Source organism: Medicago sativa, chromosome 5, assembly GCF_051527215.1.
Source record: "Medicago sativa cultivar Bolivia chromosome 5, Bolivia_mono, whole genome shotgun sequence".
NCBI lineage: Eukaryota > Viridiplantae > Streptophyta > Magnoliopsida > Fabales > Fabaceae > Medicago > Medicago sativa.
In genome coordinates this window covers 17,928,451-17,997,391 of record NC_140753.1, presented here as the reverse complement: position 1 = coordinate 17,997,391, position 68,941 = coordinate 17,928,451, and the positions used below count along the sequence as shown (strand labels likewise).

Sequence of the window (68,941 nt, the reverse complement as noted above, 5' to 3'; positions counted from 1 at the left end):
TTGAATTACACACACCATTATCTATCAATGTACAAATTGTTGTTATGTGTGGAAAAAATCTTGATATAAGGATCAGATATAGTATCAAGATGGACCCTTGTGCTAAGGGGGCAACAACCATTGATTAATAATCTTTGTCTGTCTATGTACAATGGAACAAATCAAATCAGAATATATGTAAATAAACCAAATCAAAGATTGGTTATAAATACGAATGCAAATGATAGGCTCTTATCAGAATTGATTTGTCCATAACAAATGATAATTGAAGGTGTTTCCTAAAGACCATACATCATCCAAGAAATGTCACACTAATTATCATATATAAGACGATTTTTAATCAACTTATGTGGAAATTCTTTACATTGATTTAAGTTTGATTGATTCTGTGAAAAATAGCCATCAGCTATAGAACAATATCATGAATGTGTCATACACACAACAAAACTACCCAATATCTCTAGTCTTTAACATTCATTCTACATCTTAACAGATGAATAAATATATATGTAGTGGTTGAAGTTTGAACCTCAGACTGATATATTGTATTGGAGTCTCAAGTATGTTGAAATATTTTATTTTTTTACGATAAGTGTGTCAAAACATAATCGTCCCAAAAAAATTAAGGTAAATTGCCGATTAAAAGAAAGAGTACAGTGAAAGAATAAATTATTAATATTTCAAAACATGTGATATCAATCACTTATTCATTCATCAATGATTGCTATCACCAGGGGCGTAGCCCTTCTGGACAATGTGGTAGCCATGGCTACCCCAAACCAATTATTTTTATTGAATGAGTTGGTATGTTTTTTTTTTTTTTTAGGGAAGAGTTGGTATGTTTTTATATTTAGCTACCCTAAATAAAAAATATTTAGCTACCCTAAACAAATTTATTTGTCAAATTAGCATAAATAAGAAAATAAAAAAAATTACTACATGGTTGATAGATTTATTTATATTAATTTGACACTTTTGGTCTCAACAACAAATATAGAGATATCTTTTTTAAAAATAAAAGTTGTCAATACAATAGTCATAAAAAAATTAAACATATAATGAGTTTCTTGCAATTAACTTATTTGCTTACATTGAAAAAGACATTATTAGTCTATTTAGTATACAATCAATTATGAATAAAATTGACTTTTTGAAAGGCATTGTGTCCAACTTAACTTAAAAATAAAATTGACTTTTTATTTTCTTTGTTATTGTTTTATTTACATTTCATGTAAGTAAAAATTATTGTGATTTTTTTTAACATATTGGTTAAGTTTAGGATTAAATTTGATTTTAGTCTCAAGAACACTCATGATTTTAAAGTTAAGTTCCCAAGATTTTGTTTAATTTTAATCTTTAATTTGTTGTTATCGAGATTAAATGCATGACTAAAAACACTCTTCTTTTTTTCTTTTTCTTTTTGTAAAAATTTGAGAGAAAAAATGATTTTGTTTTGTAGTGACTAAACCTAAAAAGTTATAATTTATTGGACTAAAATTATATTTTATCTTTAAATTTAATATGTTGATTTAAAAAAAAAATCATTTTTCTTTAAATTTGGCCCCCGCATAATATTTATGCTAGCTTCGCCGCTGGCTATCACAACTTAATTTAAGGCTTGATATGGTAAAAATATAAGTTGTAAAACTAGCTTATTAGCTAATTATAGTTGAAAATATAGTTGATTGCTTATAACTAAAAAAATTAAGTTGTGATTGTGAATATAATTATGATAGAAAAGTTACAAGACCATCTTACATTTTTAATAAAGAACCTCGTCAAAAATGGTCGTGTAGAAGTTAATAGAAGTCACAAGACCATCTTTGACATGATCCTTATTAATAGGGGTGGGAACAGGCCAGGCCGTCCGACAGGGGCCTATGGCCTAGCCTATTTAAAGCCTAGCTCGGCCCAGCTCGTTTAATAAAAAGGTCAGGCTCAAGCTTTTTATAAAGCCTATTTACTTAAATAGGCTAGGCTAAGGCTTACAAAAAAGCCTATTAAGCTCGTCGGGCCGGCCTATTAAGCTTTTAATATATAATATGCATTTCATTATTGATAATGTTGATGCTTTATTTTTATAAACTCAAGCTTTCATTTGATTTGGCTATTTAGTAGCAGATATATAGCCCTTCGTAAGTATTTGTTATTTAGTAGAAGTTATATTTGTGTGTTTTAGGCCTTCATAAGTTTTGGCCTATTTAGTGGTAGGCTTATAGATGTTCCTAGGCCTTAGTGTAAAATAGGCTTTCAGGCTTCATCAGGCCTTTAAAAAGGCCAGGCCAGGCCTCAAAAATAAGCCTATGACGGGTAATAGGCCAGGCTCAGGCCTATAATTTTTGAAGTAGGCCAGGCTTAGGCCTTACAAAGCTCGGCTCGGCCTAGCCCATTTCCACCCCTACTTATTAATATGCAGTTAACTTATTTAGCATTGGGGTGGAATAAATTGGCATACCACATGTAAGAACCATTCTTCTATATACAACAGTTCCACCCATAACATTGAAAAATTAATTTCTTAGAAGAGATTTTAAATATGTTTAATTAATTCTAGAATATGTTAAGTTCTAATGAGTGAGAACTTAGTGTTTTTAAATTAGATTATATCATTATATATATGGCAGAAACTAGAATTTAGAAACTCAAAATGAATCGTAGGTAGAATATTCTGATTCTCTTATTTTTCACTGTGATCTAGCTAGATGATGAGTTGTTACCTTGTGTGCCTACATTTCCTCACTGATCTTACTGCCACACGTGCCTTGCCTTGCCCAAATTATTGTAGCTGTCAAAGTTATTTTCGTCCCACACATCATATTCATAGCAACCAGTTTTTGTCCTATGCTTCCAATTTTGGACTAAATTTTCATATATAGTACCCCCTATATGTCAGCCATCACAATTTATTGGTTATTGTTTAATTACATATGTAAGAGACATGGTTTGTTTGTAAGTTGTAACTTTTGTGTCTGTATTTGATTATGAATGAGGCAGTTTTTTTTCAGGTAATTGGGTCTCTATGTTTATAATTGGCAAAACCATAAATGATCATGTTTGTGTTCGTTGAAAGTGATTTATGTATTAATGAAAGTTGCTACAAATCATGAAATTTTGACGTGGGAAAAAAATGAACCAAAAATCTTATTTTATTGAATAAAAAACTATTTTTTGAACTCTTTCCTTTATAATGTGTTGACTACTTGACCTTTTTTCGGCTAGAGAGAATAAACGTATATGGTTTCTGTTTACTTACAAATTTTTATTTTATTTTTTCTGTACCAAAAAATATTTATTTTTTTGATTTCTAAAATTTGTGTTTATCATAGAAAAGGGTGAAAAAACTGATGTCATGAATATAATTATGATAGAGAAGATTGAGAGATTAATAAGGAGAATACAATTTTTTAGTGGGGTACTTAAATCTTGCTCTTATAACTCATTTTCCCATAATTTAAATAAGTTGAGTTAGCCAACTCTTGTGAGAATACATTTTCAAAAGGAGAATACAATTTTTTAGTGGGGTACTTAAATCTTGCTCTTATAACTCATTTTCCCATAATTTAAATAAGTTGAGTTAGCCAACTCTTGTGAGAATACATTTTCAAAACAAGTAAAATAATGTTTTGACATCTTAAAGATTTCTTATGTTAAATATTTTTTAGAAAATTGTAACATAAAATAGTGAGGAAAATTTATTTATTTTTGTTACAAAATAGAGACTAAAGGCCCAATAGTGAGCAAAATATTGATTTTGTATCATTATGAGTTGTGTTATTTTGACATCAAAATACATATATAATGTATGTGACACTATATATGTTTATCTTTATCTTTAGCCCAAACAAAATATTTATCTTTATCTCTTTTTTTTTTTTTTACTTCATACAAGTTACACTTATTTCAAAAATACACATAAAAAAATAAAAATATTATTTTGATATAAAAAAATATTATTTCTCCAACTTTATATACACGCAAGTGTAAAATAAGATTATTTTTTTAAGGAAAAATAAAATTATTGTATACATGTCATTAATTATGCATTCATTCATTTAATAAATTCAGAAATGATTGACTAGTCACATTCCTCAAATGATTTGGCAATCATAGGAGATAAGGGATACCTACCACAACTGAAGAAAAAAAAAAGAGCAGTATCGAAAAATAGAGCAATATAGATTAAGAAATCAGTCAATAAAAAAAAACCACAAGAGAAGTATAACAATAAGGCAATATAAAAAAAATGACAAAAAACATAAATCTGTTAAAAAAATACAACATACATAAGATATTAAGGGTGTGTTTGGGAGTTTGGAGGGGATGGGAGGGTTTTGGGGGGTGGGGAGTAGGAAAATGGAGGAGGAGGGAACAGTTTACCCTCAGCTTGTTTGGAGGACATAGATAGTGATAGAAAGGGATGTGGAAGGTTAACATAAGATTTTTTTTTTTTACCCTTTTTATTTTTTTTTTAGGGAATTTTTACCCTTTTTATTAAAATGACACTAAAATTATTAGTATTTATATAAAAAGGGTATGGCTAAACCTTGCTTGTTTTGATTGGTTTGGAGGGAAGAAGGGGTTGTCAAAAGAGAGTGAGGTGGTGTGTGTGGGAGGGGGCACGTAAGGTGGATAGGCAGGAAGAAGGGAAAATGGTGAGGCTGAAAGTGAGGTGAGTGGGTCGGGTTGTTGCGAGGAAGAAGGGTGGTGGTTTGGAGGTTTATGGGGGAGGTGAGGGAGCGTACGCAGAGACGGTGACAAGGAGGGAGGAATGTGTGTTAAATGGGGAATAAAAGAATAAGACCATCCCCAATAGTGAGATCTTAACCATTTATAGGACTTAGAGTCTCACTGAAGCATCACATTCTTAAGTGGACCCCACAATACTTTTCATTAAATTAATCGTTTAGCAATCTTTGTTCGGCGTGCTTTGTTTATTGGTGGGACCCAGTTAGAACTTTTGTCATAGATGCTGCATTGGAGTGATCGAGTACTTTTTAAATAATGTTATTAAAAAATTATAAATGAATAATGTGTGCACGTGAGATCCGTTTAAATACTCAAAATTGAGGGTCTCCATTGTAGATGCTCTAATAAGGGTACGAGGCATGGTGAGAGTGCTCATTCGGGGTGGAAGGGTTTGAAGTTTAACCCTGCTAAAGAAGACATGAAATGGGCACGTAAAAGGGTTGATGAAAAGAGTGTTTGATATTGCGACTATACCGTTGTTACAACATGAGTAATGATATTTGAACAACTATCTTGGTACAACTTTTGGGACAAAAACAATGGTATTTTGGTCAAAAACAATGGAGAGAGAAAAAGGAAGAGAGAGAATAAGAAGATAATGTGAGTATGAGAGAGAAAATTGTACAAAAATGGTTATACAAATATCATTTCTCTTACAACATATATTGGACACGAGTTTTGATGAGCTCCATGTTGTTCATGTGAGTGTTTTTAAGGTGTTTATCTTTTGTTCGGGCAAAGAGGAGGTTAAAATTATATTCCATGATTCTTTTAGTTTTTGTCAATTCTTGCAAGATTTATGTGATTGGTCTCCAAAGACTAATAAAATTATTAAAGTGATGGTTCCTAAAAAATTGATTAAAATTTTATCATTAGAGTAAAATATGTTTGGATTGATTAAAGGGTGACGTGACATTACAAATACCATCTATGAAACGAATTTTAAGTTTATTATTTTCTCTCTATTAAAGATGCCCTTAATTTCATTTCAAAGAGTAATATTAGTCATTTTTGTTTGAAATAAAAAGGATTATGGATTATCTTTTTTGGTTTAAATTGGATATCCTCTAGTTAAATAGAAAAATTATTTCTATGCTATTGTGTGTAACATACATTAATAATTTAATACGTACATGATTTGCTTATAATATTAATATGAAAAATGGTAAGGGGATTTATCAAGAAAATTAATATAGAAATTGCAAATCTCTTTAAAAAAAAACACTTTGCAAATCTAAAATTATTGTTTTCTTGCATACTAAATCAAAATTTCTTTGAATATATATTTTTTGTTTTTTCCCCTTAACTATTTGCATTGAACAGTAACTCTAGTCATTGTCCGTTGTGTCACACTCAATTTCCTTTCACGATCTTTTATTTTACCAATCACAATTTCCTTCTGTTTACATTGAGGAAAAAAAAATTAAGGGAATTGAAACTCCAAGTAGTTTTTTTTCACCTAATTATCACCACCTGGAGGACAATTTTGGCTTTATTAATGATGAAAATATTACTTTATCTCCCTTGCAAACGCATTATCCGCAAACTTTTTTTCCTTTTGATCAAGAATTATTCCCTAAAGCATGATTATGTTTGTGATCATATCGATAATTAATCATACAAAGCCATCAAAATTGACATTAAAGACATCTTAGAGATGAAGATTCATATATCAAATTAACAAGTGGCGCGTGCTAGCGTGCGCGAGCAATATATATCTCGCAGGTGCGCAAGTTAAATAATGCTATCACAGCCATTGGATTGTGATGGTGTACGTGTTCCTTGTTACACCTGATTTTCCTTTGACAAGCCACTTCTGACCCCACTCTAAACTGAGTCACCGCTTGTAGCTACCTTTTTTCCTTATTCTCAGCACTCAGCAGACACGCATATACACAACCTTTGAAATATATAGATGTTTCTGGATCTAAAAAGCCCCTTCACAGTTTTTTTGTTTGTGTTTAAATTGTTCGTTATTTGGTGTTTCCTTTTTATCAAGCGTTAGATATATTTTTGGTCCCTATAAATTTGGGAACTTCTAAATTTAATCATTACTTAATTTTAATAGGTTTTTTAATCCCTACAAAAAAAAAATACTTCTAATTTTAGTCCTTGTTACAACAAAGTTTGTTTAATTATAACTCTCAAATTTTTGAACGATTTTTTTGACACAAGTTTAGAACACCATGAAAGGTTTATTTACTAAAATTTAGAATTTTTTAACATAAACGAATTAAATATGAATTTTTTTAAAACGGCAGAAGTTAAAGATAAAATTAACAAAATCTGGACGTAGAAATCAAATTTTGCAACAATTTTTTGCAGAGAAACTTTTAGTAATGTTCTTAACACGTCAGCAAAAACTTGTTCAAAAACTCAAGAGTTTAAGCATAAATTAAACAAATTTGAATTGAGGAGGGACTAATAGTGAGTACCGAAATTTTTTTTAGGGAATAAAAGAACTATTAAAATTAAGTAAGGACTAAACTTAAAAGGTCCCAATTTTATAAGGATCAAAAACATATTTAACCCTTTTATCAAATAGCAATTATGGTTGTTCGCGGTTTGGTTTGGTTCGGTTCTGATATTAAAAGTTATCCGAACTGCAAGATAAATAAGTATGCGGTTTGATTTAGTTTGGTTGACTTTTACTATAAAATCCAAACCAAACCAATGTGGTTTGGATTGGATCGGTTGATGCGTTTTTTTAGACAATATTTTTTTTCCAACATTACAATTTTATTTTCATCGAACAATGTTCGGAACTACGTGGACGAAATTAAAACGTGCACAAAAAGTAATCATATTTTGTAAAAAATACAAAAGACTAATTTTTTTTAGGCAAAATTACACTTTTAGTCCCTTAACTTTATTTCAGGTAACAGTTTAGTCCTTTGACTTTTTTTCATTTCAATTTTGTCCTTTTGATCCATTTACATATGAATTTTTAAGCTTAAAATTCATGATTTTATTTTCTTATGGTCTTTCAGTCTTCAAATCTATGATCCTTGTCTATGTTTGCATAAGAATATTAAATTTGAAGCTTGAAAATGTATATGAAAATGGACAAAAATGACCAAATTGAAATGAAAAAAAGATAAAGGAGCAAATTGTTACTTGAAATTAAGTTAAGGGACTAAAAGTGTAATTTTGCCATTTTTTTTATCATTCTCTAAGGGTTCAAGTAGCACATAAATACATTTTATAGAAAAAGCAAAGAAGAAAATTAACAAGAGAAAAAATATGTCATTTTATTAAAGTTTTCATTGAATTTCTATGAGTATTGGTCTAGGTGATATATATTTAATTAGTGTTTTTCTTATATTGCGGTTTGGTTTGGTTCAGTTGGTAAAATTAAAACCGTAAACCGAACCAAACCATGCGGTTGAGTAAAAAAATGATCTGAATACATCCGAACCATATATAGTTTTTTGCATTTTCGATTTAGATTGGTTCGATTTGCGTTTTTTTTATTGGTTCGGTTTTGAATACCCCTAATAGCAATGATAATGAATGACAACAGTAGTTGAGTAGATTATCTACCAACAATATATGAAAGTTGATGTATAGCAAAATTCCATAATCGTCCTCTTTAAAATTCACGATCTCTTTAATTTTATGTGCATAATGGTCATTTTGCATAATTTAATTTAATTGTTTTAATATTTTTTTAAATTAATCATGTATAATGGTCATCAAAACTTTAACAAATGTCCACGAATAACTATGAAATTAATTAATATGTTAAAAAAATTACAGATAATGTCATAACAACTCTAACAAATTTTCACGGATAACCATGAAATCAATTTATTTGTTTTTTAACAAATAACTTAAAAACAAATATTATGATGAGGCTCTTGTGCCAAAGATTATTTAAGATGTTGAAATAATTTCCGCTGCGAAGTTTTAGATATTACATTGTTGGATTTTGAAGGATAAATTATTATTTATTCCATTTATGATTTTTAAGAAGTGTAGCATTCCGTTTAAGTTGTTAAACTCTGATTTTTATTAAGAAATTTTTATGTTGGGAAAACGGGGTGTTACAATGCAAACATTGAACGGTGTTTTGAATATAAAATAAAAAGTTATTTAAAATAAACATTACACTTTTTTTATAAGGCAAGAGTCCAATGACATAAAAAAGGGATAGAAGACAGTCTAATAGAGTTAAAATGTCTTGTAGATTCCAATCTATGTCAGGTGCTCATAAATATATTATTAAAAAAAGGAAAATATAAATACAAAAAAGACTGGAGGACATAAACCTAACCTAGTAAATCCACACAAAGTTTAGGTCAACTCAATCGGGGGATACAAATAAATAAAAACAACACCGGTGAATGTCTAACGTGAGTTCCCTCAAAGAAATAAACATTACATTAATTTTGATATTTAAAAAAAAATCATGAATTCCCTAAAAAAAAAACAAAAATCATGAGTTTTAAAAAAAATTAGTTTGTTGACTTTCTCAAATATATATATATATATATATATATATATATATATATATATATATTTGTTTTTGCGTACATAAGAAAATAAATTGCACAACATACGCGATTCAAATATTTAACATAGTTTTCTATATATAAGGAAAAAAAAATATTCAATAAAAATATTATATTAATGTTTTTTTGAAGGATCATTATATAGTTGATAGTTTTGATTTAATATTTTTAAACATTTGACGATATTAACATGTGATTATTTTTTATATAATTGCCACAATATTAAGAGAAGCACGGGACTATTCCTAGTTTTTTATAATTTGAGTTGAAGCATAATGTCAAAAAAAAAAAAAAAAAAAGAGTTGAAGCATATGTTTGGTGCACTGGTTTCATTCATTCATACTATCATATTTATGAGAGTACTCGAGAAAATAAGAATGGCAGGGGGAGAAGGAATTGAAAAAACACATGAAACAAGAGAAAATATCTAAATAAAAAGGTTTTTTTTTTTTTAATTCAAATCGAAATTGAAGATATCATATTCTGAATTTTTGTCATCATAAATTTTAAATTCAAAGATAAAAGGAAAGGAATAGAAAGGGGAACAAAAAAAAACTGTAAATGAATGCAATGGGGATGAAGAATTGAAGATGGCAGAGGTGGATTGTTTTTATGGCCGCTGGACATTGGGAGAAAGAAAGAAGGATGGGGTTAGAGATGAGAGAGAATGGAAAAATTTGTGAATGAAATAAAGTAGTATTCAGTGTTGTCGGTGCACGTTAAAAATCAATAGTTTCACAATCCAATGGCTAGAATCTTTTTAATTCACTCACTCACGGTGGGAGACCTATCATGCTCTCCCATCCTAGCCTGAGCCTTAACAAGTACTACTATACCTTAAAAATCTTTTACTGTAAGGTTCTCATGCCAATGCAAATTATGAAATGACTCCTTATTAAAACTTTGAACACTACAGCACGCTATCTTAAAGTTTCAAAGAAACGTTACTATATAATTTGGCATTATTCGATAAAAGTTTAGTTACTTTACTACTAGTAGCCACAGATCGTTCAAGTTGCACACGCATGAATCACACTTGCAAGTTAAAGGGAGTGATCAGAAAATACAATAGCACAATAATCCTTAATATTAATATAATAATAATAACAATAATAATATCATTAATATGATAATAACTTTTATTAAAAAATACTAAAATAATTACTATGATAATAACAATAATATTTATGTCTCCGTGAATTTAGCTCAGTTAATAAAAATAAGGCATAATATATGTAAACTTCGAGCTTCAAACCCCGGAAAACACAAAAAAAAAACAATAATATATGTGCGGGTTGTTTAAAAAAAGTAAAAAAAAAATTTCAACTATTCAAATTAATTATTAATACTATGGACACATAAATAATAAATTATGTTGTACCAAAAAAAACTATAACAAATTGTGAACTCAAGGAAATATTGATGAAATGATTTATATCTCTTCAAACTTAACTAAATATTTTGGGTTTGAATCGAGCTATTTGGAAGCACAACGTTAACATTTTTGTGGGACTATCGTTCATTATGATCCTACTAGATTTGATGAATTAGTTTTTATTGATACGTACAAAGATACTCCATTTACACAAAAAAGAAAAAAATTGTGAATATTTTTTAAATATTAACCTATGGTTAAAATGTCTTTCTTTATTCTTCAAAATAAGATGTATAATTGTACTTTTAGTTTTTTTTTTAGTATTATTACAAATGTATAATTACAGTCCCCTATATCTAAGTTGTGCAAATGAGTCCCTCAAGTATCCTTGTGTTGCAATTAGTTCCTTTTGCAACGTTAACAACAAAACATGGTGACATGGTCAAATAAGAAGCACACATTTCAAACATGAAGACACTCATCTCTAATTACCCACATTACCAAGTCTTGCTAGTGACACCTAATATTTTGTAACTCGACCAGTGAAATAACCTGATTTTTTTTTAATCAATCAAATATAAACACTTCTAAACAAGATGTATGTGTGAAGATCCTATTTTTTTTAAACAAGATGTATGTGTGAAGATCCTATTTTTTTTAAACAAGATGTATGTGTGAGGATACTATATTTTTTTTAGGAAACTAATAATCCAATGTGATATGTAGAGATCAAACCTCCTTGCACTGACTGAGATCCAATCATTGGATATACAAGCAACTTAATTTGCTCATATAAAAATTATATAGATTTGAGATTGAATATTTATAATTTTTGTTTTTATTATTGCTTCAACTAAAGATAATTTTTATTCAACAAATATTGTCAACTACTAGATGTGAACACATGCAATGCAATAGTTGTAAGTGAAATTAAATCTTATTTTCAATAAACCACCTCTTAGGAAAAGAATCATTCATTTTCCAATAAAAAATGCCAGTTAGCAGCAATACAACAAGACCTGTTTCCCTGTGTAGCTGACAACTATGAAGTCATGCAAATAAATATAAAATCTAAAGTTTTTATATTAACCAAATACCAACTCATAAAATGTTGATTCATCTGTAAGATTGTAAATACATTTTTTTTTTAATTATAAATTTATTTATTAACCTTACATGAATCACGAGGTATATTCTGATCGTAGTGAATTGACAAAATCAGACTCATCTAAACTTTTTTTCAATAAAAATATATATTTTTCATATATGAAATTAAAAATGAAAAACCTTTGTACTTCCCTTTGAAAGCTTCAATTTCACTCTCTCTATTCTCTTGACATCACTACACTCCACATCTTCTCACTGTACTACACTTTCATACTTCCATAACTAGTTTCTGCTGCAACATTAACACCTCACTCTCTCTCTCTGAAAATCTCTGCAACTTTCAAGTGGGGCTAAACCAAAAAAAAAATAATCCTATTCTCATCATCACTGTACCCTGCAACTCCACCACCTCTCATCACAAACCAACAAAAAAAGTTCAAATTTTGAAGTCTACCCACAAATTATTATAGCATAAGGTTCAAAAGGGCCATTTTGAAATTTTCTCTAAGTCTTTGTATTCAACAAATGAGTTTGTTTTGTGTTGTGTGATGAATGGGTTGCATGGTGTCTTCTTTAGCTTCAAAATTTGCATTTTTTTCCACCTTCACCACCAACGTATCAGCTGAAGAAGAATGATGACGGCAAACTCACGGTGGTTTCCACCGCTTCTCCGATTCCTCATCCTGATGATAACTCATTGGATGTTCTTCTTGTTGACACAAAACATGGAAATAAGATAGTTGCTTTTTATCTTAAGAACCCTTATGCAAGATTAACTTTGCTTTATTCTCATGGCAATGCTGCTGATTTAGGTCAACTTTATGATCTCTTTGTTCAACTTAAGGTTAATCTCAGAGTTAATCTCATGGGGTTAGTGTCTTTTTTTCCTTATGTTTTTCAAATTAATCATGAAAAAAAAACATGAATTTGTTTTAGTTTGCTCATGTTCATGTTTATGTTCTGTTTTTTTTTTTTGTTGTGTTTTTGTTTTGTGTGTTTGATGTTTTTGTCTGTTTTGTCTGTTCACAATTTTCACTCTATTCAAAAGACATCACGTTAACCACTGACCCTTGTTTTGTATTATCTTGATGTGTTTTACTCTTTCTCTTTCTTATTAGGCAACAAAAATATAGTTTATTTGGTTTTAGTGGGTTTTGTTAAGTGTACTAGATCTGAAACTATTATGTTAATCTATGCATTGGTTTATGTTTTTATTTGTTTATGACTTATCTACATGTGTGAGTATGTGTTTTAGATCTGGTAGTGAATGTGAACATGTGTGTAATGTGAATGTGATGTGCATGTTTGGTATAAGGATTAATTAGTCGAAATCACGGTGGTTCAAACTGATTTTGCAAAAACTATGCAGTGTAGCTTTTACAAAATCACAGTGTCCCACCGTGATTTCGAGTAACCACGGTGATACCATACATCAAAGAAATGACAATGACAATGTGAATGTCTTTTCTTTACTGTTTCTTTTCAATGCAATAATAATAACAAGTAGAAAGTAGATGAAGTTAAGGCTTCTGGCACCAGAGGGTGTCTTCCCTAAACAAACAAACAAAAAATGAAAAAGTTAAAGTGAAAAGGAAAAGGAAAGGGAAAAAAAAAAAGCAGCATGTATTTATGGATTCTGAAACATTGATAAAGATTTTACCTTTGTTTAGATTCTATTGGCCTAACTTTTTCTTCTTGGTAGTTTGTAGCAATTTTTTCTGAACTTTCTTTGTCCTTTGTTTTACTTTCTTAATTTCTTTCTTATCAGTTTAAAGTTTTCCAGTTTTTACCCCTACATGGATGTGGACATAGCATAGAGTTTTTTGGTGTTTTTGTGGGGATGGAGCCCTTGGTGTTCTTTGAAAGCTTTTAATTTTCTTATCCCTACTACCAACATTATTTTCCTTTTAAAGAATTAGAATTAAAGAAAATGATAAATGTATGTTTGGTTCCGGTTTTTGGAGGAGGCAAAATTGATTCTGGAGATGTATATTTGATTTTGACATGTTTGGATGTTCTCGTAGAATTGTTTTTGCCTTCCAGAATTGACTCTAACTTGATGCGAGAATTCGGAGCTTTTGTTTCTACAAATGATTTATAACTTTTTAGCCTCAAATTTATTGTTCAACCCACTTTTACATGAATGTATCAAAACATAAGCCGCTTTACATTTGATTTACTATTAGGCATAATAAATTTACAGAATCAATTCATTGGAAATTAATTTGTCTCTGCGAAACCATACACACGCTAAACATTTTCTCATCTTACATCTTTGAATTGTTGTAATCTTTCATTATCTCTCTATCCTGTAATAATATACTTTGCCATTATTATTGATTTGAAGTTCCCTATTTAGTTTTTCTATAAATTTATAGTGCATATTTGAGTCACATTTACTTTAGAAGTTTCATTGGAATATGCTATTAGTTATTAGATCTTGAGCTTCTACTTAAAAAGTGAATATGTACATTGGTCCATAAATGGTTTGGTTTACATCAATCTAGTTTGCCAATTGACTCTGACAGTCTATAAATTTGATTCAATTAAGCACATAATAAGGACTTGATTGAATCAATTTTGAACATCAATGTGATTAATTAATATAAATAGTCTCTGAAAAAATAATTTTTTGTTCTTCAATCATTTGAATTGCCAGCATTTCTAGACTAAAGCTGAAAAGTTGATGTGTTTTTTAACGTTATTTTTTCTTCCCGCAGGTATGACTATTCTGGATATGGTGCCTCTACCGGCAAGGTAGGCTATTCTTTGGAAAATACAACTATAGTTAGTTCTGTTGCAATGATGGACCGCACGCGCGCACACATACGCACAAAGCACAATTCTGTTTTGTTGAAATTAAGTTCATTAACAAATAGATAGTAATGCTAATACTTTCAAATTATGCAGCCTAGTGAATCCAGCACATATGCTGATATAGAGGCGATATATGAATGCCTTGAAACCAAATATGGAGTTGGCCAGGAAGACGTAATCTTATACGGGCAATCAGTTGGAAGTGGACCAACATTGCATTTGGCAGCCAAGTTGCCGAGGCTGAGAGGTGTGGTTCTACACAGCGGCATTCTTTCTGGTCTTCGAGTTCTCTGTCATGTGAAGTTCTCTTTTTGCTTCGACATTTATAAGGTAATAGGAGAATCGAACTATTTAATAAAATTAAACTTCAACTCTTCATAAAATTTTTAGTGACGTTGATGAAGACTCATTTTTTAAGATGCATTTGGAATTTGAGTTAACTAAAACTTACTTGACAGCTCATTGAAAATAATTTCGATTGAATTTCGCATTGTTAACCTACAAAATGCAAATGATTAAATTATATATTTTGGTACAGATAAAAAGAAAAATGTGTCTTTCATTTATTAACGGCCAACAACTTAAATAATAAAAGTGAGTTTCGGATTAAGATGCCTAGTTTTGTATACTTAGGAGATATAAAATGAGTATAATATTCTGTTTTATCAATTCGTATGATCTAATTGTTTTTTCCCTTTTCCGACCATGCAGAACATCAACAAAATAAAGAAGGTCAAGTGTCCTGTCCTTGTAATACATGTAAGTAAATGATACAATGCAATCATACTTCTTTTCGTCTTCGTATTTATTTCTTTTGACATTCAAGGCAAGTAGTAGACATAACAATTATTGTGCATAATGATTGATTCTCTAGTTTTGGATTTTATACTATACATGGATAAAGCACACTTTCCACCATCCTGCTTGAATTTCATGGTAGCTAGGCCTTGTGTTCTTTCTCTAGTCGTGCACAACATTAAAAATGAACCAATTTTCCATTAAGAGAGGTTGTCTACATAGATTAACCAATGCCATAAAATCCAATGGTGTTAGATTTATAGATAGACTATTTACGTCATTCTCTATTGGTTGATGGCCTGTAGATTTTAAGGTCTACCGCCTCTAACAAATGTATTTTCCTCCATTTGATTAACTCTCCTTTCTGCTTCCGTACATTTACTTCTGTACAACATTGTCGATACGGTGGTGGTGCAGTAAAATGTTGTTTTAAACTTGTGTGATACTTCTCTAGACTCAATTATAAGCAAAAAATAGCTTGAGTTTGTTGGACTCGAATATATGCAAATGTCAACTAATATATATCCACATTTAATGTTGTTATTCCAAAAATACCTTAAATTGATCCAGTAATGTTTTGAGGAGATCACCATCATAATTAGGGGTAGGTTAGTAAATGTGAGAAGTTCTAGTAACACTCACTCTAACACTCTCTTTCCAACTCTTAACTATTTTATTGGATGAAATGCACATGTGTCTCACCATTTTGGAACTAGATCCCACATCTAGTGTTGGGCTCCACATGTATTTAACACAATAAGAGAGTACTTTCTATTGCAGATCACATGTGAACATTACTTCATTTCATCCATTTTAATTGCATCCTATAGTTGACATTTTTTTTTTTCTGTCACCTCACTAGTTTATATGATAAATACATTGAGGAAATTTTTGTTTCTTCATTCAACTCCAATTAAATCATATCATCTGCATAAAATATGTATTGTACACCTAAAATTGTAGCATGTTTAAAACAGAAAAATACATCAAAACTGAAAATTTAATGAGAACGAAAATGTTATGATGGACATGCTAAATTATTTTGCAGGGTACAGAAGATGACGTAGTCAATTGGTTACATGGCAACCGACTATGGAAAATGGCAAGGGAGTCATATGAACCCTTATGGATCAAAGGAGGCGGTCATTGCAACTTAGAGCTTTACCCTGATTACATACGCCATCTATGCAAATTCATCCAAGAAATGGAGAAGATGACAACTGAAAAGCGCCTCAAAAAGATCCGACAAAGTCTGGAATCAAAATCAAAGTCGAAATGTTGCTCCACATGTACATGCCCTAGTATGAAGTGTTGCTGCAGCTGCAAATGCAAGTTACCTAAATGCTCTAGCTGCTGCAGCTGCATAAATTTTTGCTGCTGCATATGCAAGTTACCTAAATGCTCTAGCTGCTGCAGCTGCATAAATTTTTCCCTATCTATCAATTGTCCTGATTGTTGCTGGAAACCTAGCTGTATCAAGTGTTGCCGCTTACCGAAGTTCACAGATTGTTTTGGATCAACATGCTGCACAAAATGCTCAATGCCTAGTTGTTGTTGTCCAAAATGTTCATTGCCTTGTTGCTACCCTAAATGTTCAAGACCAAGTTGTTGCATGAGTTGTTTCTGTTGGCAATGTTTTATGGGAAAACACAGTGGAAGAAATGGAAAACAAAGAGGCTAATGGTTATAACATTGGAATGTATAGATGCATGGAAAGTCTTTGGTAACACACCATTTAATATTGTGAAGTGGTGTTACAAAGAGGAGGAAGTAGTGGATGGCAATTGTAGGGGGGGTGATATAGGTGATGGAATCATATATCTTCTATATATTTTTGGGTTATTTAGAGTTTCTGAAGTTCTATTGGATTTTTTTACTCATAATCATAAACATTGGTGTGTAAATTAACTTTTAAAGTAGTTGAATTGTTTGTATCTTCAATTCTGTAGCCTTTTTGAAGACTTTTAAATTAACTTTTAGTTATTTTAGTCCTTGCAAATACCACTTTACTTTTGAAGAACAGTTTAAATATGAACAAATTTTATAGATATTAAAACAAAAAGACAAAAAAAAAAAAAGTTGTATATTTTGCATAGACAAGAAATATACTTATGCCTTTTCAACATGCATCATATGCTAATAAGCATTTTCTGTGTTGTGTGCATATAATATATTGCACAAAATGTGAAATCCATTGATCCTAATGAGAAGCCTCTCACATTTTCAAACAAAAAATATCTCAACACTTAACCAACTCCTTGTTGGCTTTGTAGTTGTATGATTATTAGGAACCAAATGGAAATGCTGTCTTGATTTGCTTTAAGATAACTAATGTTTATTTTGTAATAGTAACATGCAATTTTATTCTTTTTCAGTATACCTGGAAATGTATTAAGGTTTTGTTATTCTCTTTTCACATAAACAACAGGACATGTTAGTAGCTCTTGGCAACAATAAATTATTATCTGCTTGTTTTCTAGGTTGCTCTACAAGGTTATCAACAACATCACTTAATTGATTTTGCAAAGTTTTAACCTTCTTATATTTGGCTATTAGGCTAAACTCATGTGCTTTTCTGAATACTATTATGTAAAGGCCATTACTTTTCCCACTCTTGGAGTTTCTCGCGTGTCCTATTCAAATTCTAAAATTGGAAATGTTTCAACATGTTTTAGAGGTTTTTATGGGGTATTTATGCCGTTCGGATTCTATAATCCAAATTGCATAGGGCGCGAGAGAAATTCATAGGGTGGAAAAAGAAACAGTCTTCCGTAAAATATGAGATACTAAACCTCATTGTCTACAAGGCCGGACCAAGCCCACCAAGATAAGGACTTTAGGTGATTGTTGTACAGCCCCCCTGTTTACTCAAAAGCTCATTGGATTTATCGAATTGTGACTTTTAATTGACGTAAAATCTATTAGACGATATGATATGATCAAAGTTTTTTACATCAGAGCGTAACTCTAACTCCCGATTGACTAAGAAATTTGTCCAAATAAAAGATCTTATATTAAACCTACGAATAGAGACGTAATTTAATTTTACACCAAAAACTAAAAGAAAAAACTATTGATCAACTTTTTGTCAAAAGAAAACTACTCATCAACTTCAACTTTGCTCAACAAACAAGATATAAGAGTAAAAGAAAAGGAAAATTCTATAATCTGTACTGGAAATGATAGAAATGATTAAGTTTGTTACAGAATGAAATGCCATTTTGTTGGATATTTGTATGTTGGCTTCACTTTTGCTTAAAACAAATATTCACTTCAGATGTGGAACACAATGTTCCAACATCAAGAGCTGTTCTGTACGTTCTGGGCCTGACCTATGTTTACGCATGCGCATGCTTGATTGAAGGAATCCACACCAGCATGTGTTGGTATGAACCGTGTGCAATTATGAAGAGATCAGAACATATGTGATTTCTTACGGAATTGATGAAATGACTTAGGAAAGTATTTTTATGTGACTTTTAATAAGCCTATTTTATAAGAGTTTCTATATCCGTCCATTGCTTAATGAAGAAGTCACTGATCCGATCTGAAGCATGATTGAAGGAATGACACGCCTTGCTTCAGTATATAAAAGGCTGCAAGACCTGAAGATATTCATTCAAGACATTGTGCAACAAATAGAGTTTTTGTTTAGGTTTTGAGTCATACATATTGTGAGCCTTTCGTGTATCATCTTGATACATGTTTAGGACTGTGCTTTGAGTTGTAATACTGTGCACTACTCCGAAGCTTTTAAGCAAGGAGCTAGGTAGATTGTGGACTGCATCTAAGCTTTTAAGCAAGGTTGCAAGTTGTTGTTTTTCGAGGGTAAGCTCATTTGAATTGAGTCTGTAATTTGGGAATCACAGGGGATTGTGATCTGTTGTAAGGGAGTGAGATGAGATCTCAAATCTAGGAGTTCCTAGGTTGAAGTCTAGTTAGGGTAGGTCCTAGGTCTTAAGTGCAAACGTAGTTTGCTGAGAGCTTTTGAATACGGACTGCACTAGTGGATTTCCTTCCTGGCTTGGTAGCCCCCAGATGTAGGTGACGTTGCACCGAACTGGGTTAACAATTCTCTGTGTCTCTTTTCTTTCTTGTCCATTACTTGCTTTATTATGTTTGTATTTGTTAGCTTAATGTTCTAAACATCATATACAACATCTGTGTATCTGTGTCCTGTGTTGGAACATCGTTTGGAACATTGTAAGTCTAACGTGCCAGAATAACAATTGGCATCAGAGCAGGCACCCTGCCTGTTATTAGGTGAGATCCAGAGGAGATCTATTCTGGCAATATGGAGAAAGAAGGAGGTTTCGTTAACAGGCCACCATTACTAGATGGAACAAACTATGACTACTGGAAGTCACGCATGAGTGCCTATCTCAAGTCTATTGACAGCAAGACTTGGAAGGCTGTGATGAAAGGTTGGGAACATCCAGTTGTTCTAGACAGAGACGGAAATAAAACCACGGTTTTGAAACTGGAAGATGACTGGACACTGCCTGAAGATGAACTGGCTCTTGCAAACTCCAAGGCCCTAAATGCCCTCTTCAATGGAGTGGACAAAAATATGTTCAGACTAATTAAAAAATGTGATGTTGCCAAAGATGCTTGGGACATCCTAAAGACTGCTCATGAAGGTACCTCCAAAGTGAAGAGCTCAAGGATTCAACTTCTGACAACCAAATTTGAAAGCCTAAGAATGCAAGAGGATGAGACTGTACATGATTACTACATGAATGTCCTTGACATTGCAAATTCATTTGATTCTCTTGGAGAAAAACTGTCAGATGAAAAGTTGGTAAGGAAAATTCTCAGATCTCTGCCAAAGAGATTTGACATGAAGGTCACGGCCATTGAGGAAGCCCAAGATGTGTCCAACATGCAGGTGGAAGAGCTCATAGGTTCTCTTCAAAACTTTGAGCTTGTGGTTGATAACAGATCTGAGAAGAAGGGAAAAGGCATAGCCTTCACAGCTAACACTGCTGATAGTGAAGGACTGGAAGAAGGCATGGAGGATGAGAATCTGCCAGAGGACTTTGTGATGCTAGGAAGACAGTTTAACAAAATTCTCAAACAAGTAAGTAGCAAATCCAGAGGGAATGGGCGGAACATCAGATGGAACACTGACAGACAACAAGCTAATCAAAGGTATGAGAAAAATGATGAGAAAAACAGTCGATACAAAGGTGTGCAATGTCATGAGTGTGAAGGTTATGGTCACATCAGAACTGAATGTGCAACTTTCCTCAAGAAGCAAAAGAAAGGGATGATTGTGTCCTGGTCTGATGATGAAGGAACAGATGGAGATGTTGATAGTGATGCTGCTAAACGTGTCAGTGCTATGACTGGGAGAGTGGAACCTGAATCTGAAAATGAAGGTTCTGATTATGAGAAAGTAATTGTATCTTGTGATGACAGCACTTCCAGGCGTATGATGGAGCAGGAAGAAATCATTGATCAACTCCAGGAAGAAAGGATTGGTCATCTGACCAAAATCTCTGACCTAAACAAAGAGGGTCTAAGTGTAAATTTTAGTAAAACTGAGTGCCAGATCATAGATGAAAAAGGTAAAGTGAGCATGAAGGGTACTAGGTCTAAGGACAACTGTTATTTATGGATTTCTCAAGAACAGGCTCTCATATCTTCATGCATGCTGAGCAAAGCTGAAGAGGTAACACTGTGGCATCAAAAACTAGGTCACTTGAATATGCAATGAATAAAGAAAGCTATCTCTCTAGAAGCAATCAGAGGTATACCCAAACTGGAAATCACTGATGGAAATATTTGTGGTGAATGTCAAGTTGGTAAACAGACTCGGATGTCCCATCCTAGGTTGGAACATCATGGAACCACAAAAACGCTTGAGCTTCTTCATATTGATTTAATGAGACCAATGCAAGTAGCTAGCATTGGTGGAAAGAAGTATGTTCTGGTGGTTGTTGATGACTTTTCAAGATTTACCTGGGTAAACTTCATCAGAGAAAAATCTGATACCTTTGACTCACTCAAGGAACTCTGTATCCAACTACAAAGAGAGAAAAATAGAGGCATTGTCAGGATAAAAAGTGATCATGGAACAGAATTTGAAAACTCCAGGTTTCATGAATTTTGCGCAGAAGAAGGAATCAGGCATGAATTCTCATCTCCCATAACACCTCAACAGAATGGAGTAGTGGAAAGGAAGAATAGGACTCTACAAGAATCTGCCAGAGTCATGTTACATGCTAAACACCTACCTCTTTATTTCTGGGCTGAGGCTATGAATACAGCTTGTCATGTGCATAACAGAGTTACATTAAGAACAGGTACTACAACTACCTTGTATGAGCTATGGAAGGAGAGAAAGCCTACTGTAAATTACTTTCATGTCTTTGGTAGCAAATGTTACATTCTAGCAGATAGAGACTACAGAAGAAAAATGGATCCAAAGAGTGATGTAGGAGTTTTTCTTGGTTACTCTACTAACAGCAGAGCCTATAGAGTGTTTAATAATAGAACTCAAGTTGTTATGGAATCCATCAATGTAGTAGTAGATGATATGGTTAAAGAACCAATGCTTAACCACTACAAGAAATGTTGCATTTTGCCAGGGGCAGAAGCCCTGGCAAAATGCAGAAAGCCTTGGCAACTGGACGTTTGCCAGGAGTTTTGCCAGGAGCAGAATCACCAGCAAATCTGCTCATCGCAAATGAACCTGCCAGGGCTTTAGCTCCTGGCAAATGTGCTCCTGGCACAGGCCCTGGCTCAACCCCTGGCAAATTGTGTCAGCTTGCATGCAGCTTTTCTGGCGTTCTGCAGGCTTTCGCAGACTGTGTCAGCATCACATCAGTCATTTTCAAAACATGCCAGGAACATTACCAGGGGTTAACCCCTGGCAAAATGTGTACGAATTTAAAAAAAAACGTTTTTTAATTGTTTATAAAATCAAAATATTAAAATTTAATAATTTTAAAAAACAATTTTAAATTATTTTTACGAAAAATAATTAAATTAAATTATTAAAACAATTTTAATAAACGTTTTTAAATTGTTTTTTTATTTCATTGTTTTAAAATTGTTTTTATTTCATACCCTAAAAAAGAGATTCGAAAAATTCAGCCATTAATTAACATCATTCTAAAAAACCTATTTTACGTACCGATCACTCTAAGTCACCAAACATAAAACAAAACACAACAAAATCATTTGGCACGCAAAAAGTATAGTACCCTTGAGATAGATTACAGCAACGAACCAATTGGACTATGAACAAGCTATAAAGAAATAGTCCATTGGAAAAACATTTCATATATTTAAACATTACACAATGAAGTATGCTTACATGGAAATACTAAATTACATAGTGGCTGAACCATGACCAGTATTGGAAATAACATTTCATTAGACTATGACAATTACTATAAGAGAATGATGGCATAGTGGCATGAACCATGACCTGCACATAAACGTGTAACAATCATACACTTATCGGTTATAAACTACAGTTCATTGAGTAGTAGTACAATGCTAGTATGAGTTCAAATATATTATGATGTCCATTGATTTATATCGTCTGTGGCTTAATAACTTAAATCAAAATTATAGAACAAAATCAGCAGCAGCAAACAATGGCATCTAAGAAAATAACAGTTTAAAAAACAAGAATTACATGGCATGTCCTGCCTTTAGCTGACATTAATTAAAGTATGAGAAACTACTTACATCAGGGGTGCATAACTGTGTTGCGATGCGTTCTATGTGGGAAGATGGTATAACATAGGTTTAGGAAGATCCAAGTCAGTTAAGATCTTGTAGCGTATACGAGTCAACAACAAACCGAAGCTTTAATACGAGTCAACAACCAACGCCTAGATAAAACTTTAATTTCCTCAATAATTTCCCCTATCTCCCAATTCGAGTTATTGAAGATCTTATTATTTCAAAATTTCCAAAGGACCCAAATGATTGTATGCCAAACGAGCCAAAGACCCTTCCGGACCTTTTTATTCCTTTCTATTCCACTCCAACATTCCCTTCCGAAGCCAGTCAATTACAAGTAAAGCATCTCAAACTAATAATCCAACATTACAAGCTAAAATATATTATAGTTAATCTTAACACAATGCAGCAAATCTCAAACTAGTAATCAAGTAACTAATTTATATAAGCAAAAAGTTCATACTCTAACTTATATTTCTCTTCACAACAACACCAAAGCACTTAAGATCAGAACTTACACACGCAAAAATATTCTGGTTACACTAAAATAACTCAGAGCAAACTCAATTTCAGATTTGAACATAAAAGATTTAAACTCATTTTGAAAGGGAAATGAATATACCAGTAGGGAATGGTGCAAATGACTTAGCACATCTTGCTTTATTAAGCTCCAAATTCTCAGAAATAACAACAGAACCATCAGCTGCAATACCCCAGAAAAGGCCAATCTGTCCATTACCATCCTGTTCAAACATAACCAACATGTAGGCCATTAATACTAGCATTACACTTACACATAATAGCTTAAATATTAATAAAACCATGTAGTAAATTATAAAGAATAGAGATATAAATTATAATTAAAGTGATTGAAAGAGGGGCTTACTGATGCGACAAAGCAGTTCCATCTTTGTTATCATAGATGATAAATCCAAAACTACCATCAAGTTCTTTGAGGACTTGATCTGCAGGGAATGGACCCCTGTCACGAAGTGTCCTATAGGTTTCAATGATGAAATTAGCCTCATTGGTTCCCTGTTATAGCCCATATTGCATTAACATGCTTTACAATGACATTACTAGTTTAAGAAATTTAAGAATACAAGGTTCACTACCCAATTAAAACAATCTCCATCACTACTAATGTTAGTCAAAACGATCATCTTCAAAATAGTATCAAGACCACAATCCACACCAAGTACCTAAAATCAATCGATCCCAAAGTCTTAAAACTAAGATTAAGATACAAACCACTTCAAGTTCTCACTATCAAACAATATAGTCTAAAATATTTGTGAACCTAAATTTATATCAATTAACACTCCAAATAAATCTTATATACTTACAACTTTCACAACAAAATAACAAGTCTAAAGAAGAAATCCATTTTATATATATAGCCAAAACTAAACCTCATCAATATTTCTTCACAGGAACTCAACTCAATTTCAAAATAATTAAGTTTCAATCCCATAAACATTGATTTTCAAGCATAAATTAGGACTAAATTGGATTCTAATAACAACTTGGTATCATATATCCACTTAGGCCCTACTAGGAAGCTTAAAAATCATCAATTTTAAAAAAAGAACATGCTTAATTGGTGTCTTTTTTAAAAATCCGAAAAAAATATAAAAAACTTCAAAAATTTAATTTAGAGAAGAGGTAAACGATGGAACTCACCAAAAAGAAGAAAAGATATGAGATGGTCGCCGGTCACATTTCCAGCAACGCGCGGACAAATTTTGGTGCGGTGGCTGCCGGTGAAATGCTCCAATTGGGAAATTTATTTAGGGGTTTTGATGAGAAATCTATGGAGAAGAAGATTATGAACTTACTTTCACAAATGACACCCATGATGGCCGGAAATCGAGAGATAAGGTAAAAAAGGTGTTTTTGAAATCTCAGTAATCTTGAAAAAAAAATAGGTGGGCTTTAAAGAGGAGGAAGAGAGGAGTTCAAAGGTGTTGGTTTCATGGCTAATAGATGTCGGAGTATGTAGATCCGTCACCGTGAAGGTGGGTGGTTGTGGTTGTGTTTTTCGTGGAAAGAGAGATCGAAGAACAGAGAGGAGAAAATAAAGGAAAGATTTCTCAAGTGAGAGAAAATAGAGGAAAAGACATTTTTAAGTAGCGATGTATGCTAGGGATTACAGGCTTTACTGACCGAATGCAAGGCTTTGCAGTTTGCCAAGGGCATCTGGTCGCATAACCCCTGGCAAATGTCTGAACCGTACTGCATTTTCTGACCAAAGAGGAATCAAAATATTCTCGTTTGAATTTCAATTCCCTCCATGCATTTTGCCACAACTTCTGTGAGGGGTTGCCCCTGGTAACTTTGCCAGGAGTTTTCCCTGGCATAGCTCCTGGCAAATTTGCCAGGAGTTCTTGCTCCTGGCATTATTCCCTGGCAATATGCAACATTTCTTGTAGTGGTTGTACCTGGTGTTGAAGCATATCCTGAAACATCTGTTCAAGAGAAAGTAAGGCCTGAAGCTGATGAAGAACCTCAGACTAACTCTGAAAATATTGATCTAGAAAATGCAGAATCAAGTAAAGAACCTTCAATCAGAGTCCAGAAGAATCATCCTCAAGAGCTCATTATTGGAGATCCAGATCAGGGAATCAGAACCAGGAGATCTAATGAGGTTGTCTCCAATTCTTGTTTTGTGTCAAAATTTGAACCGAAAAATGTTAAGGAAGCTCTCACTGATGATTGCTGGATTGATGCCATGCAAGAGGAACTCAATCAGTTCAAAAGAAGTGAAGTATGGGATCTGGTGCCTAGGCCAAATGACATAAATGTCATTGGAACAAAATGGATCTACAAAAACAAGTCAGATGAAAATGGAACTGTTACCAGAAACAAGGCAAGACTGGTAGCACAAGGTTACACACAAGTAGAGGGATTAGATTTTGATGAAACATTTGCACCTGTGGCCAGATTGGAATCTATTATGCTACTTTTGGGAGTGGCTTGTATCCTGAAGTTCAAATTGTTTCAGATGGATGTGAAAAGTGCATTTTTAAATGGATATCTTCATGAAGAAGTCTATGTAGAACAGCCAAAAGGATTTGTTGATCCAAATTTTCCTGATCATGTGTACAAGTTGAAAAAGGCACTATATGGACTAAAACAAGCACCCAGGGCTTGGTATGAAAGACTCACAGAATTTCTGACTCATCAAGGATACAAGAAGAGAGGTACAGATAAGACCTTGTTTGTTAAGAAGGACAAAGGACGACTCATGATTGCACAGATCTATGTTGATGACATTGTGTTTGGAGGAATGTCGAATCAAATGGTTCAACATTTCGTTCATCAGATGCAGTCTGAATTTGAAATGAGTCTTGTGGGAGACCTGACTTATTTTCTTGGTCTGCAAGTCAGACAGATGGAAGACACAACCTTCATCTCTCAGAGCAAGTATGCCAAGAATATTGTGAAGAAGTTCGGGCTAGATAATGCCAGTCATAAAAGAACACCAGCAGCCACTCATGTAAAGCTATCCAAAGATGAAAATGGTGTAGCTGTTGATCAAAGCCTGTACAAAAGCATGATTGGAAGTCTCCTATATCTTACAGCAAGCAGACCTGACATAACTTTTGTTGTAGGGGTTTGTGCTAGATATCAAGCAGATCCTAAAATGAGTCATCTTGTTCAAGTTAAAAGGATTCTGAAGTACATAAATGGCACCACAAACTATGGGATTCTCTATTCTCACGGTGGAAGTTGCAGGTTGATTGGCTATTGTGATGCAGATTGGGCAGGTAGTGCAGATGACAGAAAAAGTACTTCTGGAGGCTGTTTCTTCCTTGGAAACAATTTGGTGTCTTGGTTCAGCAAGAAACAAAATTCAATGTCTCTATCAACCGCAGAGGCAGAATATATTGCTGCAGGTAGTAGCTGCTCTCAGTTAGTCTGGATGAAGCAAATGCTGGAAGAGTATGATGTTCAACAAAATGTTCTAACATTGTACTGTGACAATCTAAGTGCTATCAACATTTCCAAAAATCCTATACAACATAGTAGAACAAAGCACATTGACATCCGACATCACTTCATTAGGGATCTTGTTGAAGACAAAATTGTAACTCTGGAGCATGTAACAACTGAAGAACAACTGGCTGACATCTTCACAAAAGCCTTAGATGTCAAGCAATTTGAGAAACTACGAAGCAAGCTGGGTGTTTGCATCCATGAGCAATAGCAACCACTGTTCAAAATGTCAGGTACTTTTAGCTGTAATTTATGCTTTTATCACATCTCAATTTGGCATATTTTATGGCTAAAAAGGGGGAGTAGGTATGTCCTTGCTGTATGTTACCTGACTATGTACTTGAGGATGTTGAGACATCCGGTTCCGGCCTTCTGGTGATTTTGGTTTTTCTGATATTTCTGTTTGTATATATAAAAAAATAATAATAATAATAATATATATATAGGGGGAGTAAAGAATATCTGTTTGTACTCCTTGAGGGGGAGTAAGCTTCTGTGTCCCTGAATGTTCCTGTGGATGTTAAAACATCCTGATGGTTTGAGCTACTGAGTACTATATTCCTATTTCTCTAAGTAGCGTGTTGTGACAGTTGACTGTCTGTTAGGATGTACATGAATTTATTTTTCCTTATACGTCCTTTGCTGCATAACTCTGATCTTCTCTCTGATACCTTCTAGTCTGCTCATTTCCATATGTTAATTGTTGTGTATGGAAGCAGTATCTAAGACATGTAATATAATTCTTCTAGTCCTGAAGATATGTGTGAAGACTGAAGAACTATATTTTGGTATCTCTTGGAAGTCTGAGAATGTGAACCTTTCTTCAAGGAAGATTTTAATTGTGAAGATTGAAGGAAAGGTTGCGTGTGTTATCTCTCTATTTTTAACAGGTGTGGGCTGAATTTGTTTTAGCCAAAAATTTGCCAAAGGGGGAGATTGATGGATATTTGTATGTTGGCTTCACTTTTGCCTAAAACAAATATTCACTTCAGATGTGGAACACAATGTTCCAACATCAAGAGTTGTTCTGTACGTTCTGGGCCTGACCTATGTTTACGCACGCGCATGCTTGATTGAAGGAATCCACACCAGCATGTGTTGGTATGAACTGTGTGCAATTATGAAGAGATCAGAACATATGTGATTTCTTAAGGAATTGATGAAATGACTTAGGAAAGTATTTTTATGTGACTTTTAATAAGCCTATTTTATAGGAGTTTCTATATCCGTCCATTGCTTAATGAAGAAGTCACTGATCCGATCTGAAGCATGATTGAAGGAATGACACGCCTTGCTTCAGTATATAAAAGGCTGCAAGACCTGAAGATATTCATTCAAGACATTGTACAACAAATAGAGTTTTTGTTTAGGTTTTGAGTCATACATATTGTGAGCCTTTCGTGTATCATCTTGATACATGTTTAGGACTGTGCTTTGAGTTGTAATACTGTGCACTACTCCGAAGCTTTTAAGCAAGGAGCTAGGTAGATTGTGGACTGCATCTAAGCTTTTAAGCAAGGTTGCAAGTTGTTGTTTTTCGAGGGTAACCTCATTTGAATTGAGTCTGTAATTTGGGAATCACAGGGGATTGTGATCTGTTGTAAGGGAGTGAGATGGGATCTCAAATCTAGGAGTTCCTAGGTTGAAGTCTAGTTAGGGTAGGTCCTAGGTCTTAAGTGCAAACGTGGTTTGCTGAGAGCTTTTGAATACGGACTGCACTAGTGGATTTCCTTCCTGGCTTGGTAGCCCCCAGATGTAGGTGACGTTGCACCGAACTGGGTTAACAATTCTCTGTGTCTCTTTTCTTTCTCGTCCATTACTTGCTTTATTATGTTTGTATTTGTTAGCTTAATGTTCTAAACATCATATACAACATCTGTGTATCTGTGTCCTGTGTTGGAACATCGTAAGTCTAACGTGCCAGAATAACACATTTACATTATATACTAGGTAATGAGCCCTAAGTAACTAAGTTTCAAAAAAAAAAAAAAAAAATTAAGTTCGAAAACGAGTATCCAAACACTACCTTATTATATCAATTTTTGTTGACACTATATCATTGTTTTCTTCATTTGTTTTTACGTAAAATAGCTTATAGCTTTTCATTAGAAGTCAATGTCCAAATACAAGGTGTCACATCATTAAAATATTGGGGATTAACTAAGAAAATGACATCTCGTGCAAGAGTATGAGCAACCTCGTTCGCTTGGTCTCCGACGAAACTCAACTTTAGAGTTTTCAAATAAAGAGTTAGAACATCTTCTACACTCATCGATAATTGCTCCAAACTCGGAGATGTCATTGCTTCCTCTATTATAATAATCTACAACCTTCTTTGCATCCAATTTAAAGTTCACGTTTGTAAGTTGTAGATCACGCACCCAATGAATAGCTCATATAATGGTATAATTTGGGATAGAGAGTTATATACAAATGGTATTTCATGAAGATCTGCACACACTAAATTTACTTCGTACATCCATCGTTTAATGATAGCCGAAGAGAAATAACTAAGTAATTATTATCAAGTGGTTAATAAGCTCAATCAAAAGACGGATCGTTCGGAAGAACTTGAATTTAACTTTTAGGTGGAACAATTCTTAGTCTGACTATACTTACATCAAGAACGAACTTTGAATAATCAATACTCCCTTTCCATGAAAACCGGGAGGGTTAACACATACAAAAAAAAAAAAAAAAATGCAAAGATATTTGATGTGTTGGATTGCAGATTAGAATCTAAAATTCTCCATATATCCACAATAAATGTGTGAGATTAATTTCTCGTCATTAAACTACTTGACGAAAAATTTCATTGATTCTTTTTTTTAATATATGAGAATATCACTATATATAATTAAGAGTGTAAGGATCTCTTTATTTATTAAAAAAAATAAAGGAGTAGTATTAATATCTAAAATAAATTACTTGTTTTTTTCTTTACAACGTATGTGACATGAATAATATTCAACATTGCCTACACGCCACGATTTCGTACCACAGTTAGAGCAAATTGAATGATAAGGAGGCTGTATCAATAAAAACAGAAATGAAACAACATGCTTATTCTGTTCAACATTTCGTTCCAGCTCATAAAGGATGATTACCGAAACGCAAGCCATTACATAGAGTTGGCGACAAAAGATTAATTGACTTTTTCTCCTAAAAAGCACCGAAACATACAATGGGGTGGGCATGGCAAATGGCAAATTGACAACACAATACAAATTATCCATAAATAGAATTGGTTTTGACTTTTAACATAGGTGGATAGATGATGGACTGATGCTGGTTCAAGTTAATAAGCACTTATATAACCAATCTAACTCATTCGGAAACGGATTAAATACAGTCGGTTGCGGGCAGTCAAGATGAAGTCAGTTGATTATAGTCGGTTGATTATGGTGATTCACTTTTAATTTTTTTAATAAAATTTAACTTTGAAATTTGAACCGTCCAATTTAGATCAGACAATTAGGCTCTCATTGACTGCAGACAATCTCGATTGAACTCATTCTTATTACAAATGTTTGGGTTAGGATTTTCTACATCCTGGATGAAAAAGTTTAAGTCACGTACATTTCTATCCATCATTCTCATCTTTTATTTTCTCTCGCATCTTTTTCCTCCATTTCCTCCAAATCTATCAAACTCTCTACTTTTTATGCCTAAAGTTACCAAAGTTAACTCAAAGTTAGACAATCAATTTCCAATTATTTATAAGGTGAACGTTGAAAATTGAATTTCTGTGGTCAAGATTTCATGTAGTCACGCAGTCGAAACATTGATGACTGTTAGACTTCAAATTTAATAATTCAAAAGATACAAATGTAAATTTTTATTGTATTATTCTATCAAGTTCGAATCATAATTGTTTGATCTTAGTCAAATAAAACAAAAGTTGAACGCATTAAGAAATTGAAGGATGGTAACCCATTTAAACGGGGTTTAGGTCTCCCATACATACAAATCATGGTGGGTAGGGTATGGTGCGATTCCACTACATTTATTCAAGCAATCATCATCAATCAATGTAATAAAAGTAGTAATTGGAATGTTTCGTTGTCCATTTGTCCCTGTTTTTGTTTAGTTTCATCATGCAAACAAAGAAAAAACATATATGCACATGGACACACATTGATACATACTTAAATAAAAAACGAAATCTATGGAATAACCTAACAATTATTGCCAAATATATTATGTGGCAATCAAACCAACACTCATGGTACACCACTACTAGTTGACAACAACATTTTTCTACTCTTATCCACCCTCAGATCAAATCCATAAATTCAATACAATACTAATTACTACTAATCAAATCAAGCAATTCTTAAGGCGATTGCAAGTTTGCAACAAAGTTTGTTCCTATTGGATTATTTAGGAATATGAACATGTAGAAATGAAAACGACAGTAGTGTGAGGGTTGAGAAGTGTCGTTTGGTGATGATTTGTAGAGTTTTTTTTTACTTTCCAGCAATAATTGCGGCGAGGCTACTGCAACATTTCACGGTTCATTCATTTCATAAGCAAGCCAAGGGTGGGCCCACGCGGATACGTACTATGGGACCCACATAATGCTGGCCCACGAACCCTAACGTTGGATTCAGATTCACACACTTTGTGACTTTCATGTGACATGCTGGAATATCGTTCTCATGCCGCGGACATTCCCTCAAGGTGGCATTAGGGTGGGTAAGGGAAAGAATTCCCCACTATGGGAACGTAAGTTTCAGCCATTAGATCAAATGAAGAACAAATTTTTATCATACACTCTTAACACTATATATTTTTTGTTACTGTCTTCCACCACCATCTCTCTCCTTCTTCCACACACAACCAGTTCACGAACACCCACCCTAGTCTGCACTTTACGTTCACCTAAATTTTTTTTTTTTTTTTACTTATGCATTCACAAAAAAAAATTGTGATTCATGTTCTTAACTTTGATATTTTCCCTAATAATTCTTCCAAACCAAACCAATTCATGAAACCGAAAATCACAGGATAAGTTATTCATTATGTCTTCTCCATCATCTTCAAATCCCTTATTGGAATTAAAATGACAGTACTTGTGTTTCATTTCCATCATCTTCAACATTCAGAACATGCTATGATTTATGGACATCATAGTCATACCCAGATTTGATTATTATTATTATTATTTTATTTTTTTACCATTTTTACGCATAAACTATTAAAACCCTTAAAGCTTCAGCCACTTAAATAAATTTAGATTTCAATTTCATTAGTATTACAATCGACTGAAACACAATACCAAGATAAGAAGATTATAATAAAAATTGAATCAGTAAATCAAAGACAAAGTATAAAAAAAGGAAGCATAAGAACCATGGTTTAGATATGGGTACTGATGGTTAGGTTGTAATGAAGTTGAGCTTTTTCAGTAGTTGCTGGTGTGGTGGTTTGTAAGTGAGTGGGTGGAGGGCATGGTGGTGGAGAGAGAAGAGTGTAAGAAAATAATCTAGTGTTTAAAGAGTATCATAAGAGTGTGTTCTTAGTTTGATCTAATGGTTAAGTCTAACTTTCCTATGGTGGGAAACTATTCCCCCTACCCATCCTAAATGCCACCTTCCCTCAATCCCACCCTTTATCTTCTGTGTTGTGGTGGGCGTTTAAATGGTGTAAAGGGTCTCATAATGAAATTTGGTCGGTAGATAAATAAAGTCTGATCAACAATTGTTTTATTAAATGATTAAATTCATATTATTTTAAATAATTTATCGTATAGTAAACTCATTAACCATTTGAACTCAATTGTTTGATTTATGTTTTATAAATTTTGAAATATATTTCTTCTGTGGATGTTAATTTAATTATTATTACTTATATTATTATTTATTACCAGCATCATCATCAATAAGAACAATAGTTTTTATAAAATTTTGTTTTTTTATTAAAATTATAGGTATAAATATTAAAATTATTTTTATTTTATAGTGATCATAGCAGGGACTTCTTACTAAGTAGTGCATTTATAAATACATGTTCACCAATAAACTCACATATTTACAAGGTCTTAAGTTTGAACTCAGGTGAAGATAATGAGTCTAACAATGCCGACAATACCGATTGAGTTCGATCGTACAAACTAAATATTTTTCCTACTTTTTTCTTTTACATTTTTTCTACTTATAAACCTAACATACTTCGACTACATAATTCTTTTTTATTTTTTTATTATTACTACATGTAATTCCTAGTGTTTTATCTCAACAACATTGTGTTGTCTGATGAGTAAATCCGCAAGTGCACAATTTACCTAAGTAGTAATAAAAGATATCGTTCCAACAGGGAGTTACGAATTCAAGTAATTTTCAATAAGGATTAGAGAAAAGTCTTAAGTTATAAATTGGATTTTTAATTAAAAGAAAATAACAATACTAAAATAAAAGTGCATTGGGATCATTGGTCCATCATGATGACAAACCCTTCACAAACCAAACCTTTAAACTTATAACTTTATATTATACCTAATTTCTAAAGACAAGTTTCTCTTTGGCCTATCACATCTCCTTTAGCAACCATGCCTATTCTCATGGTTGATTGCCTTTGGAATCCTTGAAGCTTGAAACTTTATGTGTCTCAAGGTTTGCTAGACTATTCTCATGTTTCGCAATCCTTGTCTAAATTCACTTGTTCGAATATCAAAACTCCACTTTCGTTTTATGAATTGATATTTGGGATAATGAATTAACAATTATCAAACCCTCCACTTTCGCTTCTACAGTTTGATAATGGTTAATTCATGTTAAAACAATGAATTTAGATTAGAAATTAGGGTTACATAAAATTAAGGTTTAAGGCTTGGTTTGATTAGGATTATGTCATTAGACTTATCCAACAATCCCAAGACAAGAGAAGTCTACTCACTAACGTTCATTGTTGATGAAGAGAAGAAGAAGAAGAAGAACATAAAAGTAAATAACAATAAAAATAAAGGTGAACTTTTATTCCAAGAACAAAAAATGAATTGTTGTGATAGCTAGCTACTCTATTTATAGTCTTATGTTGACTTAAAACCTAAGCAACTAATCACTAGAATGTTCCACAAGAAACTAATAGGTAGCTTGTCTTTAAAGCAAAAGCAGCAAAATGCAAATTGGGACGTGTCAAGCTTCTATTGGTTGGCTTCATATTTTTGTATCAAATCTTCATATTTTGGTGAAGGATCTTCAAATTCTTTGCACAAGATATTTTTGTATGAGATATTCATGTTTTTGTCCTCAATCCTTGCATAAGATATTTTTATATGAGATCTTTATATTTTTGGCATGAATCAGCTCCAATTCTCCTTTCTTTTGCTCCAAGACTCAATCTTTCAAATATTTGTTCCTAAAATAAAATAACTTGCAATTGAAGTAAAATAGTTCTAGAAGGAAATAAAAACATATTAAATCTAAATAAAATAGACTTAAATATTAATTAAAAGACACTAATTAATGACTCATTATTGACTCATCATCGACCTAAATTCTTCTCCAATTGGTTGTCTCCACCTCATCCACCGCCTCTAAATCAACCTCAAGTGTCAAAAGGCCTTCCAACCGCCCCTCGAAATCCACCGTGACAACCTCGGATCTTTTTAGTATGAGGTTTATAAAGGCTATCGCTAAATTCAACACCCTTTTAGCCTTACAAGCGAGTTGTCGACGTGTGTTTGAATTGGTCATCTCATAAACCACATATAGTGAATACAAGTGAACACAAACAATTTATTTTTTTTAGACGGATGCGATTCAAAACCGTAAATCAAAACCATAAATCATGCATTATTCTTGACCATTGGTCATATGTTTAAAATTAGTTGTTAGTAATAAAATTTTAGTTTGATGTTTTTATATTGACTTCTAAAAATTTAATGTGTATTGTTAGTGTGTTTTTAACTCTCTTAATCAATAGTGTATCTCAAAACTTGAATGAGAAATATTCCAACTACTGATAATTTCCATTTAAAACATGAATTTTGAATGAAGCTTATTTTACCTTAATAAAAATGAAGCTGCGTATTTACTTCGCGTCAAAACAGATAAGTTCTATTGTGCTTGAGTGTATATTTAATTTTTGTATTTGGTAATAAAATATTTGGAAATCAAATAAAAATTTAACTTATATTGTTCCTATTATAATATAATTTTTCATATTATATGAGGTTTAATTGATCCTTTAATTAAATATTTAAATAATATTATACGAAAATGTGATCTTTAATTAAAATTGTTATAAAAAAAAGTCAGAATTAAAATTCAGTCAAAGATACACAAAGAAAGTGTGATATTTTAAAGACTCTTTCTAGTTTCACCCCATATAATCATAGTTACACCCAAATTTATGAATTTTTTTACAATAATACTAAAATTGCCCTCTTCATCTAAATTTCTAAAAACCTTTTTTTTTATTATCATTCTGAACCCTCACCCCTTTTTCACCCACAAACCACCATGGATATGCAATCAATACCTACTAAAATCGTCAATTGAATCAACATCTCTTCCGTTGATATGTACTCGATTAATACAAGTAAGTGAATTTCATAAATTTCTTCGAGTTTCTATTTATCGTTTGCTCTATGATTTATTCGATGTTGTTAATTTTACCATTGATGTTTATAGTTGTTGTTAATTTCACGTTTGTCTATCGACATCGATTTGTTTGATTTAAGTTTTACGTAGAAGGGTAACGTAATTTAAGTTTACATATAGATCTCACGTGAATTTAGTTTACGTACATATTCCGAAGGAATAACATACACCTAAACTCAGTTTACTTGGTGTATGTAAACTCAGTTTACATGAACTACGTAAACTCAGTTTACATGAACTAAAACTCAGTCTTAACTTACTTATGTAAACTCAGTTTACGTAGTGTATGTAAACTCAGTTTACTTAACTCATGTAAACTGAATTTACATAAACTACGTAAACTGAGTTTACATACACTATGTAAACTGAATTTACGTATACATAATTAATGTGCAGTGAACATAAATAAAGGGTATATTAGTAATTTTGGGGTGTAACTTGAATTATTTGGGGTGTCGGTAGTTTCTGTCTATTTTAAATTTTAACCATATATTTTTTCAAAAAATAAATAAAAATTTCATGTAATAAAAACCAGAAATCAAAATAGCCATGCCATTGCCAGCTGGAGAAAGAACATGTAAAGTTGCCAAACACCAAAAAAAACTCGCTCGCCGCGTCGTCAAAACATAATCCATTGTATTTGTTTTGTTTCAAACACACTTCGTACTTTCCGAATAATCCTCTTCAAAAACGAACAAAATCTTGCATAAACGTTACTCTCTTTTCCACTCTACCAAAACTTTCCTCTTTCTTCATCTTCTCCTACTTTTATCATCACCACACTTTCGACATTGTTGCATTCTTTCTGCCATTCCCCTGTTATTTTTCAAGGTGGTATCAATTTTGTTCAAAAAACCAAACAAACCCAATTACATTCATATAAGAAAGATTGAAACTTTGAACCTTAAACACTGTTTAACGTTTTTGGCCGGCTTGGTTTTTTGTTTAGTGCCATGAATGCATGAGAATTTGTAGTTCTGTTCTGTTCTGTTCTGTGTGAGTGTTTGTTGTTGGAATTGGAACCATTAAACAAAGTTTGGTTTTTTGTTTATTCGTTATTTGAAAAAATCTTGATCTGTACTTTGGACTCAGTCTTGTTTTCAGTTGACAGTGTCAGACACGCGTTTGTTTTGCCATTAGGACAATCTTCAATCCATTTGCTCGGTTGTCTTTGATTAGGTAAGAAGTTTTAATCAAACATTGCACTACTTGACATACACTTATGTTTGATTTGGTTTTTTTTTCCTATATCGTGTCTTTGAAATAATAAATTGCTGTCTTTTTTATTTAGTTGTTGTTGAACAATTCTTAATGATTAATCCTTTATCTTTTATTATATATACACACACAAATTCTATTGCTGATTAAGTAGTGTGTGTTGTGTGTTTTTGGATGATGAAATTACAGGTTTTGTAATCTAATTCATCAATAATCATCATCATGGGTTCTAGACCATATTTGAAAAAAGGGGGTTCTTTGGTGAGGATTTCTCAACTGAGTAATGATATGGATCAAGAAACTGATGATAATCTTGCTACCTATACAGTGCAAGTTCCTATAACACCTGATAACCAACCTATGTCGGCTAAGGATATTACTCTTGAGAGATCAACTTCTAGGAGAGTGGAGGATCAATACGCGTCGAGTTCTATGTTTACCGGCGGTTTTAATCAGGCTACTAGAGCTCAGTTCAAGGATAAGGTGATTGAGTCCGAATCAAGTCATCCTCAGATGGCCGGGACTAATGGGTCGGCGTGTGAGATGTCGGGGTGTGATGGAAAGGTCATGACTGATGAAAGAGGTTTGGAAATACTTCCTTGTGAGTGTGATTTCAAGATTTGTAGGAATTGTTACAAGGATACTTTGAGGAATGGTGAAGGGGTTTGCCCCGGATGCCAAGAGGCTTACAAAGAGCAAGCAATGGAAGAGGCTGCTGCTGTGGTTAATCGACAAGCACTACCTTTGCCACCTGGTGCGTCGAAGATGGAGAGGAGATTGTCGATGATGAAATCGGGGAATTTGACGAGGAGCCAGACTAATGAATTTGATCATGCTCAATGGTTGTTTGAGACTAAAGGGACTTATGGATATGGAAACGCTATGTGGCCTAAAGATCCGGTGAATGGTGCTAGTTCTAGTTCTGGTTCTGATTGGATGGGGGGTGACCCTAATGCTTTCAAAGATAAGCCGTGGAGGCCGTTGACCCGGAAAGTGAATATTCCTGCTGCAATTTTGAGTCCTTATAGGTATGATTTCTTGTTCCTCAGTTTTCTAGTTGGAGTCTTTGATTTCTGATATTCAATTTGACTATAGTTTTCTTGTTAAGGTCTTAGTGAGTAAATTTCTCAAAGAACAACTTATGACAAAGAATTTTTTATTCTGCCAAAAACTGATCAGGAAATTTATTCAAAACATATCAATAATACATCAATTCACATGTTCCATGACATTTTGTTTAGCATGTCTTAATATTGACAGTTTCTTTTGGTTGTTTTTTATTAGTTCTGTTTGTCTTGTTGCTTCTGGAATTGATCACATTGTGATATATGTTCTACTTACTTTATGCAACAGTATTTGAATCAACATATTACTTACTTTATGTAACAGGCTCATAATATTAGCTCGGATGGTGATTCTCGTTCTCTTCCTTCACTGGAGGGTAGTAAACCCGAATGACGATGCAATGTGGCTGTGGGGCATGTCCGTAGTTTGTGAAATTTGGTTTGCATTCTCTTGGCTTCTTGACCAGCTCCCTAAGCTCTTTCCGATAAACCGTGTTGCTGATCTTGATGTTTTGAAAGAGAAGTTTGAAACTCCTAGTCCAGCCAATCCAACAGGGAAATCTGATCTCCCGGGAATTGATATGTTTGTGTCAACTGCCGATCCAGAAAAAGAGCCGCCCCTTGTTACCGCTAATACTATTCTTTCAATTCTAGCAGCTGAGTACCCTGTTGATAAACTCGCATGTTATGTCTCTGATGACGGCGGTTCACTTCTAACTTTTGAGGCCATGGCCGAGGCAGCAAGTTTTGCGGAGTTGTGGGTTCCTTTTTGTCGGAAGCACGACATTGAACCAAGGAACCCGGAATCTTACTTCAGTTTGAAGAGAGATCCCTACAAGAACAAAGTACGTTCGGACTTTGTTAGGGACCGCAGGAAGGTGAAGCGCGAGTATGAGGAATTCAAGGTTCGGATTAATGGCCTTCCTGATTCAATCCGGAGGCGCGCTGATGCTTATAATGCTAGAGAGGAGATCAAAGCTATGAGGCTATGGAGAGAGGCTGCAACTGATGAACCGATGGAGAATTTGAAAATTTCTAAAGCTACATGGATGACTGACGGTACTCACTGGCCTGGGACTTGGACAGCTCCCGCACCAGAGCATTCTCGGGGTGATCATTCCAGTATCATACAGGTAATTGTCGGTTTTTATGATTGTTTGAGGTATTGTGTAAAAAACATTTTAATTATCTGGGTAATTTTGTTTTTTAAAAAGAACTAATACTTCTATGCTGAATCTGTAACACTACACTAATACGGCCAACCTTATGTTACAACTTACAAAAATACAATAAAAGGAATATTAGAGCTTCATTTTTTGTAGGTGCTTCCAACAACTAATTCTGTCTTAATCTTCATTATAGAAGCGTTTACATATTGTTATTATAATTTTTAGTATTAACTACAAAAGTGTTATCATGCTAAGATTCAGGTTCTCCGTAGTCAAAACTCATACACGAAGTTAGTTTATGATGTTCATATTATACTTGTTGTGATACATCAAATTGTAATTTTATCGTTTTTTGATATAACCATCAAACATGCTAATAATGCAACCTCTTTCAAATGCAGGTGATGTTGAAACCTCCAAGTGACGAGCCACTAACCGGCCCAGAATCAGATTCAAATGGCATGAATTTAACCGAAGTTGATATTCGCCTTCCTATGCTCGTCTATGTTTCTCGTGAAAAAAGACCTGGCTATGATCACAATAAGAAAGCGGGGGCCATGAATGCCTTGGTTCGAGCTTCAGCCGTAATGTCTAATGGTCCTTTCATACTTAATCTTGACTGTGACCATTACATATACAACTCTGAGGCGATCAGGGAAGGTATGTGCTATATGATGGACCGCGATGGGGACAAGATCAGCTATGTTCAATTTCCTCAAAGGTTTGAAGGAATCGACCCGTCAGATCGGTATGCTAATCATAACACTGTCTTCTTTGATGTCAATATGAGAGCTCTCGATGGTATTCAGGGTCCTGTATATGTTGGTACTGGATGCTTATTTCGAAGAACCGCACTCTATGGCTTTGATCCTCCTCGAGTTCAAGAAGAGGCCACCGGTTGGTTTGGTAGTAAGAAAAAGAGTTCCTCAACAGTTGCCTCAGTCCCTGACGTTGAGGATCAATCTTTGAGGAATGGTGGCAGCATTGATGAAGAAGAAATGAGTAGCGCTCTTATTCCTAAGAAATTCGGCAACTCGACTCTTTTTATTGACTCAATCAGGGTGGCAGAGTTCCAAGGGAGACCACTTGCTGATCATCCGTCCATAAAAAACGGACGTCAACCTGGTGCTCTAACACTTCCTCGAGATCTTCTTGATGCCGCTACTATCGCTGAGGCAATCAGTGTCATCTCGTGCTGGTACGAAGATAAGACCGAATGGGGAGATAGAGTTGGATGGATTTACGGGTCGGTAACCGAGGATGTTGTGACAGGTTATAGAATGCACAATAGAGGATGGAGGTCTGTGTATTGTGTGACCAAGAGGGATGCCTTCCGAGGTACTGCTCCAATCAATTTGACAGACCGGCTTCACCAAGTTCTTCGATGGGCAACTGGCTCGGTCGAAATATTTTTTTCGCGGAACAATGCAATCTTGGCTAACTCTAGACTGAAATTTTTGCAAAGGATCGCTTATCTTAATGTTGGAATATATCCATTCACTTCATTCTTCCTCATTGTTTATTGCTTCCTCCCGGCTCTTTCGCTTTTCACCGGCCAGTTCATTGTCCAATCCCTTCAAGTCACTTTCTTAATTTACCTCTTGGGAATCACCGTGACACTTATTCTTCTTGCTATTCTTGAGATCAAATGGTCAGGCATCGAACTCGAAGAATGGTGGAGAAACGAGCAATTCTGGTTGATCGGAGGCACAAGTGCACATTTTGCCGCGGTTCTTCAAGGTCTACTCAAAGTTATAGCCGGCATCGAGATCTCATTCACTTTAACATCAAAATCCTCCGGCGATGATGAAAACGACGAGTATGCTGATCTCTACATCATCAAATGGTCCTCCTTGATGATACCGCCGCTCACAATCATGATGGTTAACTTAATCGCAATTGCAACTGCGGTTAGTAGGACTATATACAGCGATGATCGTCAATGGAGTAGTTTACTCGGAGGCGTATTCTTCAGTTTTTGGGTATTGGCTCATTTATATCCATTTGCAAAAGGGCTTATGGGTAGAAGAGGTAGAACACCAACAATTGTGTTTGTTTGGTCAGCATTAATATCAATCACTATATCACTTCTATGGGTTGCTATTGATCCTCCTTCTGGTAACAATCAAATTGGAGGGTCATTTCAATTTCCTTGATTTTTTAGTGATTATTTTTCAAGTAGCTATTGTAAGTAACAGTGACAGGTTTTTTTGGTTGTTAACAGTTTTTAGTTACCATTCATTGTTTGCTAAACACCTATTGCTCATAGAAGGAAATATATCATACTTTTTTTTCTTTTCATTCTCCTTGCCTTGTTCTATGGTTCTGTGACAATTTTTTAGAGGAGTCATATGAAGTTGAGAAAATTTTGGTGTTAGATTACATTATATTGAGCTGTAGGAACGACAGGAATTTGGATTTCCAGTAGATAAGGCAACATTCATTCATTTTTTATTTTGAAGAGAGGCAACACACATTTATATTGTCAATGAAGTTGGACATTTGTATTCTTCTATCACTCAACATTATTAGTATTTTCTAATGAAAAAAATTAGTGCATTTCCTTAGATTCTTTTCGCATGGTTTTAAACTAAATTCATCATAATTTATGCAAATCTATAATTTTCTCAAAGTTTGTTATATTAAATAAATGTGTAATTTTAGTTCAGAACTATACGAAAAACACCTTAAAAAATTGCATGTAAGTTGGGAAATTGCATGAAGTTTATTCCCAGAGAGATAAATGAATGAAGGGTGCAGATTCCTTTATTAGAATAGTTTAAGTAATTAAGGAATTAAATTTGCTAAAAAGTTAAGGGACCTTAATGGCATACTCCATAGTAGAATTGTATCAAAATAAGTACTCCATAGTAGAATTGAATAGACAAAAAATTCTGCTCTTTACTGTAATATCCTTAAGTGTAAGTAAAAGGGGCAAAAGAGTCTTTTCCTAGTTCAACCCATAGAATTGGTCAATACCTATGAAGCCCGGATACTCCAAAACCGAGACGTACCCGTACCGGATACGTATCGGATACCGATACTCCACGGATACTCGCGGATACATATCCACGAAGTATCGGAATTAATTATTTTAATTTTTAATAAATATTTTATCGGATACTTATGTGATACTCCACAGATACACAAGGATACTTCTAAGATACTTCACATACACGTATCCTAAAAAAAAATGAAGAGTAAAAAAGTGAGACAATGTTGTAAATATTCATTATAGATGTATATGACTCAATTTTATATATGCATCAATAGAATTGTTTCTCGATGAAACACTTAAAATTATACTTCTTGTGGATGAACGTAGCGAAAGATGTGATTCAGTTAATCAATATTAGATAAAATTTGTGTTGAGTTCTTTTAATGATGTTTCTCTCAATATCCCAACATATGAAAATGTAATATAGTTATAAGAAAACTTTCAAAAAAAATTATTTTGATCACATCTATTATTTTTAAAAAATTGTAACTTTTATAATAGTATAATAATGAAGAGTAATCAATGTTAATTTTCTTCAAGTATTTTACATGCATATAAGTTTTATTATAAATTTTTGTTAACGTATCCTAACCGTATCGTATCCTAAATTTTAAAAAATTTGCGTATTCGCGTACCCGTATCGTATCGTACCCGCACCCGTATCCGTATCGGGGCTTCATACTCAATACCAATTTTTTCTAAAATCTTCCACACACTTCCCTCACAAAAAAAAAAAAAAAAAACTTAAAAAATATCTTCCCCCTTCTCTCAAACCCAACCGACCCTCTATTCCTCTCCACTCTTAACTACACTAATCCTTCAATTTCTTCCTTCTAAGCCACGTGCAGGCTTCCATAGCAAATAGATGATAAAACAAGCTTTAGTCTCTCTTTTCCCTCTCTCTTCTATGTCGTGCTTCTCTTCCCTCCACCCTTATTCATTTCAGTTCTTCATCAATTATACCATGCAATCAGAAATTATGGAACCTTAGGGTGCATGAAGAATGATATTTAAGTGGTTTAGTACAAAATGAAATAATAATTCTGTTTTGGTACACACAAGTATGGGTTAATAGGAGCAAGGTTTTGGCAGAAGCTTTAATTGGGAAACAAGTTGTTGCAGGTATTACTTTATGTTGATTATATTAGGGAAGAAATATTTAAGTTGCTACGTGAGTAAACTATGGAGGGTAAGCTGTTTTGAAAAGGCCAAAAATGCTTATGTTGTATTTAAGCTAATTTAGTGGCTGCAAGGGATGAGCTTAAGTTGTAGCTTTTGGGCTGTTAGGACCACCAGAAATTTGTTGTGGTGCTGTTTGGAATGAAAATCTAGAAGCCAAAAAGCCATAAGCTGTTTTCGGGTAAGATTAGAAGCTGTTGCAATTGCTGTTCGGATAGCTTCTGTTTTCGAGTCATATCTTTTACTGTGTAAATCATAATGAAGTGATTATTGGATATTTAGATTGTACGCTTAATTCCCTTCAATTTGGATATAAGATTCGTATGATTCGGAATAGAAATGAATTCAGAAAACGCATTAGAAGTTGGACTTAAGTGCTGAAAATCTGCAGAAAAAGCTATACGGGTTTTGGCATGGAAAGTGCAAAATAAGTGATTTTGAAGTTTAAGTTGCTGAATAAATGATCTAAAAGTTGTTCATAAGTGTTTGGTTGTGTGGATTGAAGTTTGTAATGAATTCGGAACACGCAAAAGCCATAAATTACAGTTAAGCTGTTTTGGAGAAAAGTGCTTACGGAGTACATCATGAGCTTAATTGGGACTCAAGCAGCATAGAGAACTCGGAAAAAAAAATGCCAAGATACGATGTCGGACGCTTCACATGCTTCTTCCGGGGTGATTGGAGAGCACGCTTAGTCCATTCGTCATAATTGTGAGTTGATAACGATCATTATCATATATTTTCATGATTAATATTATTGATATTTGATAAATTTTCTATGTTAAAGTGTTTTATAAAATGGGGAACACACCCTTCGAATATTTTTCTCGTCTTGATACATATTTAAAGTCGATGATATTATTGTGGTCTCTATTTAGATTTTATCTATGATTTATAAGCTAAGGATTTCAAATTGGGATTTGATTGTGTGCTTGGACAAATTTGATATTTTACGAATGATGGTTTTTAAAGCTATATGTTTTGAGAAAAATGATTATCATTGCGACGACCTAGGTGCACCTAGTATGTGATTTCAATTAGGTAAAGTTACCCCGTTAGATGGAGCCGCCCCTATGGAATGGCCACCATTAGGAGGAGAGGGCTATCAATGAGAGGTAAACTACCTAATTGAAGATGTTTTACACTTTGTTTTGAGTCGAGAGAAAAGAGCTATCCGTTAGATGGAGCCGCCCCTATGGAAAGGCCACCATTAGGAGGAGAGGGCTATCAACGAGATGGAGCTAGTTCTCGATTCCCCTATTTGATTATTTTCACTAAATTGAGTTTACTATACTTTTAAAACATTTTTGTTTTGAGTCGAGAGAAAAGAGCTATCCGTTAGATGGAGCCGCCCCTATGGAAAGGCCACCATTAGGAGGAGAGGGCTATCAACGAGATGAAGCTAGTTCTCGATTCACCCATTTTGATTATTTTTACTAAATGGAATTTTCTATATTTTCTTTAAAGACTTTTATCAAGATTTTCGACAATATATTTTTTAAAGGCTTTTGTTATGATTTTCGGCGATATATTTTCTAAAGGTTTGTAATCTTATTTTCACCCCTTTACGACATTGGACTCAGAAATATTCTTATTTGATTTTGGATTAATAGAATTTTATACGGTTACTAGTTTGTAAATGAACATTAGATTGTGAGAAACTTAATTACTCCTGCCCATGTGTGTTTCCCTTCTAGTTGGTGATGATTGTTGTCTCCTCACTAAGTCTTTATGACTTACCCTTTTCTTATATTTTTACAGATTCAAAGTCAGTTGCGTAGAAAGCTTCTAGCAGGGTTAATGATCTATCAGTGTCACTTTTGGTAGGCCCTCTTGGTTGGTTTCTCTTTCTATATTTATATTTCAGTGTCCATTGATGTATCTGTAGCTATTTGGAAGGCTAGGATGTGTTATTCTGAGTTGTACAAGTATGAGAAAAATGTTAATTGAGATACTGGATGATAAAACAGGTTTTTAAAACAGGATTCATATCTTGGAAATGTTGAATTTACAAGGGAAACTATGTCGAAATTTCAGTAAATATTTTTATTGAAGTGAAAACCGAATTGTAATTGTTTTTATTTTATAGTTTGTCAAGATGAATCAATAGGCTTGCCGGGCTAGAATGTTCTAGTTCGTGCGCCGGTCACGATTAGTTTTTTGGGTCGTGACATTTACCCAACCAAAAATGCTCATTTCCAACTGAAATGACTATAATGCCCCTGCGTGAGTTAACTCACGCACCTCCAGCGTGAGTTAACTCACGCGCCTTTGGACGGTGGCGTGACATAACTCACGCACCTTTAGCCGGTGGCGTGAGTTAACTCGTGCAGCTTGGCCGGTGGTTCTTGAACAAAGAACACGTTTTTTTGGATGGTGGTCAAGTTTTTAAATTGATTTTACATGTTTTTTTTTATAAGTTTTTACACGTTTTTTGACCTCATTAAATGTAGTTAAAACCTATGTTACCCTAAACCTCTATAAATACCCTTCCAACCTTCACCATTTCTCACACCATCATCTCACATTCTCTCCTCCTCACTCTCTCCTCCTCTTCCTTCTACAACAACAGTGTTTTTCCATCCTTGGCCTTTCATAGAAAGATGACTCTTTGAAAATTTCAGGGGTTGTATGAACGGGCAATGGAGATGTCAACGCACTACAAAGAAGGTTGACATCGAATGTTTTTTTTTTCTTTTTCACATAAGACAAGAAACATACCTTACCCAAGAGGGTTTTGATTTCTTTTTACCCCAAGATGTTTGGTCACTTTTTACCCCATGATTGGTGATCAACCTTCTTGGGATGAAAAGAAGCAGATTTAGTTTTACCCCAAGAGGGTTAATTTCTTTTTATCCCAAGAATGTTGGTTTTCTTGTGGTTTTCTTTTTACACCAGATTTAGTTTTACCCTAATCCCCCTTCTCTAGACAAGAAACATACCTTATTTTAAATGTATCAATTATATTAATAAAATGAGATTTTATGTCTATTATTTTTGTTCCTTTATTTTTGTTTATATTTGCATTTATTTTATGATTGCGTATTGAATAAATAAATTTGAATAAAGACTAATTAAATCCAGTGTGAATTCGAATAAAAATTACCAATTAAATAAATAAATTCGAATAAAAATTAATTAAACCCAACGTGAATTCAAATAAAATTTGTGTATTAAATAAATAAATTCGAATAAAGTGACACAATTACACAAAATCAATTAAAAAAAGACACAATCTTATTTAGTTTTAATTTCATGTACATTAAATTACATTACATTACATTACATTACATTCTCCCTAAATATATGTGGTATCATCATGATGTTGGATTTAAATTTAATTGTTGAAAGTTTGCTCAAAATGTTGGGATTGAAGTGTCTTATACTTAGCGTAGTGATTTGCAGCGTCCTTTGAAAAGTCAAAAGAATGAAGAGAACACAACACATGTATTCTACAAAATCAGTTATATAAATTCTCACATCGAATTCCCTCATATACAATGAGTAATCACACAAAGGAATGCATTCCAACAGGTTGCTTTGAACTTAATCTTACTTCCCTGCCAACTGACAAGTTTCAATTGACAGAGGAGCACGATCAAGCTCAAAGGAACCTATTAGAGGTGCATTCCCGTCATCACATAAAAGAATGCATTCCAAGAGGTACCTTTGAGTTTAATCTTACTGCCCTGCCAACTGACAAGTTTCAATTGACAGAGGAGCACGAACAAACTCAAAGGAACCTCTTAGAGGTGCATTCCCTTCCGTGACACTCATCATATACGAAGGAATTCAATGTGAAAACCTATATAGTTGATTTTGCAGAATACATATTGTGTTCTCTTAATCTTTTAACTTTTTAAAGGGGCTTGCAAATCACTACATTCAGTATAAGACACTTCAATACCAACATCTTCAACAAACTAACAAGAATTAAACTTAAATTCCAACAAAATAAATAATGATGCTACCTAAACATAATTTTCTAGCAGAATCAAACTGTTGAGAATATCTTAAGATGATCTTAGCAACATAACTTCCAACTCAATTACCGGGAACATGCGTTCCCAATAATGTCTACAAAACATGGTCCTCACACAGTCATCGTCCGTTAGCATTATCTTTTGGCCCTTCAAATATCCGAGACGTGCATACTGAAGGTCCTTCACCCTCCTTGTGTCTCCGGGGTTGAGTTCTTGATTGATTTTGTTCAGTTGGTCCTTGAGATCCTTTAGCGCGATATTGACCCGGACCTTGAACGAATGACGGTTTCCACCGTTGAAACGTATTTGAGCTTTGAACAAATTAAATGACGGTCCATTGTTTCATATCTACACCATAAGAAATTAAACAATCAATGAAATACTCATTCAAACATTTCATCAAACACTTGGAGTGCAAATTATACATAAACTCTAAAACTCATAACTACAACATAAACATGCAAACATCTAAACAATTAAGCAATATAAGTCATTTACATATAACATAGTATAATTTCTTGCAAAAAAAATCAAAATTTAAACAAAACCCTAAAACTAAACAAATCTAATTTAAGAGGAAAAATCTAACATATAAACATAAAAAGGTTAACGGTGTTTGATTATGAAAAATTACTTGTTATTGAAGTGTTGTTTGATTTGAACTTGAAGGAATTTTGAATTTGGGTGATTTGAGAGAGATTTTGGAGATTTTAAATGGGAAATGAGAAAATGAGGTTCTGCCTGCCTTTAAAACAGCACGCAACGTGAGGTAACTCACGCAGCGTGAGTTAAGTCAGGCAGAATTAGCATTAACGTGAGTTAATTTTGAAATTTTAGTTGGGAATGAGCAAACCGTGTTGAGTAAAGAGCAAAATTCATAGACAAATGAATGTTTTATTTTTGTTATATGTTTAAGTCCAACATGTGATGTAACTTAGATGAAATATCTCCAAGTTTATTTTATAGAACAAATATCCCAAGTTTTCTCCAAAAAAATAAAAATATCCCAAGTAAAATTACATTTGAACAATTCAAGCTTTGGATCAATTCCTCCCCAATTGAACATTTGATATTCACTCACGCAAATGAGATTGTCATAATTATTTGGTTAAATTACATCCGAATCCTTTAAGTTTGAGGTTTGTAATAGATTGGTCTTTTAAGTTATTTTGGTCACACATAACTCTTTAAGTTTAAGGTTTGTAACAGATTGGTGGTCCTTTAAGTTATTTCGGTCACATATAAGTCCTTTAAGTTTGATATTTGTAATAGATTGGTCCTTTAAGATGATATGGCAGAAAGACTAAATCGAAAACGTTTACAAACTTAAAAGGACTTATGTGTGACCAAAATAACTTAAATGACCAATCTGTTACAAACCTCAAACTTAAAGGACTTACGTGTGACAAAAATAACTTAAAGACCAATCTGTTACAAACCTCAAACTAAAGGACCCCTAGTGTAATTTAACCTAATTATTTATTTATGTAGAAACTAGAAATAGTATTTGAATATTGTCAACGTTTTTCCTGTCAAATAGCATTGTCAACTCTTTTCTTTCTCAACTTGATACCGTCACTCATTATATAATTCAATAAGGATGCGCAAGGGTCAAATTTGATCATATTTGGGCAAAATAAAAAATTCATTAGTTTAGGTTGGTAAATTAATGCAATTTTTCACTCAAACCCAAACCAACGTAACTAAAAAAATATTAGCGAATTGGTTCGGTTAGGCCACCAATATAAAAAAAGAAATGATATATATATATGCACACAATAATTTTGAAAACAACTTTTAGATATCTTCATCTTGTTATGTTCTTACTCTCCTCTTCTCTCTCTTTATATTGTTTTTGACCAGTAAAAAAAGAGAAAAAAAGATTGTTTCAAAAGTTATCACAAAATAGTTGTATAAGTATCATTACTCTATATAAAAGTTACTCTTTAAATAATTTATTTTATGAATAACTTTAGGATATAAAATTAGCAAATTGGTTCTTGATTTTGTCTATTCCTTCCTTTTGATTAAAATATAAAACCGAATTAATCAGCTTGTAAGTACGGTAGAATTTTTCATGTCTTGTAAAAATAGAAGAGGCAAGGTTCGAATCTTTATCATGACATTCGGCCTAAATTTTTTGACATTTTATCGGTTAGGGTATATCTTGTGGGAAAGTACGGTTACACTTTATTTAGAAGCCGAGATAAAGTTTAAATTGTGAGTTTTTATATATCGTCAATGAATTTTTTTACACTATCCTCAAATCACAACCATTCAAATAAACGAATTTAAAAGTAGTTATAAAAAAAATCAATTTTATTTTAGTGAAGACACAATTTATTCCCTCACAATTTTCTCTTGAGACAATTAAGTGAGAAAAAAATAAACTCATATTTGTCATTGACATTTTCATACAAAGGATAAACTAGTCCTTGATTCATATTGACAAAGAGCTTGTCCCTTGTAAAATGTCAGAGACTTGTTTGAGTTTATTTTATATCGAGAACTAAATTGGTCAGAGAAAAAATTATAAAGCACTAAATTGAGTCTTCACTCAACATTTATTAATGATCTAACAACTTTAATTGACCGGCAGTGTAAAATAGTTTTTTTTTGTCAGAACAGTGTAAAATATTTTTACTGTGACAATGTTTACTAGTTAAATAATTTTTTGAAACAATTAATGTTTACTAGTTAAATAATTAATTTATTGCGTTTGTTGAAACTCAAAGATACTCTTATAACACACTCCAATAAAATTAAGTCACCTCGCTATTTTTTTCAATTCTTTCACTTGAAATATTCAAAATAAGTACCATAGCATTCCTCATTTCCTCTTATAAAATATTCAAAATAACCTCTAAAAATATAAAATCAAAATAAGTATGTTCTTTCTTCCTACTTCATGACCGTCTCTAATATAATCTAGTTTGAAGACGCCTCACAAATTATCTTCCTAGTCAGAATATAACATTCCAATTCTTCAAAAAAAAAAAAAGAATATAACATACCAAGTTCCATATGTTAGTTCAAATCAAAATCCACACATTGGTTAATTAATTGGGGTGACTTTCAAACAGAAATCCAAAGCTTTTCACCCCATTTAACCTTTTTTTTTTTTTACCTAATCCAATCCAACCTAACTCTCTTTTCCTCTTTAGACAGGGTCATTCAAAGAAAATTCAACAGCCAGAGGAGTGGTGATTAAAACATTAACTAATTCTCAAAGTGATTTTGAAATTGGGCTATGCTATCCCATTTGTGTATGTTTGAAATGTGTGTGTTTTTTTTTCTCTCCATCTTATTAGTTTCTCATGCGACCTTTAAATCTAGGATTATATAATTCAAAAAGCATAAAACATGATAAAAAGCTCTCTAGTTTTTTCTTCTAAATTTCATAATTCAAAATAGGATGTGCGAGAAAGTTGGAGGATGCAAAAGAAACACTAGTTTGAAATTCAATCACAGCTTTGTTGGCACATTTAAGTTATCGGACCTCTTGTCAAAAAAAAAAGTTATTGGACCTATACGGAGAATTAATTAAGGCCGTCCATGGATTTGGTCAAATAAGAAACATATCCACACCAGGGGTACTTTAATCAATTTCCCAATTTTATGTTGTTACAACTTACAACTGAAAATTAAGTGGGAGAGCTCAATCAAAAGATAAGTGCTCTATAAATGGCTAGTATACAAGTAACAAACAAGTAAATGTCCACTCCAGCTTCATTTCATACAAAGTTTTAAAATTTGTGGGGAACAAAACTGCAATTAAACCTCATATTATTGAAACAACATGTATATTATAATTTTTTATTAATTATTAATGTTATTATTATTATCATTATTTTTGAAATTTTGGTCTTTAAAATTCCCAACTGCTGCTCAACTGCTGCTATCAGATTTCACCAACTGCAATCTTTGGCTTTTAGAACTTGCTAAACTATGATCATCCTTATAAGAATGCATTTAAGGAAGCTTTAGAATTTACTTTGACAATGTAGGCCTTTGAAACAGTTTACTTTCACATGTAGTACTATTTATTATTTGTAATAAAATTGAAAATGCCTGATAGCATCAGATTGAGAAAGTTCTCCCATAATTTTCAAACCTAATCACAAAATTCGTTTAGGAATAATCAGTTAAATAAAAAGGAGTAAATTACTCCCCCTTCCTTCGATGACAATGATATTACAACTTCTTTCCCTCATGTTTCAAAACATTCGCAAATCTCCCTTCAAAAGATAATTGAATTATATATTTTGATCTGAATTTATATATTTTTAAGGTGAATAAGTGGAAAATTTGGTGTTCAAACCTCAACCTCTATCACATATGAATATATTGTTTTTATGTTCTTTTTATCATTAAAAATTAATTCGATATTTAGAATTTATTTTATATGCACACCAAGTCATCAACCATTCAGTGATCAATCTTCCTTAGAGACGGAAGATATCATAGTACGTACCCTTCAAATAAACATAATTAGACATTAGTTTTAAATAGTTGATGGAATGAAATTTTAAGTATATATTAATTTTAAAAATATGGATAAGTATATTAAACCTCAATTACATGTGTCTTAACTCAGTTGGTTGGAACAATGCATAAAATATGCAAGATCCGAAGTTCAAACAAAAAAAAAAACCTCAATTGCATGTGCAACCCAACAGACCAAAGAAGGTATTCTTGTATGGTCACAAGACCAAATCAATAATGTTTGGAAACACACACACATAAAAAGATTCTCCTCAAAATATTCAATCATTTTTTTTATCAATTTCCTTTTTATTATTAAAAAAATATTTTTTTATGTGTGTGTGACCAAACACTATTTATTTAATCATGTGACCATATTAGAATTTCTCTAGACCAAAGTTTTTCAACATATATAATAATTTGATTTTATTATTTTATGCCAAGACTAGGTGCTTCTATCCCTTTCGGCGACGTAATACCTGAGAAAATCAAGATGCTAACGTTTTATTGAAAAAATGTATAGAATCAAGATTATGACAGCTGAATTTTAAAATAAATTAATTACTAACAAGCAGCCTCAAGTCTCAACAACTTTAACGAGAACTTGAGTTGTTTTAATCTCTCCGTTCAAATAAACTAAATTTATAAACATATTCTATTATTTTGATTATAGATTGAAAAAAACAACTTGACAATTTTATGAACAATATATATATGTAATTAGATTTTTTACCAAAATAATAAAGTAAAATACAACTAGCTGGCAAATTAATTATATTACCAACCTTATTTTGTTATTAGTAAATGAAGTTTAGGTCTCGTAACATCATCGGTTTGAACTTTGTGAATTATAAGAATCAACTAAAGATGAACAATCAAACTTTCTTTCAAATATTAGTCATCAACAAAGTCGTTAGATAATTCATATTATGTTTTTGTTTTGTTTGAAGAAGCTAAAATAGAATATGTAAAACGCAAACCACACTCTTCCCAACACAAGGTGTACCAACAAAGAGGCTTAAAAAGTTACATCATAAGTTACGAAACACCGGAAACCAAACAAGGAAATAGATTATCATTCTATGCCCATACAGTTAACAAAGGGCTAAGCCACCACCTATGGTAATCAAAAGCAATAATTTTGGAATTTGCCTTTAACCACCAAAAAGAAAGAAACTTAACATTATCAATAAGCTTTGAGACACTGGAGGCTTTATTTAAGCTATTCATTTCCTTCCAAGCACTAAATCAATGTGAGGAGAGATCTCTTAGATTTCGATATACCAGCTAAACTCTCAAATTGAGTTAGATGATCTGTTACATTCTCCGAAGACACTGTAAGAAATCTGATCCACACCAAAACACCCCTCCATAAGGAACCAAACAAAGGACACTGTAGAAAAAGATGCTCTGCAGACTCTGGTTGACCGCAACCCGCGACCTAAATTTGAGCATCCTGATGAAGAATTCCAAGCATGTATAAATTATTTTTTGTGGGCAATCTGTTACAAAGTAGACGCTAAACAAACAGAGACACCTTCAAAGGTACTTCCCAGATCCAAATAACACTCGGAGTTGCTGCCACCTGATAAGGGTCATCACTATCACCAATACTAAGGTTGTAAGCACCACGCACTGTGAATCCTTTCACAGGGTCCGGAAGCCAAAGCCAACGATATGGAATATCCACCTGCAGGAACACATCATGAAGAACAGACTTACAGTCCACTAGCATCTCCTCCTCCCACGCCAATAACCTACGTCGCCACTTCCACGCCTCTCCATTCTCCCCCCACCCTAAATGAAACATCTATGTAACCGACATCCCCTTAATCTCAGATAGCTCAAAAAGACGCTGAAACCTAATAGAAAAAGCAACATCCCCCATCCCACCTATCTGTCTAGAAGAAAGAATCAGCATCTTTACCCATAATCCGTCTAATGTTCTCGTCAAACCACCCACCTGTGCGCCCCCACCATCAAGGATAAGGCGGACCTCCTTCCACCTAGAACCTCTTCTTCCCCCCTCCTGCAGCCACCCCCAAACCACACCATACCTTGCCGCCAACACCTTAAACCACAGACCATCCCTCTCATGCAACATACACCAATACCACTTACCCAACATGGCCATATTAAACTCCCTAATTCTCCTGACCCCCAAACCCTCTAACTCCTTATCCAAACATATAGTATTCCAACCAATCCAAGAAACTTTCCTAGTTCCCTCACACTTTAATTTGAAAGAAAATGAGAAATTTTTATTAATTCAAGTGAACCATTTCATAGTTTTCATTAATTTTCATAACACCATGATCATACTAGCAAAGGAAAAAAAACTAATGTGAACTAAAATGTCCACGAGGTGGTGTGGGATACCCATCTCTGATTTAGTGGCTCTTAATATGGATGTATTACACATACTAATTCAAGTAAATTATGGTTTGATGGTATTGTTGTGTGTAATATGATGGTATTGACCATACTTGGAGAATTCTTGCATAGTTTTATGGAAAGTGTTATTTCTCTTCATGCATGCGTATATTAATTACCACTCTCTTTTACTATATCAAGTAATTACGACACTCTAGATAAAAAAAATAAAAATAATTACGACTCTCTTTTTTCTTGTCTTGGAGCTATCTTTTTACATATAAAATAAAAAGGCAAAATAAAGACCAACCATAAATAATCAGGAACCGTCCCATAATGTATTTTGACTTATTCTTTAGTGCACTCATACAAATCAATTATACCGATTTTATATTCTACCTACTGAAACAACACACACTAAGTAACAAAAGCACAACACCAAAACACTATTTTGTTTAATCACCAATTTATATAACCACTTGATTATCTACGTCAATCAAATAATTGATAATGTCAAGAAACCCAAAAAAATATCCATAAAAATTGACACTATTATATACATCTCATCAAATCATCACATATCACCTTGATCGGTGTCATCTACCGGAGTTGAAGTACGACCACCCCGCCTAGAATGTCGGCGGTGGCTTCCACCAAATTTCAATCTTCCGGTCTCCTTAAACCTTTGTTTCTCCGCTGGAATAATATTACACTCTGGTGGTGGTATAGGGTACCTAATTGTATCATAGCAATAAGAGTAGTACATAAAACGTTGGCGGAACCTTCGCATTGCGAGGCGGCGCATGGGGGTCACATTGGCATAGTCTTGAGCTTCAAGATGAACGTTTTGGTCGGAGCAAACGTCAGGGTCGGATACTTCTTGAATTGGATCAACTGAGCAACCCTTGAGGACTAGGTCCTTAAATTCAACAACAAAAGGAGCATATTTATAATTTACTTTGTATTTTCCACCCGATGTTGCCCAATTTGATGCATCCCATATGGTCGCATACAATGACATTGGTTTGACTGGGTATTCACCTCCCATTTCCTCACTTCTTAACACCTCCCTAATTGGAACTTCATCAATGTAAAATCTGCAACAATTCAACTATATGATGAGTATATACTATTAAATTTTTAATCATAACTATGCACAAATTTATTTAACAAAATATTAGTAAGGTAGGTAGGTAGCATATAAGTTTACATATATTTACATGGAATAAGAATAAATTTTTGCCAACTAGATTTCGAGTTTAATTAGGTGGAACTAATGGGACTTGGTTTGGCAAATGGTAGGAATCTATGAGTTTGCGTTTGGTAATCTAACTAAAACTGCTTTACATATATACACACAGATATATATTAATTAAAATGAACATTTCACCTTAATTTATTGTGCATGAATTAATTTTCCTTTATCTAAGTTCTAGCTAGTTGTGCCAATTTTAATTGGACTTTGGCCAACATAAGCTCCTAACTAACGTGTGCTTTTGTTTAATTGGATTTAGTCATGTCGACGAAATATTTCAGTCAAATTCTAGAAACGCAAGAAATCGCTAAATCATTTTAATAATACGTAATGCTCAATTAATTAATTAGCAAACTAAAGCATTTTTGCTCACCCCACAATCTAGTATATTATCCTTATCCTAATTAGCCTTTCCCATCAGGATTATCAAACTATCAATTCTAGAGTTTGGCATGAGAAGGACCATATTAATTATGACTAATTATGATTTAACACGTATAACATGTATTATACACACAGCGTAAACATAACGATAAGCACAAATTTGTGTTAGAAATTTAATCATCGATATCATCACCATAAAGAAAAAACAATAAAAGCTATTATTATTGAATTATAAAATTATACGTATGAAACAAAATTCAAGTTGGCCATGAGTGTGGGCCAGATTAATTATACCTATCTAAAATGGGAAAAATAATGGATCAATACTCCAAAGTATCATCACTACCATCTAAAACAATCCCTTTAGTAATAAAAACTATGGCTTTCCATCCTTGTTAGCTCACACATACTCAATTCAAGTTGTGTAGATGACTTATCCCACACGCAAGAAACACTTTTCCCCCCTCACATTAAGTCAAACATGAACAACCTCAATCTCATAACATACCACGTTATTAGTTAACATCTAAAGCCACAAATACACACATACCCGGAAACTTTTGCAATCACAAGCAACCAATCCATAAACACATAAGGAAAGAAAATATAAAATAAAAAAGAGGACAGTATTATAGGTTCAAACTACCTATAATTTTATACTAACATTCGATGAAACTTAAATATTATGTGGAAACATATAGAATTCTTATTGGATGCCGGTGTAAAACTATTTTACCGTGACAATAAGTGGAAGGCGACACTCATTTTATAATCTTGTATAAACACTCATTTTGTAAACTTGTATTATATATGACTGATTCAATATGATTGATTCAACCAACATAATGTTAGAGGAGTTGATAATATGACTCTAACTTAGGAAAAAGAACTCGAATTCGATTTTTGCATTTGTTAATTTAAAAGGAAATTTGATTATGGTAAAATCCAAAAGGAATAGAGTTGTCACTCAAAAATTAGTCTCATGGCAAGGCAAATAACCTAAGTTGTGGAGATATATTGAGACGCTTATTGTGGTTAAATATTCTAATTAGCGTGATTTAGTTCGATCCAATTTAAAGTATAAGATGATATAGAGTCATTTTAAATCAATTAGACAATTAATATTCTACTATTGGACCACACAAATTTAGTATTGGGTCCAAAATTTGAAGTAAACCATAAACACACAAATGAAATATACCTTACATGACATGGATGAATGTAGTAATAGAGACACTTACATGACATTTTTTGCAGTCCAAAGAATGCTATATCTATGATATCCTTTAGTTGGGTCGAACCAAAGACGATAACGTTCCTCACGTCCACGGTGAGTACTTCCATTTCCATACAAGTTTGTTTGAAACCGCCATGGTTTTCCAGCTATGTTACCTAGGAACTCAAAGTCCAACTCATCGTGGGTTTTCTCAAACACATCACCGTTTGATGTCTGTAATAACAACAAAAATTCAAAAGTTAACGTCAAAAGTACATAACAAAACTGTTCCGTTTCATTTCATATATCTTACGCAAATCAAATTCACCTTTTTTTTCTAAAAAAAAATAACTTTCACCCAAAAAAACTCTTCCAACACAAAAAATATTTATATAGAGTTTGAAGACTTTTTCCTTTTTGAAAACTTTGAGGTAAACAAATTGGTGTTTCACGCTGAATCCGTAATATAATTGACTTTGCTTGTTCTTTGGAAAATTCTCCACCAAGTAAAAGGAAAGTTTAACTGATATTTTTATAATTTTTTTAATCACCACATAAAATATTAAACAATCTTTTTCTAACAAAAAAAGAATCAAATATGAAAGGAACAAACATATATAACAAAGATTGATTAAAGAAATAATTCACAAATATTATTTTGTGTATACTTACATAAAACGCAACACAAATTCCAGCAGTATAATTCGATGGTAACTTGATATTAGCGCTGAAGAATCCATGTTGATACATATTTGATGAAATAAATCCAGAACCTATAAAAAACTTAATCAATTAAACAAAAATCATACAAGAAAATATAAACCTTCAAGAAACAAACATAATTAAAATACTTTGCATGTGTATGATATGATTTAATATAATTGAATTACCGGTGTAACGATCGAGGAGGAGTTGGACACCGTTGCCATCGGAGGAACGAACAACGTTGCCATCTCCGAAGAGATGAGAATAACCATCATTGAAGGGTATGGTTGCAAGGTCGAAAGCTGAGTTTGTGAAACTGAAGAGAAGAAATAGAGAAAAAAAAGAAAATAGGAAATGAGTTTTGGGTATGTTCCCACAACAACGTAAGGTATGATGATTCATGCTAATTTTAAGTTTTTTGTTTCTCTCTCCTCCACTTTCTTTGTTTTCTTGTTCTCTCTTCAGTCTATATTTATACACAAAGAACCAAGTTAATTGATAGGAAATCAAGGGGATATTGGTCTTTGATTGGGTGCTACTAGTCTTGCCTTTGATTTGGTTATTTTATATGTTATTGAATTATTTGATATTATTATATGTATGTTTCTAAAATTGCCCTTGGTTTAGATGGAATATCATGTGGGGTGCCACTGTGCGTTTAATTTGTGTATACATATGGTGTGGATACAAATTTAGTTATGAATATTTTTTGTTTTGTTTTGGGCATGGAGAATATGTGCTTATCGTTAGGCTTGCTATCATTGTTGGATTGAAAATTTATTTTATTTGGGGGGGCCAAGATGCTATTTCATAATGTTAGAATGACGAATATGTGATAAGGTTCATCCATAATTATTATGTTTTTATATAAGGATTATTCATGAGTTTTTTTTTTAATTGGATATCATCGCGGTTCAACTATAAAGATTAATCTCTCGAGTTTAATGTCCTCGTGAGCTTAACTCAGTTGGTAAGAACAATACATAATATATGCAAGATCTGAGTTTCAAACTCTGACCACCACAAAAAAAATCTCTCGAGTTGAATAGGACCACAATAGATGGTAAGGTTCTCTTAAGTGATTTAATCTTATTATTACATGTTTAGGGTAGAATTCGAACTCAAAACTTCTGGTTAAGTTGGAAGAGATTACCGTTTCATCTGACTCTGAATGCTCTTGGTAGAATCATCCATAATTTATAATGTTGATATATGAATAAATATAAATATATATTAAGAGAAATACCTTTTAAACTCATTGATTTGATTAGTTGTAATTTGCTGAAATTGTAAAAAGAAATTCACACACAATATTTACAAATTAAACTCTAATTTTAATGTGTTGTAAATGTAGATTTGTTTACACTATTAATTAATTAATCACAACTCGTCAATTGTATGATTTTTAAATTAGATACGGTTTAAAAACGTCAATGCATATCAATTAATGTTTTTTTATATTAAGGGGGAGGTTTCATTTGCGAGTATGAATTAAACGAATAATGAGTCTTATTTGCAAATGATATGACCGCGATACTAATTTTTGCTTAATCTTTTTATTTGCTAAGCATTTTCACTTGTATAGTTGTATTTATGTATGAGGTGTTTTTGGTAGGAATTCACATCACCATGAAATTTTATATAACAAAATAATTGAACCCCATAACAACCATAACAAGAAAACCCTAGGGGAGGGTGATGGGTTGATGAGTTTTATTACCTTCCACGTGTACTACAAAGTGGCAAAGCTTCTCTCTATCTACTTAATAATTAAGATAAGATTATAATTATATCTTTCTCTCTAAGCATCCTACAATCATATGGGGTGGTTGTACGAATGAGTTGTTATTATCTTAATACATTAAATCATTTATATTTGTTATTGGACATATACCTCATTAGTCATAGCTCTTTTTTGTGACAATGACATATCTCATAGCTCTAATTAGCTTATTCTCCATAGTTTTTTTTTAAAAAACTCATTCTTCATAATGTTTTAGGGTAGGGGGGTTGAACTAACAAAACAAGCTTATTATCAACTTAACCAATATGATAATTTTTCCTTTATACGAATGGAATACTATGCGGCAGAATATATACCATACTTGTGACCTATGAATGAATAATATTAGCCAGCTCAATAAGTTAGAGAATATGAAAAGGAATACATGAGAAATTAAATCGAAAAGAGCAATGAGGGATGGTTTGAAATAGAAAAGAGTTGAGTAAAATTTGTGTCAATGGAGGGGCATTATCGTCCATCGAAAAGGTGGAGTTAACGATTTTGAAAAAACGTCTATGAACACGTCATGTAATTTGGACATAATGTGAGGGATATATTCGGAAACGGTGCTTATGTCATTATTGGCACGCTCCTATTGTTTTTCATAGAACACGTTCCTATAATTTTCTTTGTTTAAACATTGCCTCTTTAACCAAGTCATTGAATTTTGATCCCTTAATAGGAAGGGCATCACACATGAGCTTCCTTTTCGGTGAATATACATGATTAATCCCAATAGTTCAACCTAGAAGTTGAATAAGATGAAGGACATTGTAAAAGAGGTTGAAAATGAATGATAGAAGTAAATCGATTTTGGATCGTATTGACTATATGGATTAGTAACCAACCGTAAATATAACAATACGGCTAACATTTCAACATTTTTACTATTTAGAAGTTTTATTACAAAACATTAACCAATTTAATGTCGGACTAAAAATTTCAACAAAGTATACGACTATCTTTTAGAAAAGGAATTTGATATGTTTGGTGAAGATCAAATATATGAAGTGGTTGTTCACGGTGGTTCAGTGTTGAGGAGGTTGAACTTCCACAACGGAGGAGAACGGTGTTTATAAGCACGTTAGCAATCTAACGCTCAAGTCAGGATCTGAAAGAGATGTTTATGTGCAAAAAATAGGGGTGACGCTGAATCAACCTTATATAGGCATGGAGGGATCTAACCGTCTCCATGAGATGTGGCGCAATCCACGAGAGTGATTAGAGATGAGTCGATAGTCCGTCATAGACGTTCTAATATAATAAGAATCTGGTATACCAGAGCTGACAATAAGATGTCTGACTACCTTTCAAATAGATGACTCTAAAAATTGAACCAGAGTTTTTTTCTTCTAAATGTCATATCGTCAACTTTTCCAACATCACATTGTTTTTCTTTAATAACCCAACACCTTGATGAGGGTGCAAAGAAACAGTTAAGCCAAAAGAGGAGAAAAAAAAAAAAAACTTCAAAATGCTATGAAGTTGACAACTATGCCAAACAAATGTGCGGATGGTAGAAGATAGTGGTGGTTGTCTAAGCATTTTCAGTTATGAAAAGTCTATTCCATGTTTGATTTTTTTGCATAATTGACAAGACTTAGAGCTGATGGTACATCCCGGCTACATTGACATTTGACAGAGTGATTGTGCTCTTGAAATTGGAAGATTAGGGGTCATAATACCAACAAATTTATTTATTTTTTGTGGATAAAGTTACACCCTTATTTTTTTTAAAGAAAGCTACACATTTGTTACAACCCTTTTTTTTTTTTTGATGTTAATGGAGATCAATTTGATATTATTTGTTACAACCCTTAAACACAAGATTTAACGATAATACATAAAATACCCCTAGTTTCTATTATTATTTTTTAGAAAGTACATTATATATCTTTCATTAATATTTTTCATTATATGACAGTGGCTTTTTCACTGTTTCTATTGGATTTTTTTTTTTTTTTTTTTTTTTGTGTTTTAGAGACGTAATTGAAACAAGTTTACGTACATTAAGAAAATAGTGTTAATAATGTACGCAAACTCAATTCACATACCACCTATAAATTATGAATTTTTAGATTTTACGCGAACTCAATTCATGTGGGTATCATAGTTGTCAATCATGAATACTGGAGCGGAGCGATTAAACTCGAAGTTTGGCAGGGAAATAGTGGGGAGAAGAACGGATGCTATTTTAATTTATTATTATATATTAACTAATTAATACTACATTCTAAATATTTTTATACTTAATATGTATAAGTGACTATTTTGCATGATGGATGGATTGTGGAGTGTTAAAGTGGGTGTTCCTATGACTACTCTTGTTGAACTGTTATAATGTCCTCGTGTGCTGAGAGGAAAACAAAATCAGAAATGAAGTTGATGTTGATCTACAACTCCACCATCGTGATCACTGTGGTCGGCCTTGTCATTGCCCTCACCATCTTTACTCGGCCTTGTAATTTCCCTCACCGTCTTTACTGCTCAATAAACTCTAATGCCAAAGGAGAAAACATGCAAATACAAACTACTTGAGCTGAAACATGACTATAACAAAACCTAAGTAATAACATCCTAGTAGGTTATAACTCAACTTACCACAATCAAGAGGGATGCAGTTCAAGTAGATCAGAGTACCAGACTTAAGTTTTCATGCGTCAAATTGGCAAGAAGTGTTAAATGAAATACATTATATAAACAACTGTCATCACTAAGTGTTAAGAGTCCCACATTAGATGAGAGATAGCGTGAACAAGCGTTTATAAATAAGTGGGGGCAACCCTCACCTCACAAGCGGGTTATGCGGGGTTGTGTTATGCCCAACCACAAATTCTAAGATTAAGTTCAGCATTGAAGTATGAACAAAGAATTTAATTAACTGTGCAATGGTTACAAAGAAGTATGTCACATTAAGCTGGTGTAACTCAAGTGAAACTAAAATGCTCTTATTAATCCAAAAACATATCGCATATAAAAAAAGTCTTTTAGCTAAGCTTTTTAACATTTTACATGTAGTAGGAATAGAGAGCAAAGAGGTTCTAAATCGTATTATTATGTATAATGTATAATAGAGTGATACAGAAGACACTGTTATATCCTTACTGATACCAATATTAGGCCCTAGGTTCAGGTTAATAACGAAAAGTAAAGTATGATATATGAAAACAAATCATAAGATACAAATATGATATTCTAAGAAAATTTCTAGAGATTCTAAATAAATTAAGCTATTCAGTTGGATGAAGTCAATCCACAACTACAGAAACTGGCACAAGTATAGCGTGAAAGAAATTAAAAAAAAAAGTGCTTTTGTTTGGCTACACACCTATTAGAGGTAGCAGCAACTTCAACTGGTAAATTTAAGCATTGACCATTCCTAAAGAAATACATTTTATAAAATTACCATGACTAACTTGATCATGGACCCTTCATCAGGTTTCTTAACTGTAATAAGTTGTACACCTTTGAAAAGTTTTCGACATCTCACTCACTGATAAGGAAAAAGGATGATTAGAAAATCTGAAAGTAATGACCAAATAGGTCCATCTATATATTTGGCAGAACTCTTTGAACCATAAAATAAAACATCACACGAAAGTAGATTATAGAACCATGTTCTGTTTTTAGTGAGCACATTTTATTTAGAATCTACACACAACTAAAATAGGATTAGTTGTCAAATTTTCAACAAGAGTACATCCATCACAGATTCACACTAGTGTTGTGAATAGTGCGCTATAACGCCACTAATAGGGGTGTAGCAGAGTGGCCCCTAGCCCCTACAAGATATGCAGTAGCAGAGCTGTTTAGTGTAGCGGCAGCTATAATGGCTGCCCTTGCCGTCTTTACTGTTCTACAAACTATAGTGAAAGAGGTGTAAAACATGAAAATATCTACTTGCGCTAAAACATAACTATTCATTTAGGCTATGTTAGAGAGTTTGGAAAGGAAGTGGGGTTAGGGCTTTGGGGGGATGAAAGTATTGGAAAAAAAATAAAGAAATTTTCCAAATTGTATTTTTTTAGATAATAAATGAATACTTATGATTAATATATTTTTAATCTTAAGAGCAATATAACAAGATAGATTGAATTTGGAGAATTTATCTAAACCCGCCAAAATCCTCCTCCAATACGATTTTTTAGTTTCCTCAAATCAGGGAGATTTTGTATTATGAAGAAAAATAAACCTCCCAAGGTTCTTCATTCTTTCCACTTAATCCTTTATTTTTTTCAAAGACTTCCCCTCCTGAACTCTCAAACAAACCCTTACATAAGAGGTTGCCTGTGTTTAATCCTAACCACACAATCAAGTGGAAGGGATGCAGTTGAAGTAGATCAGACTCAAGTTTTTTTGCTTCAAATTGGAAAGAGGTATAAACTAGGGATGGACAAGGGGTCAATTTGGTCGGTGACAGGTGGAAAGTTCCAATCTGATCAAAACCACATTGCCACATCCAGATCCGTTTCTGCCCATTCATGCCTTAGGTCTTATCAGGTGATGGTTTTTCCGGATGACAGTTAGTTTTGGGCGGTCTGTTTCGGTGGTTGTTTATCTTTGCATCTCCATTATCATGGAGCAACCAAAACCTTTGCATAACATCAAACCCAAATCAGAGCAACAAAATAGAAAAGAAAAGAAAGCAACAAAAAATAAAAACTAAAACAACCATGAAAATGAGCCTTCTCTTCCTTATACAAGGAGTAGCAAAATAAATACAAAAATTCTATCATCCGAAAATCTATCAAACCAAAACAGAGAGCAGTAAAAGTACAGAATAATGGATATTAAGAAGATTGGAGACATGAAAATGTGTGACAGTGTCAATACTCAATACTGCTGGCGCCACTATTAGAGAGTTGTTTCTCCTTAAGTCTTCTACCCTCTTCTTTGCCCCCCTCTTTCTCATTCTCAAAGATATAAAAATTGGTTTGGATTATAGTCAAAGATCAGGATTTATGGTTTCAATGTTTTAACTCTTTTGGTTACTCTACAGTGTAGCTACACGTTTCTCATAAAAGAAACACAAAATACTTAAATCTCAATCATCCAAGTCAGGATCCATGCCATTTCATATTGAGGGACAGCAAAAGAGAACAACAGTCGTTTATGATCTAAAGACAAGTCATAATTTTTCTTTCGCTTTAACTTGCACACAATAGCTCCCGGTGGTTCTGCCATAGCTCATGGCTGCATGTGACAGGCTCACAGTGGTTCTTTGTTACATACGATCGGGTGAGGATACCGACGGCCCTTTTACGAGCCTGAACCCACCTGATCACAACCTTATTTATGACCCGATTACCCGTTAGATCCGGTTTGATCCACCCAGTTCAGTTTTGTGTTTGAATTATGCGTGTTTGGGTAGTCCACGAGTGTTAGTATGGACAAAGAACTTGAATTAACAGTAGAATGGTCATAAAGAAGTGCTTCATGTTAAGCGGGTGAGTTAAGTGAAACTAAAAAGCTCTTATTAAAAAATAAACAGAACATATGTAAAAAAGAATATTTCAGGTCAGCAAAGCCTTCTTTAATTTTACATGTAGTAGGAGTAGAGAACATAGAGGTTCTAAATTGAAATCTCGTGCATGTATAATATAGTGAAGTGATACAGAAGACAGTGTTAACCCTTACACATACCAATACTAGGCAGTCAATTTGGATTAAATAAGAAAACAAAGTATGACATATGAAAACAACTCATAAGAAATCATCTGAGATATTCAGAGATAGATTTATGATACTCTAAGAAATTTTTTGGAGAAATTTTTCTATAGATTCTAAAGCAGGGTCAATCTACAACTACAGAAACCGAGACATATATATCACTAGTATAACGTGAAAGAGAGAATGATAAAAAAAAAAAGCTTTTATTAAGCTACACACTTGTTTAGATAGAAGTAACAGCAATTTTAACTGGTAAATCTAACTACCATTGAGCATTCCTTCGTCTAAGTCAGGGAGCTAAAGATTCAAGAATCAAATCAAAAATATTAATATTCTCATGAAGAAAGACATTCTATAAAATTATCATGACTGACTAGGTTGATCATGGACCCTTCTGCGCATTCTAATACACTATTTCATAAAGCTCCCTCAACCATGATTTGAATACAATTTGATACGACCAGGTTTCTAAACTGTAAGTCTAATGAAGAAGCAATGTTCAAATAGCTCCATTTATATTTGACAGAATTTTTTGAACTATAGAATAGAACATTACAGGAAAGCTATAGCGCCACTATAGGGGTGTAGAAGAGCGGTCCCTGGCCGCCACAAGATATGTAGTAGCAGAGCCGTTTAATGTAGCGGCAGCTATAATGCCTGCCGCGGCCACTAAAGCGCCACACCGTATAGTGAGATTGAAAATTCAAAAACTTCTGATAAAAATTAAATGTTACAGCCTTTTTATTGAAAAATATCAAAACAGCGTGTAGGCTTCTCTCTCGCTCATGGTGACATATTTCACCCTCATTGGTCAGTCACAGCTAGGTGTTGAGGTTTTATGTATGTAATCAAAATTAAATGAACTGTATAAAATTCAAAATAGCAGCCATCTTGCTAGCCTCTATCTCACTATAGCATTTTTGGGGCCGGCCGCTATCCCGGATTGATAACACTGGTTCACAGGTATTCCTATGCTCATACTTTTTTTATCACTGTCTCCTATTGAGTGGAGACCAACAAAGCTTTAGCATGGCTTAACCATATTAACTAGGTTGCAGAGTTATAAAAATACATAGCTAAAAATGCATAGATAATTGAGCATAATATGAATAGCAATAGCAATACATGTACATTTCCTTGATCAGAAAATTCAACAAAGTCAAGATATACAAATCAGTTGGTTTCCTCAAATCATTTTTCCCATTAGAGAAAAGTTTACTCAAAAAAATCAAATCATTAACTTAAGCCGCCCAATAGTGAGTGTATACAAAAGAACTGAAGTATGATCGACAATTACTCAATTAGAGTCTCATTAACAAAAAAATTTCCTAACCTCAATTATCTATGCCACCAGTAGTAAGTAAATCTGAAGGAAGTGAAGCCGGATCGAGCTCCCAACAGTCTTTCAACAATTCATGATCCTCGTCACAAGGGAATTTCCGCGCAGGAATCTGATGAGAAATTAAGCAGAATTCATCCTTCCCAAGAAATCTAACCGCATGACTCCCACTCTCTTGTCTCTTAAACACTGTCTTGTAACCATCAACCTTCTCAAGATACGCCATGCTTATACCATTCATCTCACTGTAACTTGTCAAAAACACTACAATATCATAGCATCTATTGCCCTCACCTGCATCAAGACTTGCCTCACTATAAAGCGCCCAAACTGAACCTTTCTTAGGATAAATTTTGTAAACCTCGCGTGCTGCCCGATCACAATCGACAACATGAGAGAAGACATTTACTGAACCTATGGAAGCCTTCTTGGCAACTTTAAATCTCCCACAAGGTATTTTAAACCCTAATTTCTCTCTACTAACTATCTTTCCGTCCCCATTGTTATGGAAATCCAACCAACTTATCATCACGTTAAAAGGATTTGCTGAAACAGTTTCATCAATCAGAACATATTGCCTCGGCATTCCATCATCATCACCATCATACACAGCCCAAACTTGACCTTTCTTAAAACTCCTCTCCACTCTATCTTTATCAAAATCATAAAAATCCGAATCCGCAACTGCCATAACCTCTAATTCCTCTCCAGTATCCATATGCCTCTCAGATCTCAACCCTTTTCTCTTCACAGAATCCAAATCCGCAACCGCCATAACCTCTAATTCCTCTCCACTAGTATCCATATGCCTCTCAGACCTCAACCCTTTTCTCTTCACAGAATCCAAATCTTCAACCGCCATAACCTCCTCTCCACTAGTATCCATACGCCTCTCAGACCTCAACCCTTTTCTCTTCACAGAATCCAAATCTGCAACCACCATACCTTCTAATTCCCCTCCACTAGTATCCCTGTGCCTCTCAAGTCTCGACCCCTTTCTCCTCACAGAACCCTCAAGCTTCTTCTCCATTTTCTCCTCCTTTTCTTTTCCCTTCACCATCTCTTGATGAAGCTTTCTCTTAACTTTAGATTGAAATTGAGCTAATGTCATTGTTTCCTCTTCACTCCCAACAACCATCTTTGGTTTAGAACTCTCCAAAACCTCCCCAACCGACCGCGTTCTCTTCCTCAATCTCCCAACAATACCCACTTCATCATCACCCTTAAAATTCTCACCATTTTCACAACCCACTTCACCATTACCCTTCAAAATCTCATCCTTTTCACAACCCATTTTCCCATTCATCTTCTTCTTCATGTTCTTCTTCTTCTTCTTCAGCATAAAATCCCCCAAAGTCTTATCTTTTTCTTCATCTTCCTCAGACCCATCAATCAAAACTGCTTCAGCAACCTTAAAACTCTCCCCTTTTTCACAACCCACTTCACCATTACCCTTAAAAATCTCATCTTTTTCACAACCCATTTTCCCAATACCCTTCTTCATGTTCTTCTTCTTTTTCAACAAAAAATCCCCCAAAGTTTCATTTTCTTCTTCTTCCTCCTCAAACTCATCATTCATAACAGCTTCAACAGCCTTAAAACTCTTATTACACCCGGGACACACAAGCTTATTCCCCAAATACTTTCTCTCAAACTCATGCAAAACCTTACAAGTATTACAAGCAGTCCAAAAAGTCATCCCTTTTTCTCGCATCTCAAAATCAACTTTACCGTAGTAAAAAGAGTTCGTTGTAGTGTTTACAAATAGTGGTGGAATTTGCGTCAAGAACGGCGTAAAAATCAGTGGCAAAGAGGATGTTGAGAGAGAAAACTAACTCTGATATATGCGTATTTGAGAGCTGATTTTGAATTTTCGGTGATTTGGAATTTGAATTCTGCTAGAGTTTTGAGTCGCGCCGCTTCTTCTGGTTGTTTTCGTTATTCTGCGTTTGTTGGTGTTTTTGCCATTTGGAGTGTGGAAATAGGAATGAGGTGAGGAGAGTTTGTGAGGAGATGCAACATCGTCATTTGTTTCTTCTTGGGCCAGCCATAGTAACAAATAATGTTTGTGAAATTAATTTAATATTTCTTTTCCCACCCTCCAATCTGATTTTCAGATTATATAATTTTTTCGGTAAAATTACCCTTCTCACTTATGAAATTGTTCATTCCTTTACATCAGTGTTAGTTAATTAATGTTCGGCATTTTTCAGCGGCAGTTAACTGATGCTGACACTTTTAAGATGGGTTGAACCGGCTTAAAAAGTGATTGAATTGATTTTAAAAGTGTTAGCGACAGTTAACAACCACTGATATAAGGGAATGAGAAATTTCATATGTTAGAAGAGTAATTTTCTTCTTTGAAGATTTAAAAAACTTTCATTATATTTTACTCTCCATTGGAAGTTAGGATGATCCGCCTTACCGGAATTGTAAGTGTTAGAGTAGGGATTACTT

The 68,941-nt window shown here is 33.4% G+C and overlaps 5 protein-coding genes, 2 long non-coding RNA genes and 1 pseudogene across 8 annotated transcripts; 5 read left to right on the top strand and 3 right to left on the bottom strand.

The window, feature by feature from the left end:
- The first annotated feature begins 12,049 nt into the window (after positions 1-12,049).
- LOC146920691 (alpha/beta-Hydrolases superfamily protein) lies at positions 12,050-17,298 on the top strand. Its single transcript, XM_085714119.1, has 5 exons — positions 12,050-12,612; positions 14,463-14,499; positions 14,653-14,889; positions 15,271-15,318; positions 16,406-17,298. The coding sequence occupies exons 1-5, from the start codon at positions 12,608-12,610 to the stop codon at positions 17,036-17,038; spliced, it is 960 nt and encodes a 319-aa protein (XP_085570245.1). The 5' UTR covers positions 12,050-12,607; the 3' UTR covers positions 17,039-17,298.
- Positions 17,299-19,651: 2,353 nt separating this feature from the next.
- On the top strand, positions 19,652-22,228 carry LOC146920690 (uncharacterized). The gene is made up of 4 exons (XM_085711195.1): positions 19,652-21,031; positions 21,173-21,843; positions 21,951-22,096; positions 22,140-22,228. The coding sequence occupies exons 1-4, from the start codon at positions 19,652-19,654 to the stop codon at positions 22,226-22,228; spliced, it is 2,286 nt and encodes a 761-aa protein (XP_085567321.1).
- A 396-nt stretch (positions 22,229-22,624) lies between these two features.
- On the bottom strand, positions 22,625-24,093 carry LOC146920689 (uncharacterized). The gene is made up of 3 exons (XR_015010731.1): positions 23,945-24,093; positions 23,062-23,801; positions 22,625-22,795 (listed from the first exon to the last, which is right to left on the bottom strand). It is a non-coding gene; the product is annotated as an uncharacterized LOC146920689 (long non-coding RNA).
- A 2,425-nt stretch (positions 24,094-26,518) lies between these two features.
- LOC146920688 (secreted RxLR effector protein 161 pseudogene) lies at positions 26,519-27,385 on the top strand (annotated as a pseudogene).
- An 8,930-nt stretch (positions 27,386-36,315) lies between these two features.
- LOC146920687 (cellulose synthase-like protein D2) lies at positions 36,316-41,415 on the top strand. Its single transcript, XM_085714124.1, has 4 exons — positions 36,316-36,842; positions 37,071-37,909; positions 38,271-39,078; positions 39,516-41,415. Exons 2-4 carry the CDS (start codon positions 37,104-37,106, stop codon positions 41,268-41,270), a joined length of 3,369 nt encoding a protein of 1,122 aa, XP_085570250.1. The 5' UTR covers positions 36,316-36,842; positions 37,071-37,103; the 3' UTR covers positions 41,271-41,415.
- A 1,501-nt stretch (positions 41,416-42,916) lies between these two features.
- LOC146920686 (uncharacterized) lies at positions 42,917-45,357 on the top strand. Its single transcript, XR_015011880.1, has 2 exons — positions 42,917-44,002; positions 45,053-45,357. It is a non-coding gene; the product is annotated as an uncharacterized LOC146920686 (long non-coding RNA).
- Positions 45,358-54,450: 9,093 nt separating this feature from the next.
- XTH30 (xyloglucan endotransglucosylase/hydrolase 30) lies at positions 54,451-58,136 on the bottom strand. The gene is made up of 4 exons (XM_085714123.1): positions 57,878-58,136; positions 57,660-57,760; positions 57,013-57,221; positions 54,451-55,229 (listed from the first exon to the last, which is right to left on the bottom strand). The coding sequence occupies exons 1-4, from the start codon at positions 58,092-58,094 to the stop codon at positions 54,707-54,709; spliced, it is 1,050 nt and encodes a 349-aa protein (XP_085570249.1). The 5' UTR covers positions 58,095-58,136; the 3' UTR covers positions 54,451-54,706.
- An 8,115-nt stretch (positions 58,137-66,251) lies between these two features.
- Positions 66,252-68,536, bottom strand: LOC146920684 (DNAJ heat shock N-terminal domain-containing protein). Of its 2 annotated transcripts, XM_085714122.1 has the most exons (2): positions 67,263-68,536; positions 66,252-67,178 (listed from the first exon to the last, which is right to left on the bottom strand). In XM_085714122.1, the coding sequence occupies exons 1-2, from the start codon at positions 68,196-68,198 to the stop codon at positions 66,480-66,482; spliced, it is 1,635 nt and encodes a 544-aa protein (XP_085570248.1). In that variant the 5' UTR covers positions 68,199-68,536; the 3' UTR covers positions 66,252-66,479. The 2 variants fall into 2 exon arrangements, with proteins under 2 accessions (XP_085570248.1, XP_085570247.1); XM_085714121.1 differs by having other exon boundaries at positions 66,252-68,530.
- Positions 68,537-68,941: the final 405 nt, after the last annotated feature.

What these genes read in the sequence shown, in the direction of transcription:
- LOC146920687 (XM_085714124.1), top strand. Translation starts at nt 37,104, where the DNA reads ATGGGTTCTAGACCATATTTGAAAAAAGGGGGTTCTTTGGTGAGGATT. An exon ending in GCAATTTTGAGTCCTTATAG is followed by an intron (nt 37,910 to 38,270) that starts GTATGATTTCTT and finishes TTTATGTAACAG; the next exon opens with GCTCATAATATTAGCTCGGA. An exon ending in ATCATTCCAGTATCATACAG is followed by an intron (nt 39,079 to 39,515) that starts GTAATTGTCGGT and finishes TTTCAAATGCAG; the next exon opens with GTGATGTTGAAACCTCCAAG.
- LOC146920684 (XM_085714121.1), bottom strand. Translation starts at nt 68,198, where the DNA reads ATGCGAGAAAAAGGGATGACTTTTTGGACTGCTTGTAATACTTGTAAG.
- LOC146920690 (XM_085711195.1), top strand. Translation starts at nt 19,652, where the DNA reads ATGGAGAAAGAAGGAGGTTTCGTTAACAGGCCACCATTACTAGATGGA. An exon ending in TGCTGAGCAAAGCTGAAGAG is followed by an intron (nt 21,032 to 21,172) that starts GTAACACTGTGG and finishes GTTGGTAAACAG; the next exon opens with ACTCGGATGTCCCATCCTAG. An exon ending in CAAATGTGCTCCTGGCACAG is followed by an intron (nt 22,097 to 22,139) that starts GCCCTGGCTCAA and finishes GCTTGCATGCAG; the next exon opens with CTTTTCTGGCGTTCTGCAGG.
- LOC146920691 (XM_085714119.1), top strand. An exon ending in ATGGTGCCTCTACCGGCAAG is followed by an intron (nt 14,500 to 14,652) that starts GTAGGCTATTCT and finishes CAAATTATGCAG; the next exon opens with CCTAGTGAATCCAGCACATA. An exon ending in GTCCTGTCCTTGTAATACAT is followed by an intron (nt 15,319 to 16,405) that starts GTAAGTAAATGA and finishes ATTATTTTGCAG; the next exon opens with GGTACAGAAGATGACGTAGT.
- XTH30 (XM_085714123.1), bottom strand. Translation starts at nt 58,094, where the DNA reads ATGAATCATCATACCTTACGTTGTTGTGGGAACATACCCAAAACTCAT. An exon ending in CCTCCTCGATCGTTACACCG is followed by an intron (nt 57,761 to 57,877) that starts GTAATTCAATTA and finishes AGTTTTTTATAG; the next exon opens with GTTCTGGATTTATTTCATCA. An exon ending in TGGACTGCAAAAAATGTCAT is followed by an intron (nt 55,230 to 57,012) that starts GTAAGTGTCTCT and finishes GAATTGTTGCAG; the next exon opens with ATTTTACATTGATGAAGTTC.